Here is a 72,089-nt window from a genome sequence, read left to right as displayed (position 1 = left end):
ATTGATGATTATCAACCGATGAAGTTTGAATTCCCTGATGAGGACATCATGTTTCTCAAATCGAAAGATTGCGAGGAACCAATCCCGGAGGAGGGGCCTGACCCTGAATCCGAATGGATTTTGATGTTTGATGGGGCCGTTAACGTGAATGGAAGCGGTGTTGGTGCTGTTTTGGTTACGCCGAAAAGATCCCACATTCCTTTTGCTGCCCGGCTAACATTTGAGTGCACCAACAACGTGGCTGAATATGAAGCTTGTATATTGGGAATTGAGGAGGCGATTGATTTGAGGATCAAGAACCTTGTCATATATGGAGATTCAGCTCTGGTGATAAATCAGGTTAACGGGAAGTGGTATACGCATCAATCTCATTTAGTGCCGTACCGAGATTATACGAGGAGATTGTTGACGTTTTTCACCAAGGTGAAGATGCATCATGTGCCCAGAGAGGAGAATCCTTTGGCAGATGCTTTGGCTACTCTAGCCGCCTTGATTAAGGTACAGTGGTGGAATCAGTTCCCCAGTGTTGAGGTTGGACGTTTGGATAGGCCGGCTTATGTGTTTGCTGTTGATACAGCGCCTGATGATGAGAAGCCGTGGTATTACGATATCAAGCGCTATCTGGAGACTCAAGAGTATCCCGAGGGAGCATCTAAAAAGGACCGAAAGACTCTGCGGAGGTTGGCCATGGTGTTCTACCTGAATAAGGATGGGGTTTTGTATAAGAGGAACTTTGATTGGGTCTTGCTAAGATGTGTTGATGATAAAGAAGCAAGCCAATTGATGAAAGAGGTTCATGAAGGATCGTTCGGTACCCATGCCAGTGGGAATGCAATGGTAAGGAAGCTGCTGAGGGCAGGTTATTATTGGATGACAATGGAGGCCCAATGTTTTAATTTCGTGCGGAAGTGTCATAAATGCCAGATTTATGCTGATAAGGTGCACGTGTCTCCAAATCCTTTGAGCTTAATGTCGTCTCCATGGCCGTTTGCTATGTGGGGCATTGATATGATCGGAAAGATTGAGCCTACAGCTTCGAATGGGCATCGGTTCATATTAGTGGCTATTGATTACTTCACCAAGTGGGTTGAAGCAGCCTCTTATACGAACGTGACGAAGCAGGTTGTGGCCAGGTTTCTCAAGAGAGACATCATTTGCAGATATGGGGTTCCCGAGAGAATCATTACTGATAATGGTTCTAATTTGAACAATAAGATGATGGCAGAACTGTGCCGGGAATTCAAGATCGAGCACCATAATTCTTCTCCTTATCGTCCGAAGATGAATGGGGCGGTTGAGGCAGCCAACAAGAATATCAAGAAGATTGTGCAGAAAATGGTGGTAACCTATAAAGACTGGCATGAGATGTTGCCGTTTGCATTGCACGGGTATCGAACGTCGGTGCGTACATCTACTGGGGCAACTCCTTTCTCATTGGTGTATGGGATGGAGGCTGTATTACCTATTGAGGTTCAGATTCCCTCTTTGAGAGTCCTGATGGACGTGAAATTGCAAGAGGCTGAATGGGTAAGAACCCGATACGAGGAGTTGAGCCTAATTGAGGAAAAGAGGCTGGCGGCCATCTGTCATGGGCAGTTATACCAGCAAAGGATGAAGCGTGCTTTTGACAAGAAGGTGCGACCTCGGGTATATCACGTAGGTGATATGGTGCTGAAAAGGATCCTTCCTCCTCAAAACGATCGAAGGGGCAAATGGACACCGAATTATGAAGGTCCATTCGTGGTCAAGAAGGTCTTCTCTGGCGGAGCCTTGTTGCTAACGACCATGGATGGCGAGGATTTTCCATCCCCTGTGAATGCGGACGCAGTTAAAAAATACTTCGTGTAAAGAGACCCGCTGGACGAAAAGAATAAAACAATTCAGGCAAAAATGGGCATCCCGGCGAACCAAAAACAGAAAGAAAGGTTCGGGCAAAAATTAGGGATAAAATGAAAAATTGTACACCCGGGAAGTCGAAAACCTGGAAAGGAGGCTTGGGCAAAAAAGGGTATCCCGGTGGACTGAAAACCCGAAAGGGCGGTCCAGGCAAAAGAGGGATTGAAACGAACAACTGCGTCCAGCATGATCGTTTGCGTTTTGGTTAAGGCATCATGGATAATACCCGGTGGGGATCAATCAGAAACGTCTTGTTCAGAAGGCAGAAAGCATGGAGAGTCTGAGGATATATGGGGTGTAACTGAGTTGGAACTCGATGAGATCACGGGTTTCACATTGCCATTAGGATAGATTTTTCCTTTTATGCGCAATTACCTCTTTTCAGGAATTGCTTCCTTTGTATTGCTCATTTGAGCCACACTTTTTTCAATCAATAAAATGCATATTCAGTCAAATAATTTTGTTTTTGTTTTTCATTACCGCTTTGATTGCAAAAACATCCAATTATTTTGATAAAGAATTTTGCATTTTAAGACATACAGGTTCCTTCCAATGCATGTTTATAAGATTGAAAGCTTGAAATCTTATTTGGAAGGTTGAGGGACCCAAGTGTTGAAATCTTGACACGCCTGGGGCACGGTTTTATCTGATGATTTCCTTTTGCAGGTGCTGTTAGATATTTTCGCTCACTTGCAGGTTGTGATGTGGAAGCTTTTGACAAGACAAATCCCCGTGGAGTCCGATCAGGGACGAATGTATGAAAGGATGACGAAGAGACGTTGAGACGTGCAACGATCCTTGAATGATAATCAAGAAGACTCTTCAAAGTCGGAAGACTGGAAAGTCTGTGGAAATTCCCCGCAGAGTCCAATCAGGGACAGGCGAGTTGGAGGAACGGTGAAGAGACGGCGAAGGACGTCCGAGGGCCTTTGGAAATTAATCAAGAAGACTCTTCAAAGTCGGAAAATTGAAATTTCTGTATAAAGTCCCAGGAGTTCGATCTTCGTCGAGGGCGGAGCGATTGGGGAATACAAGATGATGGAGCAGAAAAGGTCCAGACGAATCTGGGAATTCTCAAAAGTGGAAAGCTGATACGAGATTAGGAGGCGGATACTATGGTTCGACAAGTCGACGGATGTTCTGTACCAACTTTTCTCATTTCCCCAGCGTAGTCTCCAAACAGAATCGTGAGAACTAACTCCCCAGCGGATCCAAGGTCTGTGGGTCCCCTAGCAGAGTCAGGATGGTTATCCCAGGCAGGTTTAAAACGATGTTTCCTCAGCAGCAGGCCCGAAGGTTGCTATTCCCCGAGTGGAGCGGGTTTCAACGAAATATATCTCCAGCGGTGCTCATCCTACCAGTGGATTGGACGAGTTTCCGTAGCAGACTGATATCTGCATCCCCAGCTGAGTTGATTCTACCTGTGGATTGCATGGGTTGTCCCCAGCGGAGTAGCATTCGTTTCCCCTGGCAGGGTCAGGATGGTTATCCCCAGCAGGTTTTAGATCGATGCTTCCCCAGTTGCCAGGCCTGGAGGTTGCTGTTTCCCAGCAGAGGTATCTGTGAGCATTTCCCCAGTGAAGTCGTCAGGTATCTGTGAGGGTTCTCCAAAGCAGAGTCGGGATTGATATCCCCCGCAAGTCAGAGATCGAGGTATCCCCCCTGAGTGTTGGTGGTTCCTATCCCTCAGCAATTCCCCAAGCGGATTGGGTGCAAAGGAGGCTTTCCCCAGCAGGGGTTACCTTTTCCCAACAGCAGCGTCATTCCCCAGTAGGGTGGAATCGGAGTATTGACGAGTTCCTCAGCAGAGTGCCTCGAGCTCCCCAGGAGAGTCCCTTGAGGGAGATATTTTTTATGCATTCATCATGAAGAATAAGCATAGCATATTGCATAATAAATCGCGTAGCATTTCCATAATTATGGAGCATTACGCAGAAAAGTCAATCATGCATCATATTGCACGCATAAGCTAGGCTCAAGCCGTGGTTACCGTTTGAGAGGTGGTTTTATCAGAAGTGAAGGTGTTGCTCCGCGGAGTTTAGTATCTTGATTTTGAATCAGAGGTGTTCCTCAGTAGTGCGATACTGGAGGAGTTTTCTGTCGTGCGAGACAGCGATTGGAAGATGTTACTCTGAGGAGTCTAGCATCATGACGTCAGATCAGCAATGTTCCCCAATAGTGCGATATTGGAGGAAATTTTTCTGTCAAGCGGAGAAGGAAATGGAATCAAAGGACGTTACGCGATCAGCGCGATTACGGGGTTTAACTGGAGAAAAGGGAAGTGTTGCGACATTTTCTGGAGATCGGGGTTCAATCAGAGAAGAGTATATGCTGAGGCATTTTCTGGGGTTCAAATGAAGATTGGAGTTGAAGATTGTATCTAGGATGGGGTCCTCAGGATTATCTTCTGTTCATGTGTCACCTTAGACTCGGGCTGAGGCCAATGGAGGTCGTTATAGGCGTCTTCTGAGGAAGAGATACACATGCTACCTTCCTTTGTGAAGGTATACCCTCTGACATGTCGCCCTCAGAGTGGTGTTGGTGTTATTTCCGACGTTGCCAGCGGAATTATCACGAGAAATTGGAGAACGGGGTTCAAATGGAGAAAGGGAAATGTTGAGGCATTTTCTGGAGAGCGGGGTTCAAATGGAGAAAGGGAGATGTTGCGGCATTTTCTGGAGAATGGGGTTCACAATGGCGATCGCGAGTTATCGTCAGGCGACTGGGGTTCAAATTGGAGAATGGGGTTCATTATTTTGGCAAAACAAGATGTTGGGGTTCAACTGCAGCGATTGGGGATCATTTGCGCAAAAGAAAAATCTCTGGGTTCAAGAAAAGCATGAAAAGGAGAGATAATAATCCCCAGCGGATGTGTGGTGTTCAGGCCATGGTTATCCCTGCGTTACCATTTATTTTGGTATCCAGGTCGACGTTACTATTTCGGTGATCAGGCCGACTTTTTCCGTTCCAGACGGATTCTTGTTTCAAGACTGTTCCTTTGCCGATCCTGACAGGCATTGTTAATTATTTTTCCAGCAGAGTGCAAATTTCTACGGTTCTTTGGTATTCAATCCCTGTGTACCCTGAAAGTCTGACAGCCGTTGCTCTCATCCATTCGGGTTCCCAGCTGATTGAATAGGGGCAGTTGTAGCACCTCAAATTTGCACCTACATTTTGTACATACATTTTCATCATTAGTTCATTAACATAATATAGTCCACTGCATAACATTGCATTGTCCCTTTTGCCCAAGTGCAAGGTCATTCAGAAGATTTAGGTCAAACTGGTCAGGAGATCAGTCAGTCAAGCAAGCAAGTGTGTTTTTCATTGAGCCAAGGCCCTAGGGTTGGTCCAACATGTTCACATGACTTGGGGATCCATTTGAAGTGTTTTGATCAAGGTTTGGATGTTCAGAGGTCATCATTCAATGCACAATCAGTCAGAAACCCTAAAAAGTCAAACTTGGTCAACTGTGACTGATTTTATGGTTTTGATGGATAGATTTGGTTTGAGAGAGCTTATTCATGTCCAAATAGGCCTCATATATCATGGCAAACATCATCATTGAAGAATTTGAAGCCAAATCAGAAATTTCCAAAAATAGAAACTGGACCTGTAATTTTAACTGCCAAAAATGGAAACTTCTTGGTCCCAAACTTACATCATGATACAAGCTTCAAATGAATTTTTGCCCAACATGAAAGTTGAAGATCTTGTTCTCCCATTTCCAAAAAATCCAAGAACTCTCAATTCCCATGTATGGTTGGCAAGATATGATCAATTCATTTTCAAAAATTCTTGAACTTCAAAAGGCCATATCTCTCAAACCATTTGGCCAAATTTGGTGAGGTTTTTTCCAACAAGCCATATTTAATCCCCTCTTTCCAAAAATGTCATCATCATTCATCAAAACATCACCATTCAAAATGGCCTTTTTGGACTTGCTTGAATTAATTTCAAGTGTAGTGGAAATTTGAGTTTTTGAATTAAGCATTTCTAACATTTTTTGCCAATTGGAAACATTCAGAAAATGCATTTGTGACTTGTTTGCAAGCCCAATTCGAGCTGTAGCACCATACACCCCACCATTCAAGTGAAAATGGCCAATTAGCAAAAACCCTCATTAAACCAATTGTTAATTAGCATTCACTTAGCAGCTCACTAAACAGCAAATATATAGTGGATTTTCTGCCATTTTCCAACCCTAGCAGCAGCCATCAATTGAAGACAGAAAAATTCTTTTCTCTCAAAAATCTCATTTCCTCATTTTTGAACTTTGGCTAAAAAACCCAAAAGAACTCGAGCTGTCTTGTTGGTTTCATCATGTGCTTACCATTTTGAGCTGATTGCAAGCTTCATTTTCCCACTGTAAGCAAGTTTTCCAGCGCTGCTACTCAAGAACACATTAATGGCAATGTTCGATTTGAGCAAGAAGGAAGGCAACTGAGCTAAACTTCTTCAAGTATCTATCATTACAAGCTTGGTTGGTCATCTGTTTGAGCTCATATCACCAAAACAACAACTGTTTCACTAATTTCTTCAAAAGCAAGTAAGATTTCGATTCCTTCTTTTTTCAAAATCATGGTATGCAATGTGTAGATCTCTTTACCCTGATCATTATGAGCTTTGAATGGTTGAAAATGGTTAAGTATTTAGCAAGTTATGTTGAAATGAATGTTGATTTTCAAACTTGTTTTTGCATGTTACTTGATGGATAGCTCGATTTAGTGAAAACCATGGTTAGATTTGGACTGTATGTTGTTTACTGATCATAATGGTATGTTCAATGTCCATTTCTGGGAAAAATTTTTGGCACGATTTCTTGAGGAAGATGAAGTTACTGTTGCTGCAAACCCTAATCCCATTTGCCCAGAATTTTGTCTGTTTTGGTCGTTGCATTTTTTGTCTTGCATGGGAGTCCTGTTGCATTCGCAGGTAGCCAGTAGCCACTTGCCACGCATCTAAGCCATACGCACCGTTTCATTAAAAGATCCCCAGAATTACCAAATTGCCATCGAGTCCAATTATTTTAATTAAATCATTTTGCCATGCAATATTTATTTCATCTTGGTTACACAACTTACAAAAATCATAGAATCTTCGATTTCAATCCAAATTTCATGGGAATTTTTGCATTATGCTCTGCTTGATCTCTAGTATTTTATCATGATTTTTCCTGAATTTTTGGATGGTTGAATTGTAATTGGTGCTAGGGTTTTGTTTATGTGTCCATATTTTGTACCCTTTGCCAAATCCATTGTGAAATAGTGATGCTTTATCCAATGGCCCTGAAACTTTTTGAGCACAAACTAGACACATTCATGTTTATTTTGATGTAGAGTTTGTGAATTTATCTTATCTGGATTGTGAGTTGTGAATTTTTGAAGTAGGGTGTGACAATTTGTGTCACACCATTGATGTGCAACTTGTTAATTTTTATAGCCATGCTTCTTGAACTCCAATTGATCTGAATTTTTGCATGAACCTACTCTTGTATGTCTAGTTTACATGTGATTTTTCTTGGAATTATTTGTGGCATTTCCTAATTGTTTGAGATTTTTGTCCCCTGTTTGGTCTTATGTTGACTTTTTGTGACACTTGTTCCCATTTGTTTTTTGAAATGCTCATACTTTATTAGATGGACATGAAATTTTACATGAGATTACTAGACATCTTAAGCTTTGTCATGGTGTTGATCCCATTCATTTATCATATGCCATCCCTGATTTATGATTTTTCTAAGTTGATGCATGTTTGGTTGACTTCTTTGAGCATGTTCAAAATTGCCTTGCCTTTCTGATTTTCATTGACTATCTTCTACTTGTCCAAATGAGATGAAATTTGACATGCTTACCATGCTGTGGATTGTGAGTGATCATGATTTATTTGGTGATTTTTGGAGATGTTTGAGATTGCTTTTGATTCAAGTCTTTCTGTTGACTTCTATGAGCTTTTGTTCGCTATACTTTGACCTAAATTGTTCATGAAATGATGATGATGATTGATATGAATGTGAACCCAATTGGTTTTGTTTCTTGATTGTTTGAACATGATTTTGGATACTTGCCCTTTGCTGTTTTAACTTTCTCATTCACTTTTGACCCTAGGCTTGCCCTAGTGGTCCTGTTACTCACATTTGAGTTCATGTTTTCAGGTTGACCAACAAATGGCCAATGAGACCAATTCTTTTGATTGAACTTGCTTGTTTATCATGACTAACATGTTATTTTTTGTAGGTTGCTTGGCTCACATGCCTTGAGCCATGTGCCTTGCACATTCACTTGCTTATGATTAACTGTTGATGTCTGTTTCCTTTTGCTTTGTTTTGAAGTTGTATACTAATGTCTGCTTGACTATTTCAGGTGCTTTTAGTTGCTCAGTTCCTTGTGAACTTTTGCTTTGCTTTGCTTGTATAAGCAATTTGCATTGAGGTATATTTCTAATCTTCATGTAGTCTGGAAGACCTGGCCTGTTACTTGGCCAGGCAACTGTCTGAAGTCCTCCTTAAGAGGCAATGTTTGTGACTGTTTACATTTGTCCTTGTATAGAGTCAAAGACCTCCTAAGTGAAGAGGCAATTGGCAGAACCCAAGGGATATGCAACCTATCCCCTGCTATTCTGTGTGTCATCTGTTTTGCTCACACCACTGTGTTGATGCATTGCAGATACAAACCCAAGATCTTGTACAATTGTACAGTTGAGTCAGTTTTAAATGTGTAGAAGGGTTCCCACTTTCTGAACCCACACATTCTTGTCTTAAGCTCTCCCAGGCCAGGGATAAGAGCTGTGAAGTCCTATCTTCACTCACCTTTCATCTGCTTCACCTTAGCCCCTCAATGGCAAGGTTAAGAGCTAACATTACCCAGTTCCAGTGGTTTGTTTGTTGAGGTTGATATGACCCCTCGACTAAAACCTAACCTTGATTGAGCCCATTGTTTGCATATAGTGTGTGCTACTTGTGCTTGTGTGTTTGTTTGACTTGCTTCCTGTGCAAGTTAGGTTTAGTTTAGCTTGCTTCCTGTGCAAGTTAGGTTTAGTGTGGCTTGCTTCCTGTGCAAGTCAGGGTTAGGATAGGCTTGCTTCCTGTGCAAGTTAGCTAGAAACCTTAACTTAGGGATGATTTGCATGATAACATCTAGGCTCGAGTCGTAGTCTCCCTAGTTGTGTCTCCCTCTGTTATCTGGTTAGGCTAGTCTTTCTCCCCTCTGTAGGGGAACTACATCGCCCTGATCCTCGTTCCAGACGAGGTATGTAGGCAGGAGACCGTGCGAGGTCTCTCCGGGCTACCTTTTTTTTCTTTTTGTGTGTGGTTTGACGATTGCTAGGCTCGAGTTCCCGACTCCTTAGCAATTTGTTGTCTGTTTGTTCTTGTTGTGTGCTTGGAAGCCAGTATAAGTCCATCGAGTGGCATCTGGGTTCCAGTGTGCGTGTGTTGGTTTGGATGCTGATGTAAGTCCAGTGATTGGCATTCGGGCTCCACGTTTGCCTTTGCCTGTTTTTGTGTGCGTGTCAGCCGAGCTACGAATGCTCTGATTCTCCTTTGTCCAAGGAGATACGTATGCATAGGACGCGATATCCTAGCGAGCATGTGTCGTTTCCCCAGTCCGAACTACTTTGACTCTGATGTATATGCCTGATAGACTAAGTAGGCCCAGGATGCGATATCCTGCCGAGTCAGTTTCAGTCTTGTTTGTTTTCTTGTGTCTCTTTCAGCCAGTGTGTGTGTGTGTGGTGTTTGTTTTAGCAACCTTTTCTTTCTTAGAGCGTGGATCCCGTCGAGTACGACGGACGTGAGGGGTGCTAATACCTTCCCCTTGCGTAACCGACTCCCTTACCCTTTCTCTTTGGTCGCGAGACCATGTCTTTTCCAGGTTTACTCTGAGCATTTCCTTTCCCTCTTTTGGGATAAATAACGCACGGTGGCGGCTCTGTTGTCCTGTTTTCCCGCCGGTTTTTCGCGTAATGCGACAAAATGCCCTCAAGAGTGGCAGGCGCCACATTTCTTCTTCTGGGTCTTTGGTTGGATGATGTACTTGCAACATTTTCAGAAGACATGTGCGTGGTGCGTGGGTGTGTGTCAGTAGCGGGAGCAGCTTGCTCCTGAATATAATCCTCATCAATGTCCCCGTCAACAGCTACATTCTCAGGAATGTACACGGGGACTTGGTTAGGGACCGGATCATGAATATAGAAATAATTTTCTGGGTTGCATACATCTGTGGGAATGGGTTTGGGAGGATGAAATCTTGAAAAACATTATTTGCAACCATTAGGTGAAACTTACCGTCTCACCTTCATTTTACCAATTTCATGCTCCTCGTCATGTCAATGTCAATGGCACGAGGTGGGAGCGGAGTTAGCTGGGAGAATTTATCTTCGAGTCCTAAGACTCGGGCTATTGAGGTTATTAAACCTCCAAAAATAATTGGCCCTCTTCTCGCATTGACAATGGCATGCATGTGAGAGAACATGAAAGGGGTGGTATTTACGTTTTGTGGCAGAAAAGTGGCGAACAGATAAAATAGTTCTTTTTCGTTCACCTTGTTAGAGTTGGATCGGCCAAAAATGGTGCATGCCAATATTTGGCGGAAATAACGAATAACCGAATTGTGAATTAAAGTGGCTATGTTTCCCTCAAAATTATGGGTTACCGTACCTGTTATTGCCCTCCAAAATGGTTGAAAGGTGTGCTACCAACCTTCAATATCTAGGACCTCACTGACTAAATCATCCCCATGGGGAAATTGTAGCAGGTCCGCTAGTTGGGCAAAGGTAAAAGCATACTCTATATTGAACAAGCGAAACTGGACAGTCCCACTGGAACAGTTTGTGTTGGGTACGAGACTAAAAATTAGCGAACTAAGGAATTCTAGTGTTAATTGGGCATATACCGGGTCTTTAAAAGATAGGAAATAATTTAAACTTAAAGTATTTAGCATATGATTAACACTATCGATAATTCCTAAGGCTACTAAGCAGGGTTGATCAGCGTACCTTGTTGATTCGATTTCTCTTGCGCTTAGAGCCGTGTAAATTTCTTCCTGAAATTCACCTGATTCGTCGTTTCTGAACAATACTCCGTATTCTCTCATTTGTGCCATGACTGAAATTCGTACTACTCGTGTAGTAAGAATGTAGCAAGAAAGAGGAGAATTACGTTTATGAGAGGTGTGCTTTTGTGTGGTTATATTGGTGGTTTATATAGGGGTGATGATGGTTGGAAATTAATTAATGAAAAAAATTTCATTGAATGGAGTTCAATGCCTCGGTAAAAGAATTTGAAAGTGGTTGAAGAAGCTTTATTACAATGTCTAACATGCAAGGGACAAGACAATTAAGGAATTGGTGGCACAGTAGCACAACAACGTGAGCGTGAGGATTTGAAGGAGTGGCCGGCGCCACTTTGTATGTGTGGAGGGAGCCACTAAGAGGGTGTGGAGGGTGTCACAGTGTGCACATGGGTGCCACATCCTGTGTGTGGTAGGCGCCACATGCGGTGTTGTGCGTTCCCATGTATTCCCTTTTTGACCCTGCATTTTTTTCTTTGACCACAGCTTTTGCATGTGAAATTAATTGACTGACGTTTAATAGTTATTGTATAATTAGGTGAAAGAAAACTAATAAGATATATAGAAGTGAGAATTAAGGATGGTAGAATGAAATTAAAACATAAAATCAAAAAAAGAAAAGAATGAGGAAGATAGGAAAGAATAATATAATTCGTCTACTAGATAAGAATGAAATAATTAAAAATTCCCAATGTGTAAAAACAACAATAAAATTACAAACATGAAAATAAAATCTAAAATTAATGTCAGTAAATCGGTAATATTCATATAAATCATCCATTGCGGCGACTGCTGCCAGGAGGAGCAAACGAGTAGAAGTGCTGGTAAATGTGATCCAGGTTCTCTGTCACTACATCCATAAAGTCGTGGAAGTCCACACACAAAGTGCTAAGCTTGCCTCTCAGATTGGTGATGTCAGTCGGAACAGTGTCGATGGCAGCAACATGATCGGTAGGAGGTGCATCAGGTGCATCAGGGGTGCGTGATTCAACGTCAGAGAGATAGGTATCATAATGACCATAGATTTGGGGTGTCTCTGGAGGAGAGGGTGGTGCATCTAGTGGCCCGTCCAAATCAAAGAGCCAGTTATTCCTATCATGTACACTCGTCCTATGGTCTGGCAAGGTAAACAGGTGTACTACTTGGTGGTCAATCAGAAATTCAAACACATCCAAGCCCAGGTTTCTAATGATACCAGTGTTGAAATACAATTGGATGTTCATTGTAACACCCCGATAATAATAAAATAATTATTTAAATTGAGTTAATAATTTATTTATTAATTTAATTAAATAATTGGAAATTTTATTATTATTATTATTATTGGAAAATATATATATGTTGGAAATAAGGAAAAGAATCCCATTTGGTAAAAAGAAAGTTTCACGTGAAAACAGAGAACGACCGTGAAAGAGGAAAAGGGCAAAGAGACAGAGCAAGGGCTGAAGATTGAAGAGAGAAAAGCTTGGAGCTCAAAGATTTGCCGGATTAATCAGGTAAGGGGGGTTTATCGTCGATTAATGGGTATTATGGGATAATATGTGATGGGTAGTGATAAGCCGTTAATTTGACCCTAATTGGGATTTTCGATGCTGAAGAATTCTGTTGGATAAATTGTATTTAGACTGTAATTGGATCTGTGTTTGGGTTAGTTGTGAAATTCCGAACGTATAGCTTCTTACAGGATCGGAATCGGAGGTCCGGAAGTCCTCCAACGGCGGAAAATGCGGAGAATTCTGCATTCTGCCTTGTGTTAGCGCAGGAACTGTTGTTTTGTCTGCGTTAACCGGTTAACCCAGGGTGTTAACCGGTTAACACTGTTATAATTTGTGAAAATGTGCTGTTTTGCCTGCGTTAACCGGTTAACCCAGGGCGTTAACCGGTTAACACTGTTGCGTTTTGCCAGAAAATGTGTTTTGCCTGCGTTAACCGGTTAACCCAGGGCGTTAACCGGTTAACACTGTTACAGAGTGGAAAAATTGGTTTTTAAAGTTGTGTACATAATTGGGAGTTGGCCTATGTTGGCGTATGATGTAATAGGGATTATTTCCCGCTGTTTTGAGCAGTATAGGTATTAGTAGAGTGTGCTAATACTGTGTTTAATTGATTGAAATGATAATGATGTGTTGATACATGTGTTGATGATGTATGATGATATGCATAACGCTATGAATGTATATATATTGCATGTAGTTGTGAATGGACTGTGGTATGACTTAAAGTGTGAGCATATGTCCATTGTGAATTGTTGTTGATGCTGCATTGCTAGATGATTAGCGTGCATAGTCTAGCCTTCGGGGCTGTAGCTAATTCCCATGGTGAGGAATTAGTGAGTGAACCATTGTGGGTTTGTTGTTGATGTTTGCATGCTAGAGGATTAGTGTGCATAGTCTAGCCTTCGGGGCTGTAGCTAATTCCCATGGTGAGGAATTAGTGAGTGAGTCATTAGATCTCAAATGAGTGGGACTAGTGAGCTTAGTAGCCGTATCTGGAGGGATCGGTGAGCTTGAACTATATGTTCAAGAATAGTCGGTACCGCATGTGTGGAGTCTCATTGCATAATGTATGTATGGCGTATAATATGAATGGATGTATTCCAATATTATACGTGTGTTTGAGAATGTTGTGGAGTATGATTTGAGATTATACTTGTGCTTTATGTTGATGTTGAGCGGATGTACTGTTACTAATTGTATGTTGCGATTAGGGTGATTAATGTGTTAAATTACTTAACATGACATTATATTCTATAATGCTTATTATATTGATTGAGGAACCCACCCTTACAACTATTTTTCAGGTAACGAGAAATGAGTTGAGTAGAAGCGAATGCTTGGAGTCTAGTGTAGTCTCCCTAGTGGGTCATGCTCTGATAGATGTAACATCGGGAGGGAACGTTTTAATTTGTGTTGTTGATGATTGTTGAACCAGTTTACATGTAGTATGTTACATGTTTTGATTAATTTGATTTATATCCGCTGCGATTTATGCAAATGTTTAATTGATTAAATAAAGAGCATGACAGTTATTTTGGAACATGGTGTGAATGATTGTGTGACACCCTTAACTGCATAATTACTCTGATATATGTTTATTATTCTAATTAAATATTTGGGGTATTTTAGAAGGGTGTTACATTCATTGGTCGTATCCCACCTAGAGGGTTAAGTCTGATAAGTGGTTGTATGAGTCCAATGGCATTTGCGATCATGGTCACTAAGCCTCCTACTAAGATTGGTCCATGGTTATCTTACACTATACGGTTTAAGTTAGATATCATAAATGTAGCGGCATTAACAGGACGGGCTTGTGATGCACAATACATTATAAAGAGCCCGTCTTTGGACACAGAGGTTATGTTTTGTTCCTTTCTAAATAGGGTGTGAGCTAAGATCTTATGAAAGTAACGAATGGCAGGGTTGTGGATGTTCTCGGAATGCATGAGGGCCGGTTCAGGATGGTTGTTTCCTGTGATGCTACCCCAAAAGTAATCTAATTCAAGATCTACAAGCATGTCTTCCTGGGTGATGGTAAAGGTATCAAGACCATTAGGGCATCATAGGAGTTCAGTTATTTCTCTATGAGTGTAGCGATACTCAATATTGAACATCCTAAAGGTGATGAGGCCTTTGTTAAATCCCATACCATGGTTTGGCAGGTAAACTAGGGAGCTTAGGGATTCTAAGGTTAACCTACGATAGGAACTAAATTTTCTTTTGATAGCAAAGGTATCCCAGCCAATTTGGTTAATTAGGAACATAATACTGTCTCTTATACCTAACTTGGTCATGGTACGTCCATCTGGGTATATGGTTAGTGCCATTTCTCTCTGAGCTAGGGCCTCAAAGCGTCTCCTTTGACCTCTGCCTCTGAAGACTATATCCATGTAATCTACTTGTTGCATCGTGATGGTCAGTAGCTAGATAAATTTAAATAGATAATAGCATTAAGTTAGTAATGCTTAATAATAAAGAAAAATACCGATTGACTTTATGAAAAATAAGAAAGAAAGAAATGAGAAATAAGCAATAATAATAAACAAAAATTTAGATGATTGAATTAATAATTAAAAATAGAGTGTGGGTTGTCTTCCACAAAGCGCTTTGTTTATTGTCGTAAGCTAGACAAAAATTTGATAGATGTTAATCCGGTGAATGAGCGGGCAGCTCTACAAGCTTTAGATTCGCGAAGAAATCTTTGTTGTCGGTGTTATGGTAATGTTTCAAACGCTGTCCGTTTATGGTAAATGGTTCGCTATCTTTTCCTTTTATCTCCATTTGGAAAGACGTTGGTAATTTCGAAGGGGCCGAACCATCTAGAACAAAGTTTTCCTGGAAAGAGCCTAAGTCGGGAGTTAAACAGAAGTAGTTTATCATCTTCCTTAAACTCTTTCCTCGATATGCGATTGTCATGCCATTTTTTTGTTCTTTCTTTATAGATTTGGGCATTCTCGTACGCATCTAATCTAAGTTCTTCTAGTTCAAGGATATCTAATATTCTTTTCTCTCCTGCGGCAGTATAATTAAGATTAAGGGTCTTAACGACCCAATATACTTTATGTTCTAATTCTACCGGCAGATGACACGATTTTCCATAAACCAACTTAAAAGGTGTGGTTCCTATTGGGGTCTTATAAGCTATCCTATATGCCCACAGGGCTTCGTGTAATTTTGAGGACCAATCTTTTCTAGAGGTGGCAACCGTCTTTTCTAAGATTTGTTTGATTTCTTTGTTCGAGACCTCTACTTGCCCACTAGTTTGTGGGTGATAGGGTGTTGCTACGCGGTGCTGGACTCCATATTTCAGTAATAGCTTTTCAAAAATCTTTGAAATGAAATAGGAGTCACCATCACTGATGACGAGTCTCGGCGCGCCGAATCTAGGGAAGATTATACGCTTAAAAAGTCTAATTACCACTCGTGTGTCATTTGTTGGAGAGGTTATAGCCTCGATCCATTTTGATATGTAATCGACCGCAACGAGGATGTACTTGTTACCAAAAGAAGATGGGAATGGTCCCATGAAATCAATTCCACACACGTCAAAAACTTCTACTTCTAAAATGCCTTTAAGTGATATTTCATCGCATCTAGATATGTTGCCAGTGCGTTGGCACCGGTCACAATTTATGATCACGATGTGGACATCTTTCCACATAGTGAGCCAAAAAAGGCCGGCTTGCAAGATCTTGGCGCAAGTCTTCGAGGTGCTAGCATGTCCTCAATAGGGAGCAGAATGACAGTGGGAGATTACATTTTGTACTTCATCTTCGTGGACACATCGACGGAAGATACCGTCGGCGCCTCTCTTGAAAAGCAGAGGCTCATCCCAATAGTAAGGTTTAAGATCGTGGAAGAATTTTTTCTTTTGCTTGTAAGTCAAGTCTGGTAGAAGCACCCCAACTGCTAAGTAGTTAACGAAGTCAGCATACCATGGCAGTGTGGTTTTAGTGTAAATTGCTTCCACTACCTTGTTTGTTTCGGTATCCTTATAGGTTAATGCACAGTTAGTTGTATTGCTTTCCAATTGGGCTATGAGTCGTTCATAAGGGAAATTGTCGTTTATAGGCACTCGTTCAGGTTCAATACCTTCCATTCTTGACAAGTGATCAACCACGATGTTTTCAGTGCCCCTCTTATCTTTGATCTCTAGATCAAACTCTTGTAGGAGTAAAATCCACCTTAGGAGTCTTGGTTTGACGTCCTTCTTACTTAACAGGTACTTAGTTACGGCATGATCGGTATAGATAATTATCTTTGCTCCTACTAGGTAAGAACGAAATTTATCCAAGGCGAACACGATAGCTAAAAGTTCTTTTTCTGTGGTGGCGTAGTTCATCTGCGCAGGGTCTAGGGTTCTACTTGCATAATATATTGCATGAAGTTTCTTATCCCTTCTTTGTCCTAAGTGAAATTCTGGTATCAGATATGAGATGTCGAAGGTAATGTCACGACACTAATATCTGAACAATATAAACAGGATAAAAGATAAAGAACAGTAATACAAGTGACACAAGCAATTGTTAACCCAGTTCGGTGCAAACTCACCTACGTCTGGGGGCTACCAAGCCAGGAAGGAAATCCACTAAACAGAATTAGTTCAAAGACTTTCAGTAAACAACTTCAAGTTACAATCTTTTCACATAATCTCTACCCGTGTGACTTCTACCTAAGAACTCCTAGATATGAGATCCTACTAACTCCCCCTCAATCACAACAGTGATGTAAAACAAATATTACAATGAAAAGAAGACACTCTTCAAGAACACATACTTGATCTTGCTTAACAGCTTCAACCAAGTAAACACACACTCATGCTTCAAATCTTAGACTGGACAAATTACAACTCAAAAATCAGTCCAATTCAATCATCTAAGGATGAATGAATGGCTCACAATACACACGACCAAACAAGACTAAAACCCTTATTCTCTCTCAATATTTCGTTCGTTATTTCTTGTGTATTAAAACCAGGTATTCCATGCCCTTTTTATAGAAGTGTTTGGCTGGGCTTGGACATCACAAAACCCTAAAACTATTTTCCATTCATATCTTCTCATGACAACTGATAATATCTCGTTGGAAAATAAGTCATTCTGGTTGTAATTACTGATTGAATGACGCGTTCAATCATCTTATCAATCACACATAAATTAACATAAAAAACGCAATCACACAATACATAACATTCAGACTGAATGTTCTGTATACAGATGTCATGATATTGGGTCTGACATCTCAGTAAAAACCTGCATATTCACATTTTAAACACCCTGCAGGTACATGTTATCTCATGTCAAGACAACACTTGTGACAACTTGTGAACACTCTAGGTTTTACCAAAATTGTTGCCAACACATAGAACCAACAAACTCCCCCTTTGGAAATTTTTGGCTAAAACATACATCAGACCATTTGTTCACAAGAGAATAATCACATCATCAGTTTTAGCAGCAGAAGTATTAAAACACACATTACTAGCTAAGATAGCAACTAGTAAACATATATTAAACACACATGCACTTGTGCTTCTTTTCCCCCTCAGTCTGCTCAACACAGACATCACCTTCAACATCACCTGTCACATACACCTCCCTATCTGACATCACATTCAACATCACTTGTACTAAACAGATTATCTCCAACATATATCATCTTCAATATCATCAGTCATCTGTTTATAGCATAACTACATATCATTTGTCATCTTTTTATAGCATAGCTACTTTATCTACATCTCTTTTAGCTACTTCTCCCCTTTTTTTAGCCAAAAGAGACCAATGAGACAAAATAAATGTCTATTAGTCAAACAGAATGTCACACAGAATGTCAAAGCATATTGTTAGGTGTTACAGATCCATAAACATACACAACTTTACAAGCTGAGATAAAAATCTAGGAATCACAAACAAAACTAGAAAAATTATAACAAGGCATCAGAACATGACTTCCAAAAGAACCACCATCAGAACATCCAGAACATCACACCATCAGAAAAGTGGGGGACAACTTCAACAAAACTAGTCAGAGGAGCTTGCATCTTCATCAGCTTCAGAACCAGAACTGCCACTTGATTCATCTTGAGTTTCAAACCTCTCACTAGAGGTATGGGCTTCTGTTTCCTTGGCTTGTCCAACATTATCTCTATCATCTTGCTCCAAGCTTTCAATCAGAACCTCCAAAGCTTCTTTCCTGGCTTTAGCTACCCTTATCCCAGTCTCCAATTCCTTACAAGTTTCTTTTAGTTCAGCAATCAGACCATCTTTTGAGGCTGTCTTCTTCACAGCAGATGTCATGACAATTTCATTGACATGACTGCCTTCAAACAATTTGTAATGAACTGATAGAGGAGGTTTTCTTCTACTAGGAAGATCATTTGTGCTCAGAATTCCAGGTTGCTGGCTCAGGATGATCCCACAAATTATTGAGGGAAAAGCTATGGGCAGCTTCACTGCATTTGTAGAAGCATGTTTGACAATTTGTTCAAACATGAATCTACCATAACCAAACTTCATCTTGGTTCTGACATCAAAGATGAGCCTTCCAAGAGCATTTGGGATTGTAGAGATATGATTGGTTGGCACCCAATTTGCTGACCCTATCTTGTGCAGAATAGCATATTTCACAGTTAGCTTTCCAGCAGGGAGATGCTTCTTGCTAGGCCACTCCTTGACTGTCTTGCAGTTATTTCCCTACAGACCTCATTGTCCGTGGCTTCTAGTTCACATGCACCTTCTGTTCCTCTTCCTAAAAACTTGTTAATCACAGTTGGAGAAAAATTGATACACTTCCCTCTAACAAACACTTTACAAAACTCTTTGCTGTTTTTATCAGCAATGTCCTCAAGGATGTTCACCATAAATTCTTTCACTAGTCCTTCATAACACTGAGTTAACCCAACAATAGTTTTCATTAGTCCAACAGTTTTAATCAGGTCCATGACCTCTTTAACCTCCACAACATCATTGCCCAGTTCTCTCTCCACAACCACTTTTCTTTGGATTACAAACTTCCATTTTGCTACTCCATCTTCAAGATGGAAGGAAATATTATCCAAGTGTGCAGGAGCAACTTTTGCAGGGGATTTCCTAACAGTTGTCCTCTTGACAGGAGAGATGTCAGGGACATTTTCTTCAACATCTTCATCTGAGTCAAAACTTTCTCTTAATTTTCTCTTCTTCACCTCCACTTTGCTCCAAGACTTTGAGGGCCCTACAGCAGTAGCCTTCTTAGCAGTTTTGGCTGTCATCATCTCAGCCACAGACCTACCCTTTATGGTCTTCATCCTCTTAGCCACACTAGGCTTCAAGTGATGAAGAAAACTATCATCTTCATCATCCGAACTCTCATCTTCTAGGTCAATCACCTTCTTTGTAGACTCATGCTTCTTAGATTGTGAAGCATTGGCAGTAGGTGATGCCACATATTTCTTACTAGACAAAGTTTGTCCTAAAGAGCATAATTCTTCAGCAACTATATCTTTTTCAGACCTAGAGGAATCCTCCTCCTTCTCATTGTGAGGTCCAACCTCAGGAGAGGGGTCCTTTCTTGATAGAGGAGTAGAAACTCCCTTTACAGAGTGTCCTTCATTGAGGATTCTCGTGACAAGGTTCCTTATAACACGACCAGTGTGATGCATGTCGTCCTTAGAACTAGGAGTATAAGTAGAGCTGGAGGGGATATTGGAATTGTTACCTTGAGTAGGGCATGCAGTGGAGGATGAACCAGGAGCGTCGCCTGGAATGATAGACAGGGGAATCACGTCCAAAATATCTTCATTAAGAAAGTCCATAGAGGGCATTCTATCTTTGTGCGCAGGTTTGGTAGTTTTAGAACCAGATGGTGAAGGATGTTGTGACATCTTATTGTTCTTGTGGAAAGGTTTTTGTTTCCCTAGCAGAGAAGGTTGATGAAGTTAAAGGAAGGTGGAAATGGTTGAGTAGATGTTGCGTGTGAAAAGGCTATAGATGGAAGTTCCAATACTAGGTGATGATTTACCATAAATGGGGCACTTTATTTTAAGTGGGCAGACAATATTTTTATTACCTTTTCCACTCCAAATTAATTGCTATAAATTCTCATAGATACAAATCCCTAATTTCCCTCTTAGACATTCAAATTGATTAGCATCCAAAGCCTTTGTAAATATATCAGCTAACTGCATTTCAGTAGCAACATGCTTCAGGGCTATGATTTTCTCTTCCACTAGTTCTCTAATAAAATGATGACGAATATCAATATGTTTTGTCCTGCTGTGCTGAATAGGATTCTTAGAAATATTTATAGCACTCAGGTTGTCACAGTACAATGTCATGACATCTTGCGCGACATTGTATTCAGTCAGCATTTGTTTCATCCAAACCAGTTGAGAACAACTACTTCCAACTGCTATGTATTCAGCTTCAGTAGTGGACAGAGACACACAATTTTGTTTCTTACTAAACCATGATATTAATTTGTTCCCCAAGAAGAAGCATCCTCCTGATGTGCTTTTCCTATCATCAGCACTTCCTGCCCAATCAGCATCATAGTATCCAGTCAGCATAGATCCAGATCCATGAGTGTACAACATCCCATAGTCACCGGTGCCATTGACATATTTCAGTATCCTTTTCACTTGGTTTATGTGACTGACTTTTAGTTCAGCTTGATATCTAGCACAAACACCTACAGCAAAAGCAATGTCAGGTCTGCTTGCTGTGAGATATAGCAGACTTCCTATCATGCTTCTGTAGAGACTTTGATCTACACTAACACCATTTTCATCTTTGGAGACTTTCAGATGTGTAGGAGCATGTGTCCTTTTATGACTTGCATTCTCCATGCCAAACTTCTTAACAATATTTTTAGCATATTTGCTTTGAGATAGAAAGATAGAATCTTCCATCTGCTTGACTTGTAGCCCAAGAAAATAGGCCAGCTCTCCAACAAGGCTCATTTCAAATTCAGACTGCATTTGTTTAACAAAATGTTCGACCATCTGATCTGACATCCCACCAAACACAATATCATCCACATATATTTGAGCCACCATGAGTTTTCCTCCTTCATTCTTAACAAATAAGGTCTTGTCAACGCCTCCCTTCCTGTATCCATTGTTAATGAGAAACACTGTGAGTCTATCATACCAAGCCCTAGGAGCTTATTTCAAACCATATAGGGCTTTCCTCAACTTATACACATGCTTTGGAAGATTTGGATCTGTAAACCCTTTAGGTTGTTCAACATACACTTCCTCATTTAAGTAACCATTCAAGAAGGCACTTTTTACATCCATTTGGAACAGTTTAAACTTCAGAATACATGCCACTCCAAGCAATAGTCTAATGGACTCAAGGCGAGCTACAGGGGCAAATGTTTCATCAAAGTCAACTCCTTCAACTTGAGTGTATCCTTGTGCTACTAATCTTGCTTTATTTTTAGTAACCACCCCCTGTTCATCAGATTTATTCTTGTAAACCCACTTTGTTCCAATGACATTTATTCCTTCAGGTCTTGGAACTAGTTCCCATACTTCATTTCTCTTGAATTGGCCTAACTCTTCTTGCATGGCATTGATCCAGAATTCATTAGTCAAGTATTCCTTGACATTCCTAGGCTCAATCTTGGACACAAAACAACCATGTGAGATCACTTCCCTTGATCTAGTTGTGACCCCTTTATTTGGGTCTCCTATAATGAGATCTTTAGGATGATCCTTCTGAATTCCGATAGAGGGTCCTTTATTAATTTTGTCAGCTTCATGTTCAGCTTGAGTGAGTTCACTCTAATTACTTTTGTCTGGGAAATCAGCTGAGGCATCATTTTGAGATGTCTCAACTTCGTCTGTGACATCAGTCTGTTGATCATCAACCACAACATTGATAGATTCCATCATTACTTTTGTTCTGGAATTAAAGACTCTAAATGCTCTGCTGTTTGTTGAGTAGCCCAGAAATATTCCTTCATCACTCTTGGGATCCATCTTCCTTCTTTGTTCACGATCAATCAAGATATAACATTTACTACCAAACACATGGAAGTATTTGACAATAGGTCTTCTTCCTAGACTTCATATAAAGTAGTAGGAGTCCCTTTCTTCAAGGTTACTCTGTTGTGAACATAGTAGGCTGTGTTCATAGCTTCAGCCCAAAAATAGTAGGGCAATTTCTTAGCATGAATCATAGCTCTGGCAGATTATTGGAGAGTTCTATTTTTCCTTTCTACCACACCATTTTGCTGAGGGGTAATGGGAGATGAGAACTCATGACTAATTCCTTCAGATGCACAGAATCCAGCAAATTTGTTGTTCTCAATTTCTTTCCCATGATCACCTCTGATTCTTATAACCTGACTTTCTTTTTCTCTTTGAAGTCTTAGGCAAAGATCTTTGAAAACCTCAAATACATCAGATTTTTCCCTTATAAAATTGACCCAGGTGTATCTGGAGAAGTCATCCACCACCACATAAGCATACTTTTTCCCACCAAGACTTTCCACCTGCATAGGTCTCATCAAGTCCATGTGGATAAGTTCTAGCACTCTGGAAGTGGTGTCATGTCTGAGCTTCTGATGTGACATCTTTGTCTGTTTTCTAATCGGACACTCCCAACAAACTCTTCCTTCATCAATCTTTAAGTTTGGGATTCCTCTGACAACTTCAACATATATAATCCTCTTCATTCCTTTAAGATGCAAATGACCCAATTTTTGATGCCATATCTTCACTTCTTCTTCTTTGGCTAGAGTACACATTGATGAATAACCAGTTTCTTGAGAACTCCACATATAGCAGTTGTCCTTAGACCTGACTCCTTTCATGATCACTTCATTTTCTTTATTATTAATCAAACATTCAGTTTTTGTGAAGTTTACATTTAGACCTTGGTCACATAGTTGACTGATGCTGATTAGGTTTGCAGTCAGTCCTTTAACAAGTAGGACATTGTCAAGGTTAGGAACTCCAGGGCAGCTTAGCTTTCCAATCCCCTTGATTTCACCCTTTGCTCCATCACCAAAGGTTACATAGCTGGTGGCATGAGGATGAAGATCAATTAGCAGGTTTTTGCTTCCAGTCATGTGTCTAGAGCACCCACTGTTAAAATACCAGTCTTCTTTGGCTGAAACTCTGAAGGAAGTGTGAGCTATCAGGTTAGTAACACCAGTCCTAGGAACCCATTGTTTTCTGTTGACAGGGATGTGATGTTTGGGTCTAGGTTGATGATGAGAAGGACTAGGATAGCCATACAACTTATAGCAGAATGGTTTTATGTGGCTAAATTTTCCACAGTAATGACATCTCCATCTTTGGTGTTTTCCTTTATGTTGTCTTCCCTTATGATGTTGTGACACATGATGTGACATCTTCGATTTGCTACCAGTGTGACTACACTCAGGTTTGGATTCATTGAACCCAAGGCCAGACTTGTCTCCTGCCATTTTTCCAGTCTGAAGAATTTTATCTAAGGTGTCAGATCCATCGTTTAGCATCCTGACATACTTTGTCATCTCATCCAGTTTGGAGTTCAAGAACACTGCTTCAGTCTTCAACTTAGAGATGGTTTCCGAGTGTTCTGTCTATAGGTGGTCTGTGAACAGATCCTCCGTCTCTATCCATAGTACCAGAAAGTAACGTCCCTAGATCTCACCCAGAACCAGAGCAAGATGCCTGCTCTAATACCAACCGAAATTCTAGTATCAGATATGAGATGTCGAAGGTAATGTCACGACACTAATATCTGAACAATATAAACAGGATAAAAGATAAAGAACAGTAATACAAGTGACACAAGCAATTGTTAACCCAGTTCGGTGCAAACTCACCTACGTTTGGGGGCTACCAAGCTAGGAAGGAAATCCACTAAACAGAATTAGTTCAAAGACTCTCAGTAAACAACTTCAAGTTACAATCTTTTCACCTAATATCTACCTGTGTGACTTCTATCTAAGAACTCCTAGATATTAGATTCTACTCACTTCCCCTCAATCACAGCAGTGATGTAAAACAAATATTACAATGAAAAGAAGACACTCTTCAAGAACACATACTTGATCTTGCTTAACAGCTTCAACCAAGTAAACACACACTCATGCTTCAAAGCTTAGAGTGGACAAATTATAACTCAAAAATGAGTCCAATTCAATCATCTATGGATGAATGAATGGCTCACAATACACACGACCACACAAGACTAAAACCCTTATTCTCTCTCAATATTTCGTTCGTTATTTCTTGTGTATTAAAACCAGGTATTCCATGCCCTTTTTATAGAAGTGTTTGGCTGGGCTTGGACATCACAAAACCCTAAAACTATTTTCCATTCATATCTTCTCATGACAGCTGATAATATGTCGTTGGAAAATAAGTCAATCTGGTTGTAATTACTGATTGAATGGCGCGTTCAATCATCTCATCAATCACACATAGATTAACATAAAAAACACAATCACACAATACATAACATTCAGACTGAATGTTCTGTATACAGATGTCATGACATCGGGTCTGACATCTCAGTAAAATCCTGCATATTCACATTTTAAACACCCTGCAGGTACATGTTATCTCATGTCAAGACAACACTTGTGACAACTTGTGAACACTCTAGGTTTTACCAAAATTGCTGCCAACACATAGAACCAACACTAAGACTGCGGCTACAACATAGTCACTAGCGTCACACATGATTTCAAACGGTAATCTCCAATCGGGCGGTTGTATGATAGATGCGGTACGATTCCTTGTCGGACCATGAAATGGCATTTTTCCTAGTTTAACACGAGGTTCACTTTTACGCATCTTTCAAGTACCATTTCAAGATTCGATAAACATCCTTCAAAGTTTTACCCACAAACAGAGAAATCATCCATAAAGACTTCCACGATGTCGTCTATAAAATCAACGAAAATTGACATCATGCATCTTTGGAATGTTGAGGGAGCGTTACATAGTCCGAACGACATTCGTCGATAGGAGAACGTACCATAGGGACATGTGAAGGTCGTTTTCTCTTGGTCGTCAGGATGAATAGGAATTTGGAAATATCCCAAATAACCGTATAAATAACAGAAGTGAGAATGCTTAGCCAATCATTCAAGCATTTGATCAATAAATAATAAAGGAAAATGATCCTTCCAAGTGACTTTATTTAATTTTATATAATCAATGCACATTCTACTTCCAGTAACCATTCTTTGTGCTATAGATTCTCCTTTTTCATTATTAACAACTGTGACGCCTCCCTTTTTCGGTACGACATGTACTGGGTTGACCCATTGACTGTCGGATATTGGGTAAATGATCCCTACTTCTAACAACTTTTGCACTTCTTTCTTTACTACATCATTCAAAATGGGATTTATCCTTCTTTGATGTTCTCTAGAGGTCTTACTGTCTTCCTCTAGCATAATGTGATGCATGCATATGGAAGGGCTTATTCCTTTCAGATCTGAGATATTATAGCCTAAAGCGCTTGGATATTTCCTTAAAAAGTGTAGAAGTTTTTCGGTTTTTATCTGCCCTAAGTCTGCATTAACTATTACAGGTCGCTCGAGTTCAGTGTTGTAGCGGGGTATTCGTTACCATTAGAGATATTGACTAAATCTAAGGTAAACCATACAAGTCGAGTCAGCACCGCACTTCTATTTATCCAAAGGAATGGTTAGAAAGCGAACAAAACCCTAAAAGTTTTATCGAATCAAAAACTAGTAAAAATGTCAGAGATCTGGGTAAGGGGGTTGGTTATGCAATGGGAAGGTGTTAAGCACCCAAAACATCCTAGGTACTCCTAGGGAGCCCTTTTCACATTTGTTGTAAGGTTGGTATTTTGTGAAAATTTTATTTGTGCAAACATGATTGAAGAGATGAGAAGAGAATGTACAAGTTATTTACATTTTATGTTTGGATGGATAAACCCATTGCCTACGTGCCATCTTAAAAAAGATTAGGATCAAAACCTCGTAGTTCGGGGTAAAAATCTCAAAATGAGTGAGTGGATTGATTGGTCCAAAAGCCTTAAGGTCTTTTGTTATCCAAGGGAGAAAACTCAACCTAAAACCACAAATCCACCATGTGAGGATAGCTTCAACATGCTAGTGAGGGGTTAACCCTATAATAAGCATGGAAGACTCATTGTCCATCACTAAGGATAAAGGTGAGTATTACATCTACCTCAAGGATAACTCAAACCTAATAGCTAAAGGTTATGAAAAAAGTGATTAAGAAAGTGGCCTTTGAAACCACAAAAAGTATTTGAATGGGTTATATTTACCAATGAAAAGTATTTACAAAATGGTCAAAGTTGACTTAAAAGATTCAATTCAAAATAAGTATTATGAAAAGAAAGTTTGAAAATCAAAAGCATAAGGCTTAGGTTTCTAATGTTTGAAAACAAAGGTTAAATGTTTGCACAAAAAGTTTTGGCTTGGGTTAGAGTGGAGAGAAGAAGAAGAAAGGCTAAGGTCCTAAGCATACAAGAGGTAAGGGATAAGAAACAAAACCACAAAAGGAGTTCTCTCTTGAGATCATAATGATGATCCAAGTAGCTCCCATCCTTTGGAATAAGCAATCACACAAAGCATAAACTCAAGAAATCAACAATCAATGAATTCTTGGATAAGGCTTCTCAAGGTCTCTTGGATCTCTCTCATCTTAGAAGCTCATGGTAATGGTTCCTCTATTATGCTCAATGTTAGAATCCCTAGCACAAGAAAACACACACACATCAAAAATTTCTATTAACAGTCAAAGAATGGACAAGAGGGAGTTTAGAATATGGTCCTTTCAAAGTTCATCTTTAAGCTTTAAGCATTCTAAAGGCATGAGGCCTAGTTGCTCTTTGTCATTTAAGCACTCTAAAGGCATGAGGTCTAGTTGCTCTTCAAACTCCATTTGCTTGGGTAAAGTCCTAAAGTCTAAGTCCATTTTGTCCAATTCTTTGCATTTGGTTCATAACAAACAGACAAACACAAGCACAAAAGATATATACACAATTATATGCTCAAATGAGCAAAAGGCAAATGGCATTAACATAAACATGTGCTCAAATGAGCAAAGGAAAAAGCAAATGAATAATATGTGCAAGAATAGTAAATTGCATAAAAGTAAAGTGCAAAAGGTAAATGTTAATAATTAATGGTTAGTAGTTAGTGTGCCATAAGGCAAATTTAGCACTATGTTAAGCAATCGTAATTGGACTTATGTAGAAGTCACAACTATCTGAGGTCGGCCAATAATAATGTAGGCAACAACACAAGTTAGAAGTCTTGATTAGTGAACCAAGTTCCAAAAACTTGCCATGCCAAAAGAAAAAAAGGAATTGATCTTGTATTGGTTTAAGTCCTTTGCATGATTTAGGAAACAACTTATCCTTAATGCAAAGTCATTCACTTGATCAAATGATCAAGATGAATTAGATTTGGATCAAAGAAGATTAAGTCTCTCTAATCAATGCTAACTTATCAATCCTTAACTCATTGATCAAAAAGAAAAAGAAGAAGAAGAAGATGAATAATGGAATATGAAAATGGAAAGATTAAAGTGCATCAAATGAAAAGGCATATACCAATCAACAAATGTTGACCAATGATATTGAGGATCAAGGTCAAACACTTAAAAACAGAAGTGAGATGAAGATTGGAAGTCAAGAAATGAACAAAATATTTTTTGGCATTTTTAATATTTAAAATTAAATTTGAATTAAAAATAAAAGAAAGGTCAAACTTCAAAATCACTTCAAATCAACTTTGAAAAGTCCAAGTGATCTATCCTAAGTTCAAGAAGGTCAAACAAAGTTTGACAAAAAATTTCAGCATTTTTAAAAGTCAGAAACTATTTTTAATCAATTAAAAAATGAATAAAAATAACCTAATTTAACTAAAATCTCAAATAAATCTCAAATCAATTAAAAAATTGATGAAAATATTTTTCATAGATCCATCATCATTCAAATAGGTTAGGAAAATATTTTTGTATTTTTTGAATATTAAAAATAACCAGAAAAGAGAAAATTCACAAAAAATATCAAATGACAAAATAAAAAATATTAAAAATCATTTTTAGAAATTAGAATTTAAATGGAGAAGAATGCAATTGGTCCCATATTTTTTGGAATTAAAATAAAGAAGTTATGAATTTTTGAAAATAAAGGAAATAAAAGAAATTAAAACAGAAATTCAGAAATTGTGAAAAATCAGGAGGCGTTGGATGTGATTTCATTAATTGACGTGGCACATCAAATGGTCCAGAGGCGCGCGCTCACCATGAGTCCAAGTCAATGCATAACACACAACATTAAAACAAGTCATAACATTGGAAGGCCATGATTCAATCTGGAAATCATCATCAACGATCTAGATTCAAACTGGAAAGGTGGACGGTGGTGTACACCACCGTCTTCTCCGGCGAGCTCTGGCGAAGTCCAGAAATTGCAGGTAATGAAAACTTAACCAAATGAAGCGATCCTCATATCATTGGAAAGCTAGGGTGATGTACATCACCCCTGTACCATTTGTTTCTCCTCTAAATCCTCATAGAGAGAGAAATCAGAGAGAGAAAATCATGGTGTTCATACTGAACTTCATGGATTTCAACAATTGAGCACTCAAAACAATTGCCTCTATGAAGAGGGCTTCAGACAACACAATATCCAAGCAAATAGATCAAGGAATAGTGAGTTTCGAAGAAAAAACCAGTTGAGGATCACCTTTGGATTGTGAAGATTTGAGCTAGCTTCCTTGCTTCCTTTGGCCAAACAGAACTTCTATGGACTGGATGATGAAGGTCTAGGAACTTTAGATCTAAAGATTCAACCAGATTTAGTTGAATTTCAGATCTGAAAAATTTGAAGAAAAGTGGAATAGTTCCTTTGGTAATGGCTATGGATTCAGTTGTGCAGCATATCAGGCGCCTTTAGGTTGGATTTCAAGTGAAGCAAGCAAGTGTATTTATAGCAAGAGCTGATGCAATGCATGATCAAACTCGTGTGCATGTGAATTGGATCCTCCATGCATGGGCCTGTACAGGCGCATGTGAGGCCCAAAATCCATTGCAAATGCAAGCTGAAATGAATGTGAGATGGTTTGGACGTGTAGTTCGGAATGAATTGGCTTGTGCATGGGGTTTTGATGTGTTATGCATTATTGAACCAAAAACTTCTCCTCTTCGAAAATGCCATTTGCCAAATCCAAACATAAGCATGTAGGTAATGGTTGGAAAGGTCTTGATGTAAGGAACAAATGTTATGTTGGACCAAAACTCATTTGAAGTGTGGAAATTAGTGAATTTTGAGTTTAAAGTGTAAGGTGCAAAACATGCAAAAGTGAAGTTTCCAAATTTGGCCAATGTTCAAGCCCTTCTGTTTTGATGATGCAAGCCTCAAATGAAAAAACCTTCAACATCAAAGTTGTATATCTTCTCAAGAAAATCAAAATGGACTTAAATTTGTCATCATTTGGATTTTTTATGAAAGAGTTATGGGCACTTGAAGTTGGACTTTTTTGCCTTTCAGTGCATTTGGTCCAAAGTGACCTATAATGTTTTGCATTATCACATGTATTTCCTTTGAGATTATAAAATTTTGTTCAACATAACATTTTAAGTAGATATCTTAAGATTTCCAATTAATTTTATCCCACCTCAAAAGCATAAAAAATGAATGAGTTATGTTCTTGGGAAGTTGACCCAAAATTAGGGTTTCAGTCAAAATGACCTATAATGTCTTGGAATGGATGATGACCTTCCAAGCTTCAAATCAATTTTTGATGAACATGAAAGTTGTTCATGTTGTCCTTAAGAACATTTTTTCTTTTGGGATCATCTCCATTTGACCAACACATAAAAAGTTAGGTCTCAGTGTATTTCAAAATAGTTAGATGAATTAACAGATCAACTTCTCAAGTCCACAACTCATATCTTGATGAATTGATGATTGAGGACACTCAAATAAGTTCAAATATGCATGAAACGATGAATTAAAGGACTTCCCTTGATTGTATTTGACCATGGGCTGAGGTTGCTTCATGAGCAAGGCATTGTGGCACATAGATGAATCAGGGTTTCCTTGGGAAACAAACCTCAAACCCTTTGACTTGCTTTGATCAAAATGATGAGTTGAGATACTTGGGAGGCATATTTGATGGATGAGAGCTTTGGGAACCATTACCATGCTTGCATTCATCTTCTCTTAGCCATATTTTTGTGTCAATGATCTCCTTGAAGCTTTAGGCCTTGTGATTGCTCAAGCTACAAACAAGAAATGTTAGTGACATATTTTTGTGCTTTTGGTTAGTAAACAAAATGAGAAAAGCAATAATATACAATTCAAGCATGCTTGGTGATCTCAAACCACTCACAAGGAGATCCCACCCAAAGGCAAAGGGAACCAAGATGCTCATGATCCTTGAGGCTTTGCAAATGAAATGTTATGATGCCATGAGGGATCTTAGGGACAAAATTGGGGTCTTACAAGTGTCTAGGAATTCATACCTTAGATTTTTGGGTAGAGTTTTAAGTTTTATAGTTGGTTTCTTTGGGCAAGGCATATGATCAGGTGTTAGTGCTAGACATTCGCTTAAGCTGTCATCTGGGTATTCCTTACTCCAATTTTCATCTTCGAAAGTAGGAGGCATCGAAATCTTCAATATTTCGGAGTATGATGTTTGTTCATTCTTCATTTCTCTTATACATTCGCCGATGACATCCAATAGGCAACATGTATCGTCTATAGCTGGTGCCTTTAAGAATTGCGTCAGAATAAATTCGACTTTTTCCTCACCAACTTCAAAGGTTAGCTTGCCTTTCTTAACATCTATAATAGCTCTGGAAATGGCTAAGAATGGTCTTCCTAATATGATAGGGATATTGGAATCCTCTTTTATGTCCATGATTATGATATCAATAGGAATATAGAATTGACCTATGCGCACCGAAATATTCTCTAACATACCTACGGGAAATTTAACAAAACGATCTGCAAGTTGTACGGACATCCTAGTAGGCCTTAGTTCATTCATCAAACAGAGAAGCAATAACACTAATCAGTAACATAAAGTTAAAAGGCATAGGTTGTTACAATAGTCAAAATTCCATAGCAGACACTCATGCAAACATAATATTAGTATTTTAGTCAGAACCAGTAGTAGATATCACTAACACAAAGATCAACACACACAGATGAGGGCCAAATACGGGGCTCAATGCTTAAGCATGTGTGCACAAAAAAATAAGAACACTTAATACCCAATACACCAGGCAGCATCATTCATACTAGGGTCAGCAGCATAAACCAACTTCACACCATGTAGTCAATAGAGTCAGTAGTCAGATCTTACTACCCTATGCGAAAAAGTGGAGGCAACAACAACAGGTTGAGGTGAAAAATCTCCAACATCAACTGGTATACAAGTGTTGGTCATAATGCCTGAGAAATCTTTCCCAACTTGTAACTGATCCTTAGCAACTCATAAGGAATCCATCATCATTAACCCCAATCTCTTTTATCACTCTAGGAAAATAAACTCCAATATAAAACATTGTCTCCAACAACTGATCATCACTATGAAGCTCCTTAAAATCAAAATACACCAATGTTTCAACAAAAGTCTCCTGCATCCTTATTTAGAGTTTTTTCTGCTTCTTCAGTTCCCTTTTCCTTGGTCATAATCTTATTAATAAATGGAACCTTTCTTCAACAAGATTAATTAATAGTTGAAGGTGAAAGCTTCAGTCACTTTCCTCTATCATACACTTTTCCAAGCTCTTTGACCATCTTTTCATAACTTGGACCATCATCAGTAACAATCTTCATTAGCCTAGTAGCTTTCATGATTTTTATGCAATTAAGAGTTCCTTCACCTATATTCCTTTAAGCCATAATCCTTATTTAAGGAATATACTCTCACTTCTTAGAACTTGTTTCAGAATGGAGTGACATATCAATGTGAGCAGACGTGACATCCACATGAGTTCTCTTCCCTCCAATCTTTCTCCTCATAGTGACCACCATGTCTTAGACATTTGCTTCAACATCCATCATAAATTCACTTATTCGAACAAGCTCGTTATTCACTTTATAATTAACAAAGGCAACTTGTTCATCCTTCCTCAGAGTTGGAAACTCAGCCACCAACATGTCATACTTGTTGTCTAGCACAACCTGGTTAACATCTTCATTACCATATTTGATGACATCTTTGAGCATTTAGTTACTCCACAACAGTTGAGTACAACTTACTACCACCAAGTATACCTTGAGAGTCACATGTGTAGTCCTTTATTTTCTTCACTTTAAAATCAAGAAGGCAACTTACATCTTCCACCATGCTCAACTCAAAATCAGAATGCATTTGATCCGTAGAATTTATAGAATTTTTTAGCTGCAAAGAGCGATGAATGATATTTGATTAAGTTGTAAATATCCTTAAGGTTTTTGTGAGGGCATGTTTGGTTTCTTTATTCACAAGTATGATGTGTTAATATGTACATGTTTTATTGGTACGATGTTAGACCAACTAGATGTGGTCATAATTGAAATATGCTTATGATGATAATGCATCAGTTCAGCTTGATGTGACCGAGCATTAAGTCGCGAGCATAACGTCAATTTATTGATCCATCTTGGAACAAGCATATGTTGAATTTGTGATTTTGAGGCAAAGGACCAGATATATGAGGTTATTCTTTGAATTGCACAAGTAATTATTTCGTATGAGACCGGCTAGCTGAAGTTATACGTGAATCATATTCATAGGGATGGGGCATAAGACTGGATAAACACGACTATGCTTTAAACTCCGCTCGGTGTCACAGAGGATCATTCCTCGGCCAAGGGTAGATGATCCCCGTCCATGTCCCCGAGGTAAAAGCTCGGATCGAGGGGGACGTCTCCGAGCTCCACCACTCACGTCCCTTAGATTGGCTATATCCAAAGGGGTGAGTGCACCAATAATGGATAAATGCGTGTAATCTTTGACTAGGAGGTATTCAATACATAAAGTATCATAAATATAGGCTTTCATAAAAGATGATTCTCCAGTATCACAAATCATATCTTTTAGTCGACCATCCATATCTTCATCAACTTCATGCATTTGTGCCGTTGCATTTGAATTTTTATCCATTTTTCCACGCCACATTCATGTTGTATAATTTTGACATATTCCATCACAACATATGTGATGTGATATTTCTTTCTTTGAATGTCTTTTAATATTCCCGCAATTAACACAAGGACAATAAAAGAGACCATTATTGTCTAGAAGATTTTGTTCCGCAAATTCAAAGAATTAAAGAACTCTTTTCTCATACACCAGACCTAATCTATAAACTTTTATCCAACTATGATCCATAATAAATTCTGAAATTTATATCAAAATACTAATGTGAATGACACACTAATGCTACACACGTAACATATTAATATGGTTATATGCATACTAATATATCAATCATAACAATATAACATTTAACAACACCAAAACCTAAATCATATTCATAACCATAAATACAATTCATGACATCAATCAATAACTCAAGAATTTCATTTCAAAACCAAAACATAAAGCATATTCATAATCACATTTCTTTCTTCATTTGTAATAAAGTTTATTTTTATACAACTTGAGCATCTAAAATTTACTTTACTCACATAGTGGGCAACATGAACAGGACATATCACATAGTCTTATAACAACAGAAATATCACAAAATATGATTAAAACCAAAACACAAAGTAATCCAATTACAACAAAACAAAGTTCAAATCCACATAAAGGAAAACCTTACCACAACACGAGAGAGAGAGAGAGAGAGAGAGAGAGAGAGAGAGAGAGAGAGAGAGAGAGAGAGAGAGAGAGAGAAACGAACAATGAACAACGAACACAAAAAGGTAGAGTACGATACTTCAAAGAGGAGGAAAAGACCAAGAAATGATTTTTGTTCCAATAAATGAATGAAGATGGTGAAGATTGAACATTCAAATAAATAAGTGAAGATGAAGATTTCACTATCGTTGTCGTATGGTTCGCTAGGGCTTTTTTTTCCCAACCTTATTTTTTGGAATGAAATAAAGAACATGTTATATTTTAATTTTTCTAGAAAGAATTTCACCACAGTTGCAAATACCAACCGTAGTGAAATATGACACATATAACCACAATTGATAAAAACAACCATAGTTAAATTTTTTTCAATTTTTATTTAACGATATAAATTAAAGGACACGCGCTTTTTTTATAGATGAAATGGAAACATATTGATGCTGAGATTCGAAGCTTGTAACCCTAAATCTATCACACCAGTTTTTATTATGAACTGTGATGAAAAGTCTTATAATAAAAAAAAATAGACACATAAAAATGAGATATTACTACGGTTGACAAAATGACTGTAGTAATATGGTATTACCAAAGTTATATTTTGTAGTAGTGTGAAACATGTGTTGAACATTGTCTCTGTCGATATTGTTAATTCATGAAAGCAGGTAATATATTTATAATTAGATATTAATGTTTTTTACCAAATGATAATTTATTATTATTCTAAGTGTTTTTGCACATTGTTCAACTTATAGGTATTTAGCAAACATATATCATTCCCAACAGAAGAATTATATGACATCTATCTATGTTGAGTAACTCGATTTCTTGAATTTTATGAGTCACTTTGATTTATTGTCTATTAGTTGTTATCTTGTCGGTTGAACCATTTGATAGGTTTGAGTTTTATTGTAAAAATAAATATGTATAATTTTTTAGTCACTTTGAATATGTTTGAGGAGTCTTGTGAATCCGATAGAAATATATATAATTTTTGTTTTGACCTTGTATTCATTTAAATATATGATACAAAATGTGTGTCATTTAAATTTGATTATATATATATATATATATATATATATATATATATATATATATATATATATATATATATATATATATATATATATATATATATATATATATATATATATATATATATATATATATATTAAAAAATATGGTACAAAATGGGGGCATTTAGATTTTATTTTAACAATATACAAGTTATAATAAAAAAAAATGTAAAAATAACTTTTTTTAATATTTTATAAATACAAGGGATTTCACATAAATAGAGAATCAATGAGAAAAATTTTCTTATGCCCTTTATCCCCTCGGTTACAAGTTTGCTAGAGGTGGAAATTGAAGCTTTCATAAGTTACAAGTCGATCTGAGGTTAAAAGTGAAGCATATCGTCTCGGTTACATGACTAGCCAGTGTGAAAAGTGAAATTTATCCCCAAATATTCTTTCGCTTCACTTAGTGACCGATGTGATAAATTGTTTTTCACATCGTCCAATCGCCTGATGTGAAATGAGACAAACTTACCATAACACTCAACATTACCTTGGAAAGCCAACTGATGTGAAAACATTTTTCTAACTGAGGTGATAAGTGTTTTATGTTGATGTGGATGTCTCAATTGTCATCCTCGTGGAATACATAAGCCCATTATAAATTGTGTGGATTACCAATGCTCTTTCAAGTCCATGGTGGGGGCATAACCTTAACACGTCCTTAAATGACTTCCATGCTTTGTAGAGTGATTCCCCATTCTTTCGAGTAAAATTGATTATTTGGTTTCTAAATTGTGTTGTTTTAATTGATCTCATGTCGTAATTAAATCAGAGGGTAAGAAATGTAGCCATGATTTGACTATGTCCCTTAGCAAGAAGGAAAAAAGTCTCAATCGAATCACATCATTGGTCACTTCGTTCATCTTTAGAATGTCGCAATATTCAATAAAGATGGACAAATGCAGGTTCAAGTCATCTCTCGGTGAATTAGAAAATTGGTTCTGATATACCACCAACAACAGAAACAATTTTAACTCAAAATTATTAACATCCACCGTAAAACGCACTATACTGGAGTGAAGCTCTGTATTGTTAGGGGATGCGTAGTCCTTAAGATTAATGCGATTAGATTCAACCATCACTAGTGTAAATAAATAAAAATTAAAAACTGTCTTGGTCTAATCGATGAATAGAAGATTCGATATCTAAAATAGTCTCTGACAACGATGTCAAAAACTTGATAGGCCGCAAGTGTATGGTTCTATCATATTAGTAAAAATGGTATCGTTATATTGAGGACTATTTGGATTACCCGATTTTACGTGTCTCATGATTAACTAAAACGATGATAAGTTAGTTTGAAATATTTTTTTGACTGATTTAGAATTTAAATAAAAGACTAGACCTAGGTCATGATTTCTATCTTTTAGACTGATCAAGTAAAGCACTATTCTTGACTCTATTTTGACAAATTTTTGTTTTAAAATAAATAATATAAAATGATAGGTCGTAGTTTCTTTCCAAGTATATAGTTGTATCATAAATAACTGAACTCAATTTTTGTGGCTTGATTCAACGAAAAGCCTCATTAAGAACTTTTATTTGCATTTGTATGCACTTTCTCGAATATGCCTAAACTATTTTCATTTGTCGGCCTATTCGTCTAGTTTTTAAGTTTCGATATCAACATTCACCTTTAAGTCCATCCGTTGATATTTGAAGTTGCCTATACTTTTGCAGAGACATTCGTTAAGCATGTAAAAAAGCATATTGTAAAATAGATTTTTGTAACCAGAGTTTCAAAACAATTTGCTTTACATGAGGTCCATCTTTTGGACAGTCCTCATGATTCTAAATCTAAATGAGATTACTGTCACTCATGATTAAAGTTGCAGAAAATGTAAAAGGTCTTATTCCTGGGTCATTACGACCATAATGGCCATTACGATCAAACCATGAGGCCCTTTGTTCTCGCGCCAAAATTGTTTCGTTCTTTCTCAAAATTTCTGACATTTTTAGACATTTTTCTGAACTAGCTTTTCGTTCATTTAAACATGACTTTACACCTTCAATTCTCTTCAAACATTTGAAATAAAGTAAAAACAAGAAAATGAAAGTAAAATGGAAACAAAAGTAAGCAACATATGATAAATTCAAATGGTTAAAAAACTATAAAAACATATCCTATCATTGCCAACACCAAACTTCCATTAAGAGTTATCTCCAATAATTGATAAACACCATTTTAGGTCTTGTCAAATAGTAAATTTGATATGATAGTCAATATAAGTGGTCCTTCTGAGAAGTCTAGCTCGAAAAATAATAGCCCCTTATAGTTAACAAGATTCCAACAAAGCTTTAACAGTGTTATTAATATCTTTGATAAACACTGTGAGAACAAACTTTATGCTAAACAACAGTCACAAACTTTATACCAAATGAAATTTTGCATCCATATACCAACCTATTTCAACAAATATCTAGGTAACAAAATAAACCATATAACTATTTAATGTGGTCTAAACTAATTACACGTGAAAATTTGAAAGAATACATGAACCATTCTTGTTGTCTATATTTTATGAGTTTTGTCTTCTATTTAGTGATTCGAATCCATGATAACGAACTATTCATGGCAGTGTCTGTGAGTTCAGAGAAGAGAGAAAAAGCAGTGTTGCTTTTTAGTTTTTATCGCTTTTACCCAAGATGTTAAAAGTTCATACATAATCAATCACCCACTCATCATCTCTCATGGACCATACTAAACTTTATCTCTACTTTTTATGGAGGAGAATGTTTGCTTCAATAATCAATCAGTATTGTTTAATATAAAGTTTTAATAACGTTTTAAAGTGAGACACATGCATATCATAATGTTATAATGTAATGCAATTATTGAGTAAGGGAGAAAGAAAAAAAAGAGGAAAAGACAGAAAGTGCACTTCATGATAACAAGCCAAATTTGCTTTGTGTTTTGGTCTTATATGTCCCATGCCAGCTTTCAAAGCAACCCTTTAATTTCTCATCCACAATATTCTTCTCTCTTTCCCCTTCACTCATACACACTCTCAAACAAATCCTGAAATTTCCATACAAAGTAGGAAACTTACCATGCTTACCAAATTCTTGATTTGGATGTGTATATAACTTTGAAGGAAATCCACCTTGGGATCTATATTCACCTTAATTAATTTCTTAGCTTTCTCTTCCTTTTCTTAATGTTTTTTTTTTATGATTAAGAGTCGAACTCGATATCTTGAGATTTAGACACTCATACAGACTACTACGCACCAACCACTTGCGCTAGATTCGGATTAGTTCAAACATTCTTTAGTGGAAAAGAAGTTGATCTATCACAAAAGTGTGTTTATCTCTGACATATAGTTTAAAAGAGAACATAGTTTGCTTTCTAATAACCTAAAAGAGATGATGAAAGGTTTGTCCATAGATGAAAATATGTCAAATTTGACATCTGCTTCAAGTGAAAAAAGTGCTTCTTCAGCAACCAAGAATGAAAAGGCAAGTCTAGAACCACAAACCAAAAGGAAGAGAAATCTACCAGGCCACCCAGGTAATAATTCATACCAATTATTTTTTTTCCTTTTATTTGGTTGTGCATGTTCCTTAGTCAAGGGTATATTATACTCAAGTCAGGGTGTCTAGGGTTTAGGCTGAGGAATAACTTTTTTCTTTGATGATTATCTCCTTCTAAGCTCTCAGTATCTTGTAATTAAGGCCCCTTGGCTCACTAGGTTTTTTCATTACTATCATAGAACTACTAGCGCACTCGAATTCTATTCGGATAAGATGAGTATGGGCTAAGTCAAGCAAGAAATCGCGTATTAGAAACTTGGCCGAGCAAAGATAAAAGATTCAAGAGCTTGAAGTTGCATCTAGGCTAAGCCAAAATTTTATGACGGTCAAATGTTTAAAACGCATAGTTAGTTTCTGACATGTAGTGTGGTAAATTACATGCCACATCATGCGGAGGCAATATTGCAGACACACTCGGGTTGCAGTTTTCCATAAGTACATTGCAATGCTGCAACAACTGCAACTTAGTCAGGTGCAGCGGCTGCATTAGGCTCCAATGAACTCAATATTACTCAAATTATTTTTCTATCTTTTTTATTCTCTATATCATAGATTTAGAGAGCACTTTAAAGAATTAGAGATAGTTTAAATTGAATATTTGTAGCTTAAATGTTGTTCATTTGGTTTTGTTTCAGACCCTGAGGCAGAAGTAATAGCCTTGAGTCCCCAAACTCTGTTGGCAACAAACAGGTTCATTTGTGAGATTTGTAACAAAGGTTTTCAAAGAGACCAGAATCTTCAGCTTCATAAAAGAGGACATAACTTACCATGGAAGCTAAAGAAAAGAAACAGCAATGAAGTCATAAGAAAGAAAGTCTATGTCTGTCCAGAACCAGCATGTGTTCACCATGACCCTTCAAGGGCATTAGGAGACCTCACTGGAATCAAGAAGCACTTTTTCAGAAAGCACGGTGAGAAGAAATGGAAGTGTGAAAAGTGTTCCAAACGTTATGCAGTTCAATCTGATTGGAAAGCTCATTCCAAAATTTGTGGCACTAAAGAGTATAAGTGTGAATGTGGAACTCTTTTTTCAAGGTAAGAATATTACTATTAGTTTAAATTGATTATAGATACAAAAAAATCTAAATCATGGCAAGTTCAATAATGAGTCAAAAATCTAAAAAGAGCATATGATATGAGAGAGAGACAGTACATAAAACAGTAAAAAGTGTTCTTAAACAGTATGAATATCTAATATGGATTCAGTGATCAAAAGTAGTAATTAATAACATCAAGGTTTAAATAATAGAATGGTCGCGATCAGGTGTAAAAACTTTCGTGGTTTTAGTCCGTAAAGATGTTGCGACGTTGATTGCGGTCGTTACAGCGTGAATTAATCACAATTTATTCTTTATTACAAAAACAGTGAATAACGGTATTGATATCAACAACACCTAGGTAACGTTTTGACGCGGCCGATTTTGAGATAACTAGCTTGAATAATATTATTACCATGATTGTCACTTTGATTAAATTTGGTGTAATGTTTTTGTGTTGCAGAAGGGACAGTTTTATCACTCATAGAGCCTTCTGTGATGTTCTATCACATGAGAGTGCTATATCAATGTCAGCAGTGAACCCTCTATTCTCTCATCACTCACAATTTCATAGCCATGGTTTTCAACCACCAACCCTAAAAAAAGAACAAGACTTCAACAATTTAAGACCTTCAGAAATACCATCATGGTTATTTCCATCTCACATGAACCATTATGATCAAAACCCTAACCCTACAAGTCTTTTTCCTTCAAATTTCAACTCCAACAATATAATCACTAGTTCTTCTCCACACATGTCAGCCACTAGTTTACTGCAAAAAGCATCACAAATAGGTGTAACAGTAAGCAAAACTGATCAAGAACATTGTAGGTCCTCTCAGTTAATGCAAACTCACGTGCCTTTTGAATATAAAACACTGTATATGAATTCATCTTCACCTGTTTCTGGAATAGTTATGCCTTCACGTGAAGAAATAGCGACTGGTTTTTCTCATTGTTTGGCTCCATATGGGAATAAAGCTGCAATAGCCTCTGAATGCTTTGAAGGAGGTGTCACTGTTACTGCTACAAATACTGCTACAAATACAACAAATACAGAAGAATCTTCTCTTTTGCATGATGTGATATTTGGTAATGAAAGTTCACAATTTGAAGGTGTTGTTACTACCATGAGAGGAATGTTTGATACACAAAGAGGTAGTAATAATAATAACTTTGAGGAATTTGTTTCCAAATCAACACAAACACAATATTCCCAATTTGGTAAAAGCAACAATGATGATGAAATGACAAGGGACTTTTTGAGTCTTGGTGCATTTTCACAAAGAGATTTGTTCAATATATCTGGAATTAATGATGATCCTTTGGGTTCTTTATCTTATGGTAAGCAAAATCATAATCAAAATCCTTGGAGAGGCTAATTAGGGTTTGTATATTAATTGTATAATTTCAAAATTTGGAGATTGATTAATTTTCTGTTTGTAGATGGATTCAAAATTATCTATCTATGTAGACATTTCACTAGTACTTTTTTTTCAGTTGTGTAATGTAATTTTCAAGTTCTATTAATCAATTTAAATTAGTATATATTCTTATAAAAATTATGGGTTTAAGTTAACAATTTTTAATTGAATATTTTCAATATTCTTTAGTGAAATTATAAATGTCTAAAGTGACTTAAGAATCAATTTTGTTAAACCTATTTACATAAAAGCAATTATTTATTGATAAATAAAAAGAGTAACTATTTTCTTTATTATTTGAAAGAGATAGAGAGTTTTATATTGATGTGGAAAATGGCATCACACGAAAAGAAAAATAATACTTGATTAACTACGATGAATTTAAATATATATATATATATATATATATATATATATATATATATATATATATATATATATATATATATATATATATATATATATATATATATATATTGGTTAATAATACCAACTTTTTAAATAATAGAAAACTGAATATCTAATCCTAAACTAACAAAGAGATAATAATAATAATAATAATAATAATAATAATAATAATAATAATAATAATAATGTATTCATATCTAATACACCCCCACAAGCTGAACTATGGAGGTTGATGAGGCCAAGTTTGGAAATGTGTGTTGCAAAGGTAGGCGGGTAGAGTTGTTTGGTGAGGAAGTATGCAATTTGAAATCTAGTGTGTATAGGAAAGAATTTGATAATGTCGGCTTCGATCTTTTCACGAGTAACATGGTAGTCAATCTCTATTTGCTTTGAACATTCATGAAATGAAGGATTGTGTGTGAGGTTGATAGTGGAGTTGTTATCACAGTAAGCAAAAGTGGGTTGGTTGAATGAGTGATTCAAGTTGTGAAATAAATTGTGTAGCCATTGAATCTTGCAGGCTAAGTTGGCCAAAGCCCTATAATCTGCTTCAGAGCTGCTCCTAGAAACGGTGTGCTACTTTTTTTATTTCCAAGGTATAAGAGAAGCTTGTAAGAAAACTACATAGCTTGTGATTGATTTGCGAGAAACATGGTAAATTGCCCAATCTAAATATGTAAATCCAGACAAAAGCAAGTTAGAAGTAACATAATAAAATAAACCTGTTGCAGAAGCAATTTTTAAGTATTGTAGAACACAAATTACATTTTTTAAGTGAATAACTTTTGGGTTAGAAACATATTGGCTAAGTTGTTGAACGACAAAGGAGATGTCTGGTCTAGTGGTGGTTAAATAAAGGAGCATGTCAATAAGCCTTATGTATTGGGTTTCATCCTCATAAGGAGGAGAAATGGTACAATTAAGCTTAAAGGAAGGATCATAAGGGGTTTTAGATGGCTTGGTAGCAAGTTGACCATATTCTTCCAAAAGCTCTAAAGTGTATTTTTGTTGATTAATTAAAATGCCTTTGGAAGATCTAGTAACTTCAATGCCAAGAAAGTATCTAAGGTTCCCTAAATCTTTGATTTTAAAAGAGTCATGAAGGAAGGTTTTGACAAAGGAAATTTCAGCAAAACCATTATTGGCCAACACAATTTCATCAACATAAATAAGCAATATAGTAAATGAGGAATCATTATGCTTAGTAAAAAGAGAGTAGTCGGCAAGTGAATGTTTATAACCCATGGAAAGTAGAGAATCAGACAACTTTGCATAACATTGTCTGCTTGCCTGTTTAAGTCCATAAAGGACTTTTGTAGCTTGCAGACTTTGGTGTTATTACAAACAGAAGTAGATAAATGAAGACCTTTAGGTAAGGACATGTATACTTCTTCATGTAAACCACCGTGTAAAAAGGAGTTATTTACATCTAATTGTTCTAAAACCAACCTTTAATGGCGGCTAAAGCAAGGAGAGCGTGTATCGTTGTGAGTTTGAAAACCGAAGAAAAAATGTTGAAGTAATTTATACCTTCTACCTGTGTGTAACCCTTTTCTACAAGGCGCGCTTTGTAGCGTACGACAAAACCATATGCATTATATTTAATTTTGTAAACCCATTTGTAATCTATAGGCCTTTTGTTAGGGGGAAATCAACAATGGTCCAAGTATTGGTGGAACTTAAGGAATCTATTTCATGTTTCATGGCATGACTCCAACATTCGAATTAACTAGCTTATTTGTAAGTTTTTGGTTTAGTGGTGAAAGATATGGAAATGCAAAAGTTATTGTATGTGGGAGAGCAACTTTTATAGGCTAGGACGGAGGAGATGGGGTAAGGAGTATCATGAGAAAGATTGTTGGATATGGGTTGGTTTTAGAGAAGGGTATAGTGGTAGTCATTGAGATAACTAGGAGAACGTGTGGGTCGGGTATAGTGCCTTAAAGGGTTAGGAGGAGGTGTGGAAATGGGATTTAGATCAGGTGTGTCTATTGTGATAAGAGGAATATGTGGTGGAGGTGTGAGAGAGGGAGAAGGATGTAGAGTAGTGGGTAAAGGTGGTTGGATGGGAAGGATCGATTCAAGGTCAGGGGTAGGTTGGGAAGGATTTGGTTCAGGATAAGTTGTTGACGGTATAGGTTTGGAACGGAAAGGGAACTATGTTTCATAAAAAAATAGCATCTCTAGAAACCAAAAAATTATGTGAGTATAAATCATACAAGAAATATCCTTTTGTGCCATTATGAAAAACCAAGAAATATGGTTTTGTGAACGTGAGCATCAAATTTAGTTATGTGAGCAGTAAGGGTATAAGCAAAAGCAAGATAACCAAAAGTTTTTAAATGCATTAAAGAAGGATCCTTATTGTATAAAAGTTGAAAGGAAGAATTGTGTTTCAATAAAGGAGAAGGAACCTATTTATCAAATGAACAAAATGTTGTATAGAAAAATTCCAAAAATGTTTACGAAGGTTTGCTTGAAAGGGAATGGCACGAGCAACACTTAATATATGTTGATGTTCCCTTTTAATCAAACTATTATGTTGAGGACATTCAATACAAGAACGTTGATGTAGAATGCCCTTAGTATTGAAAAAACCAGTCATTAGAAATTCACTCCCATTATCAATTCTAAGACATTTCAAAGAAGTTCCAAATTAATTTTGAATAAAAGAAGTAAAAGTGGAAATATGTTATCTAGTTTCACTCTTACGTTTCATGAAAATGATCCATGTAAAATGACTAAAATCATCACTAAGTGTTAAAAAATAACGATGAGCATCAATAGAGGGGGTAGAATAGGGCCCCCAAATGTCAGCATGAACAAGTTTAAAATTGCTAGAAGATTGATCACACTAAATCAAACCGCGTTTTTGACTCGGATTTCACATGTTTATTAGGTCTTTATTATCATTTTGCTTGTGTTATGCTCTCTTTTATGTTGTTTTCAGGTATTTAGCTCTTTCGGGACCTTTTTTAGAAGAAACAAAGCAAAAAGACCAAAAATTAGGGTTTTTCGACAAATATTGTACACATGGCATTATGCATGGCGGACGCTATAGGAGAAGCCATGATACATCAGCCCTCAACCAAGAGGAAACCGCCACGATCCCATGAACTTTCCCATTCACACACATGGAGGGCGCCATGAAGGGGTGGCGGGCGCCACCTTTGCATTTCCGTTCCCACTAAGGAGAAGTTGAAGGGCATCATGGTCTTTGCATGTTGTTGAGTTCCTCTATAAATAGGTTGTTCTAGTTCATTTCTAAATCATCCAACTTAGTTTACAAAACTAAGACTATATTATCATCTGTAAAAGCGGTAATCCGTCACATCCAGGGGTTATCGCACCGTAGTGTAATTGAGTTGGAGCACTTTGATTTTGCTGTCGTCTTTATCTTCGAAGTCAAAGGTTTATTTTCCTTGTACTAGATTTAAAGCCTCCGTTTAAAATAGGTTCTAATTTAATCGCTTTTATTTATTTTACTTGTCATGTTTTACTTTATTTAATTTCTTGCCACGCTTTACTTTATTTACTTTCTTGTCATGCTTTACTTTATTTAATTCCTTGTCATTGTCTTTACATTATTTAATTTTCTCGTCGTTATTTTTATTGCTCGTTTTAATCGTTTTACACGCTTTACTTGTTCTTCACGCCTTACATTCTAAACTTCGTTTCATCATGTTCAACATCGTTGTATTTGTTTGTATTACCATGTCTGGCTAAATCTTTCAAAGGTTAGACTGTAAGGATCGCGGTTAAAGAGATGTTTCAAATATTGAATATGTAGAAATGCTTTAAAGGTTGTTTTGATTTTTAATTCGAATTTTCTGAAACAAACTTGGTTAGTTTTAACTACTCAAGGAGTGTGAAAGCACCCTGGCTTAGTTAACTAGGGATTTTTATCACTTTAAGGAAAAACGATTTTTGAAACTGTTTTCGGACGCGTTGATAGATTTAAAATCAGGAAACTCCTTGGGTAAACTTTCCAAATCAAAATCACTTTTCAACTAAGTTTACGAGTCTTATTTCTAAAAAATAAGTTTACTACTTTAGCGTCCTGCGCACCTTTTATAAGTGACAATAAAAGGCCTTAATTTAAGGGTAAACTTAGTTCTGAATACGCAAAAGCGATAGTTCCTGTTAAATGGATTCTTTTCATGAGTAGAAAATATCGCCCCATAAGTAGTTCTATTTAGACAATTGAAACATCGTTTAACTGACGTGAATTACATTCAAGCCTATCTTTATCCGCATTGTATTTATTATTTCCTTTATTTACTATTATTTTGCGACATCAATATCTCTTTTGTACCGCCTTAGATAAACATCGTAACAATAGTAATTGATAGATTGACGATTTGGTCTCTGTGGGATCGATACTCTTTTATATTACTCTGATGTGATTTGTGCACTTGCGAATAGAGCGATCAAGTTTTTGGCGTTGTTGCCGGGGACCAACTTCGTCAAATTTCGTACCCTGTTATTACACCGTCTAGACTAAGGCATTATTAGCCGGTAAGTGCAAAGAACCCGTAGTACCGGAAATTTAGTAAATCCCTTAGCAGAACTCGAACGTTACACTCGTACACGCCTCTTACTCATACGAATTAAGAAAGTTATGGCCGAGAATCGTGACCGGAGACCTCTTAAGGAATTTGCCCAACCCTCTGATGAGGAACCTAGTTCTAGTATAGTACACTCTCTCATTCTTGCCAATAACTTCGAACTAAAACCATCTTTACTGCAATTAGTGCAACATAACCAATTCGCGGGTCTCGCTACTGAGAACCCAAATCAACATTTAAAAGTCTTTATCCAACTGGCCGACACCTTTAAATCTAATGGTGCTTCACCTGATGCGATTCGTTTAAGACTATTTCCTTTCTCCCTTAGAGATAGAGCATGTTCATGGTTGGATTCACTTCCAGCTAACTCAATAACTACCTGGGAAGACCTTAGAAGAGTATTCATTGCTAGATATTTCCCCCTAGTAAGACTGTTGTTCTTCGAAACCAAATAACTAGATTTACTCAAAACCAAGGAGAATCACTTTTTGAAGCTTGGGAGAGATACAAGGAGCTGTTAAGAGTCTGCCCACACCATGGCCTAGAACAATGGCTGATCATTCATACCTTCTACAATGGACTCCATTATAACATAAAGATGAGCATCGACGCTGCCGCTGGTGGCGCGTTGATGAACAAACCTTACCCTGAAGCTTGTGACCTAATTGAGGATATGGCCCAAAACCATTACCAACGGGGAACTGAACGAGCATCCGTAGAGAAAAAGGAGACCCAAGGTGGAATACATGAGATAAGCTCTATGGACATGATGTAGGCGAAAATGGACGCTTTAGCCCTTAAGGTCGAACATATTTCTACAAACACTAACACCGCAGCGGTAGTCCACACAAAGTGTGAACTTTGTGGATCTAAAAGACATGAACCGGCGGAATGTAACCTTTTGAACGACCTGAACACCGACCAAGTGAATTACGCCCAAGGTAACCCATTTTCAAACACCTACAACCCTGGATGGAAGAATCACCCTAATATTTCCTATAAAAACCAGAACCCTATCCAAAATTATGCACCTCAAAGACCACAAGGTTATCAAGCCCAAAAACCAAATCAACGTATGCAAGTTGTGCCCCAGAAGTCTAACCTTGAGAAGATCATGGAGAACTTTATATCAGGCAAGACTCAGCAAAACAAAGAATTCCTAAACTAGAACATTCACGTAAACGAACTGATAACGCAATTAGGGACCAAGGTTGATCAGATAATCACTCACAACAAGATGCTTGAAACCCAGGTCTCACAGGTAGCATAAAGCCAAGCCCCACAAACTACACCTGGAGGACAATTCCCTAGACAACCTCAACTCAACCCTCGAGGGCAAGCTAACGTTATCTCATTACAAAGTGGGACCGCTTACGAAGGGCCTCATAACCCAGCAATGAGCGAGTCCAAAGCGTCTAAAGAAAATATACCTACAAACCAAGGAGAAGAACCAGTGGAACCCGAAAAACAAACCAACCAAGAAGGAGAAGTCAAGGATAAAACTTACAAACCACCACCTCCGTACAAACCACCAATCCCATATCCGCAAAGACTTAAACAAACCAAAATACATAACCAATACCAAAAGTTTATAAAAGTAATAGAGAAGCTTCATGTAGAGATTCCTTTCACCGAAGCCATCACCCAAATTCCATCTTACGCCAAATTTCTCAAAGACATCTTAACCAACAAGCATAGGCTTGACGATCCCTAACCCTTGGAATGCAACTTTATTTCCGAGAATAAACTTGCTAAGAAGGAGAAAGACCCTGGGAGTTTTTCTATACCTTGCATTTTAGGGAGTCATGTGATCGACAAAGCTTTCCTAGACTTAGGCTCTAGTGTGAGTTTAATGCCCTTAGTTGTGTGTAAAAGGTTAAGCTTAGAAGAATTACAACCAACTAAGATGTCCCTCCAATTAGCCGATAGGTCTGTTAAGTATCATGTAGGCATTTTAGAAGACATCCCAGTTAGGATCGGTCAACTTTATATCCCGACAGACTTTGTGGTCATGGATATCAAGGAAGACGACGATATCCCCATCCTTTTAGGTAGACCATTTTTTATCAACAGCGGGAGCTATAATAGATGTTAAAAGAGGAAAATTAACCTTCGAAGTAGGAGATGAAAATATAGAGTTTATTCTTTCAAAGTTCCTGATGGCACCAATCATAGGAGACGCATGTTACACGATTGATATCATAGATGAATGCATAAGGGAACTTGATCAAGAAGGACCTATGATCAAACCATTTTCAAACCCGAATGAAAAGGATGACGAGCTAGAGGAAACGAAACCTCACACTAACGAATGTTTCGACCTTACTCCAGACCTTTCACCAAACTCCCAAAAACCAGCTCAAGAACTTAAGGAATTGCCCAAGAACCTAAGATATGAGTTTTTGGATAAAGAAATGAACCGCCCAGTAATAGTTAGTGCCACCTTAAACCAAGACGAGACAAACCTACTCTTGAATGTTTTAAGAAGATACCCATCTGCCTTAGGATACAACATCTCCAATTTAAAAGGTATTAGCCCATCAATGTGTATGCACAGGATCTCGCTAGAGGAGGATTCAAAACCTTCCAGAGAACATCAGAGAAGAATCAACCCTGTAATGAGTGAGGTAGTAAAGAAGGAAGTCCTTAAATTGCTAGAAGCTGGTGTAATCTATCAAATCTCTGATAGTAAATGGGTAAGTCCTGTACATGTGGTACCCAAAAAGGGAGGCATCACAGTCGTGCAGAACGAGAAGGGCGAGCATGTGGCTAAACGTATAAAAGGCGGATGGTGTATGTGCATAGACTATAGGAATCAATAAGGCAGCTAGGAAAGACCATTTCCCCATTCCATTCATAGATCAAATGCTTGAGTGTCTTGCCAGACACTCTTACTTTTGTTATCTGGATGGATATTCTGGATTTTTTCCAAATACCCATACACCCTGAGGATCAAGAGAAAACAACCTTCACCTGTCCTTACGGAACGTTTGCTTACAAACGAATGTCGTTTGTACTCTGCAATGCGCCAACTACTTTCCAACGTTGTATGATGTCAATCTTCATAGATTATCTCGACGGAATTATGGAAGTGTTCATGGATGATTTCTTAGTATGTGGGTTTGACTTTGAGAATTGCCTCATTAATCTTGAGAAAATCCTAGAGAGATGCGTAGAAGTTAACCTTGTGTTAAACTGGGAGAAGTGCCACTTTATGGTTAAAGAAGACATAATGTTAGGACATATAATATCTGAAAGAGGCATTGAGGTCGATAAAGCAAAGATAGAAGTGATAGAAAACCTTAACCCTCTTAAGACAGTTAGAGAAGTTTGTAGTTTTCTTGGACACGCCGGTTTCTACCGACGCTTCATCAAAGATTTCTCTAAAATAACAAAACCCCTGACCGGCCTTCTGATGAAAGACGTTGAATTCATTTTCAATGAAAAATGTATCGAAGCCTTTAATCATTTAAAACAAGCACTAATTTCAGCGCCCATTTTACAAACTCCGGATTGGACTCAACCCTTTCAAATAATGTGTGATACTAGCGATTTCGCTATAGGATTTGTTTTGGGACAAAGAAAAGATAAGAAATTAAATGTAATATATTACGCTAGTAGAACCCTAGATGCCACTCAACTAAATTATACAACAATAGAGAAGGAACTCCTAGCTGTAGTTTTTGCAATTGATAAATTTAGGTCTTATCTTGTCGGATCTAAGATTATAGTCTATACAGACCATGCAGCTATCCGTTACCTTTTAAGCAAAAAGGATGCGAAACCTAGGTTACTCAGATGGATCCTTTTGCTACAAGAGTTCGACTTAGATATTCGAGACAAAAAAGGAACAAAAAACGTAGTTGCTGACCATCTTTCCAGACTAGAGCATTTGAAGCCATACCGTTTACCTATAAATGATGATTTCACCTATGACAGATTGATAGCCAAGTTAGATATCCTTCCCCTTGAACCTGATAGAGGCAACTTTGGGAAAGTTTCAGAAATTAACAGAGTACCATGGTACGCTGATTTTGTGAATTATCTAGCCGCTGATATCATACCACCTGACCTCAATTATCAACAAAAGAAGAAGTTCTTTAAAGACGTAAGACATTTCTATTGGGACGAACCACTCCTTTTCAAAAGAGGAACAAATAACATCTTTCGACGTTGCGTCCCGGAAGAAAAAGTTAGAAATATCATAGAGCATTGTCACTCTTCACCTTATGGTGGACATCCAAGACATACGCTAAGATCCTTCAAGATGGTCTTTATTGGCCAACACTATGGCGTGATGTCCACACTTATATTGTCCAATGTGACCGGTGCCATCACGCTAGAAACATCTCAAGACGCGACGAAATGCCTTTGAAGAACATCCAAGAAGTGGAATTATTTTATGTTTGGGGTATCGATTTCATGGGACCTTTTCCATCTTCGATGGGAAACAAGTATATTTTGGTAGTCGTCGACTATGTGTCCAAATGGATAGAATCTATAGCCGCACCCACCAATGACACAAGAGTAGTCATCAAGATGTTTAAAAACAATATTTTCCCCAGATTTGGAGTGCCGCGACTTGTCATAAGTGATGGTGGATCACATTTTATATCCAAGATATTCGATAAACTCTTAAGAAAGTATGGAGTAAAACACAGAGTAGCAACACCATATCATCCCCAGACTAATGGTCAAGTGGAAGTATCTAACAGAGAGATTAAGCAAATCTTGGAAAAAACTGTTTCAATATCCAGAAAAGATTGGTCTGAAAAGCTAACAGAAGCATTGTGGGCTTACAAAACTGCTTACAAAACCCCTATTGGAACTACACCATACCAGTTAGTCTATGGAAAGTCATGCCACTTACCTTTTGAACTTAAGCACAAAGCATATTGGGCCATCAAGACCCTGAATTTGGATTACCTAGCATCTGGCGAGAAGCGAATCCTCGATATCCACAAATTGGAGGAACTCCGCCAAAACGCTTACGAGAATGCCATTATATATAAAGAAAGAACCAAAGCATGGCATGACAAAAGGATTGTGAAAAAGGACTTTAATATAGGAGACTTTGTTCTCCTTTTCAATTCCAGATTACGACTTTTTCCAGGTAAGCTGCGTTCGAGATGGACAGGTCCCTTTAAGGTTTCCAAAATCCTAAAATCTGGAGCAGTTGAAATCCGGAACAATTCTTGTAATCCGTTTGTGGTAAATGGACAAAGACTGAAGCAATATCAAGGAGGTGACATCCCCACAGAATGCCCTGGCCATACTCCGATCGACCCTCCGGTTCCTACCTCTGATATATAAAGTTCGAATCGTCAAGCTAATGACGTTAAACAAGCGTTGCATGGGAGGCAACCCATGATTTCTTTTCCTTTACTTTACTTTTACTATTTAAATTTATATTTTCATTTGTCATATATATATATAGAGAGATGCGTAGAAGTTAACCTTGTGTTAAACTGGGAGAAGTGCCACTTTATGGTTAAAGAAGACATAATGTTAGGACATATAATATCTGAAAGAGGCATTGAGGTCGATAAAGCAAAGATAGAAGTGATAGAAAACCTTAACCCTCTTAAGACAGTTAGAGAAGTTTGTAGTTTTCTTGGACACGCCGGTTTCTACCGACGCTTCATCAAAGATTTCTCTAAAATAACAAAACCCCTGACCGGCCTTCTGATGAAAGACGTTGAATTCATTTTCAATGAAAAATGTATCGAAGCCTTTAATCATTTAAAACAAGCACTAATTTCAGCGCCCATTTTACAAACTCCGGATTGGACTCAACCCTTTCAAATAATGTGTGATACTAGCGATTTCGCTATAGGATTTGTTTTGGGACAAAGAAAAGATAAGAAATTAAATGTAATATATTACGCTAGTAGAACCCTAGATGCCACTCAACTAAATTATACAACAATAGAGAAGGAACTCCTAGCTGTAGTTTTTGCAATTGATAAATTTAGGTCTTATCTTGTCGGATCTAAGATTATAGTCTATACAGACCATGCAGCTATCCGTTACCTTTTAAGCAAAAAGGATGCGAAACCTAGGTTACTCAGATGGATCCTTTTGCTACAAGAGTTCGACTTAGATATTCGAGACAAAAAAGGAACAAAAAACGTAGTTGCTGACCATCTTTCCAGACTAGAGCATTTGAAGCCATACCGTTTACCTATAAATGATGATTTCACCTATGACAGATTGATAGCCAAGTTAGATATCCTTCCCCTTGAACCTGATAGAGGCAACTTTGGGAAAGTTTCAGAAATTAACAGAGTACCATGGTACGCTGATTTTGTGAATTATCTAGCCGCTGATATCATACCACCTGACCTCAATTATCAACAAAAGAAGAAGTTCTTTAAAGACGTAAGACATTTCTATTGGGACGAACCACTCCTTTTCAAAAGAGGAACAAATAACATCTTTCGACGTTGCGTCCCGGAAGAAAAAGTTAGAAATATCATAGAGCATTGTCACTCTTCACCTTATGGTGGACATCCAAGACATACGCTAAGATCCTTCAAGATGGTCTTTATTGGCCAACACTATGGCGTGATGTCCACACTTATATTGTCCAATGTGACCGGTGCCATCACGCTAGAAACATCTCAAGACGCGACGAAATGCCTTTGAAGAACATCCAAGAAGTGGAATTATTTTATGTTTGGGGTATCGATTTCATGGGACCTTTTCCATCTTCGATGGGAAACAAGTATATTTTGGTAGTCGTCGACTATGTGTCCAAATGGATAGAATCTATAGCCGCACCCACCAATGACACAAGAGTAGTCATCAAGATGTTTAAAAACAATATTTTCCCCAGATTTGGAGTGCCGCGACTTGTCATAAGTGATGGTGGATCACATTTTATATCCAAGATATTCGATAAACTCTTAAGAAAGTATGGAGTAAAACACAGAGTAGCAACACCATATCATCCCCAGACTAATGGTCAAGTGGAAGTATCTAACAGAGAGATTAAGCAAATCTTGGAAAAAACTGTTTCAATATCCAGAAAAGATTGGTCTGAAAAGCTAACAGAAGCATTGTGGGCTTACAAAACTGCTTACAAAACCCCTATTGGAACTACACCATACCAGTTAGTCTATGGAAAGTCATGCCACTTACCTTTTGAACTTAAGCACAAAGCATATTGGGCCATCAAGACCCTGAATTTGGATTACCTAGCATCTGGCGAGAAGCGAATCCTCGATATCCACAAATTGGAGGAACTCCGCCAAAACGCTTACGAGAATGCCATTATATATAAAGAAAGAACCAAAGCATGGCATGACAAAAGGATTGTGAAAAAGGACTTTAATATAGGAGACTTTGTTCTCCTTTTCAATTCCAGATTACGACTTTTTCCAGGTAAGCTGCGTTCGAGATGGACAGGTCCCTTTAAGGTTTCCAAAATCCTAAAATCTGGAGCAGTTGAAATCCGGAACAATTCTTGTAATCCGTTTGTGGTAAATGGACAAAGACTGAAGCAATATCAAGGAGGTGACATCCCCACAGAATGCCCTGGCCATACTCCGATCGACCCTCCGGTTCCTACCTCTGATATATAAAGTTCGAATCGTCAAGCTAATGACGTTAAACAAGCGTTGCATGGGAGGCAACCCATGATTTCTTTTCCTTTACTTTACTTTTACTATTTAAATTTATATTTTCATTTGTCATATATATATATATATATATATATATATATATATTTGTTTAGACTAACATTTACAATATTTGCGATTTCAGATGTCCTCTGTTTCTAACCTAACTTTTCAGGATGGAGGATTTCGACACTATGCTAGTGACTTTTCGTGACCCAGTACAGGAGCAACGCTACTCAATGCTTTCCCAACATCCAATGTTGCCCACCAGATATCCTGATTCAAGCTGCATGGAAGCATTAGGCAGTGAGCCTAGTGTCAGGCATTTGTGCAATCAGTTGAAATGGGATGAGTATACTGAAGCGATGCACGTGACTTATAGTGAAATTCTGGTATCAGATATGAGACGTCGAAGGTAATGTCACGACACTAATATCTGAACAATACAAATAGGATAAAAGATAAAGAACAGTAATGCAAAAGACGCAAGCAATTGTTAACCCAGTTTGGTGCAAACTCACCTACATCTGGGGGCTACCAAGCCAGGAAGGAAATCCACTAAACAGAATTAGTTCAAAGACTCTCAGTAAACAACTTCGAGTTACAGTCTTTTCACCTAATCTCTACCCGTGTAACCTCTACCTAAGAACTCTTAGATATGAGATCCTACTCACTCCCCCTCGATCATAGCAGTGATATAAAACAAGAATTACAATGAACAGAAGACACTCTTCAAAGACACATACTTGATCCTGCTTAAAAGCTTCAATCAAGTAAACACACACTCATGCTTCAAAGCTTAGAGTGGACAAATTACAACTCAAAAGTCAGTCTAATTCAATCATCTATGGATGAATGAATGGCTCACAATACACACGACGACACAAGACTAAAACCCTTATTCTCTCTTAATATTTCGTTCTTTATTTCTTGTGTATAAAACCATATATTCCATGCCATATTTATAGAATCGTTTGGCTGGGCTTGGACATCTCAAAACCCTAAAAATATTTTCCATTCATATCTTCTCATGACAGCTGATTATATCTTGTTGGAAAATAAGTCAATCTGGTTTTAGTTACTGATTGAGGGCGCGTTCAATCATTACATCAATCACACATAGATTAGCATTAAAAACGCAATCACACAATACATAACATTCAGACTGAATGTTCTGTATACAGATGTCATGACATCGGGTTTGACATCTCAGTAAAATCCTGCACATTCACATTTTAAACATCCTGCAGGTACATGTTATCTTATGTCAAGACAACACTTGTGACAACTTGTGAACATACTAGGTTTTACCAAAATTGATGCCAACACATAGAACCAACAAACTCCCCCTTTGGCAAATTTTGGCTAAAACATATATCAGTCCATTTGTTCACAAGAGTACAATAAAAACACATCAGCAGTTTAGCAGCAGAAGTAATAAACCACACATTTACTAGCTATAATAGCAACTAGTAAACACATATTAAACACATATGTGCTTCTTCTCCCCCTCAGTCTGTTCATCATAGGCATCTCCTTCAACATCACATGTAACATACATCACCCCATCTGACATCACCTTCAACATCACCCCATCTGACATCACCTTCAATATCACCTGTACTACATCCTTTTCAACATACATCTGTCATCTGTTTATAGCCTAGCTACTTCATAGCACATATTAACTACAACTCTCCTTTAGCTATTTCTCCCCCTTTTTAGTCAAAATAGACCAAAGAGACCAATGAGACAAAATAAATGTCTATTAGTCAAAGAGAATGTCACAAAGAATGTTAAAACATATTGTCAGGTGTTACAGAACCACAAACAAACACAGCTATATAAGCTGAGATAAAATCCAGAGAACTCAAAGAGAACCCAAAAATTACATCAAGGCATCAAAACAAGACTGCCAAAAAAACATCAAACATCAAGGCATCTAGAACAGCACATCATCATAAAAGGGGAACAATCTTCACTAACACTCAGTCAGAGGAGCTAGCATTTTCATCAGCTTCAGAACCAGAACTGCCACTTGATTTATCTTGAGACTCAGACCTCTCACTAGAGGTATGAGCTTCTGTTTCCTTGGCTTGACCAACATTTTCTCTATCACCTTGCTCCAAGCTATTAATCAGAACCTCCAAAGCTTCTTTCCTGGCTTTAGCTACCCTTATCCCAGTCTCCAATTCCTTACAAGTCTCTTTCAGTTCAGCAATCAGACCACCTTGAGAGGTTGGCTTCTTCACAACATATGTCATGACAATGTCATTGACATGGCTGCCTTCAAATAATTTGTAATGAACTGACAAAGGAGGTTTTCTTCCACTAGGGATATCACTTGTTCTCAGAATTCTAGGTTGTTGGCTCAGGATTATCCCACAAATCATTTAGGGGAAAGCTATGGGCAGCTTCACTGCATTTCTAGAAGCATGTTTAACAATTTGTTCAAACATGAATCTACAATAATCAAAATTAATCTTGGTTCCAATAGAAAATATGATCCTTCCAAGAGCATTTGAGATTGTAGAGATGTGATTTGTTGGTACCCATTTTGCTGACCCTATCTTATGCAAAATAGCATATTTCATAGTTAGTTTTCTAGCAGAGAGATGCTTCTTGCTTGGCCACTCCTTGACCCGTCCAACAGTTATTTCCCTACAGACCTTATTGTCTATGGCCTCTAGTTCACCAACACCTTATGTTCCTCTTCCTAGGAACTTATTAATCACAGTTGGAGAAAACTTCACACACTTTCCTCTAACAAACACCTTACAAAACTCTTTACTGTTCTTATCAGCAATGTCCTCAGGGATATTCACCACAAGTTCTTTAACAAGTCCTTTACAACACTGAGATAACCCTCTAACAGTTTTCATTAATCCAGCAGACTTAATCAGGTCCATGACCTCTTCAACCTCCACATCATCCTTGTTCAGTTCTCTTTCCACAGCCACTCTCCTTTGGAGTACAAACTTCCATTTTGCTGCACCATCTTCAAGATGGAAGGAAATATTATCTAAGTGTACAACAACAACTTTAGCAGGAGATTTTCTAACAGTTGACCTTTTGACATGAGAGATGTCAAGGACATCGTCTTCAACATCTTCATCTGAATCAGAACTTTCTCTTACTTTTCTCTTCTTTACCTCCACTTTACTCCAAGACTTTGAGGGGCCTACAGCAGTACCCTTCTTATCAGTTTTGGTTGTCATCATTTCATCCACAGACCTACCCTTTATGGTCTTCATCCTCTTAGCAACACTTGGCTTCAAATGATGGAGCAGGCTATCATCTTCATCCTTTTAGCTCTCATCTTCCAAGTCAATCACCTTCTTAGCAGAGTCATGCTTCTTAAACTGAGAAGCATCTACAGATTTCTTACAAGGCAAGGTTTGCCCTAAAGAGCATAATCCTTCAGCAGCTATATCTTTTTCAGACCTAGATGAATCATCACATTTCTCATTTTGAGGTCCAACCTCAGGAGAGGGGTCCCTTCTAGATAGAGGAGTAGAAACTCCCTTTATAGAGTGTCCTTCATTAAGGATCCTCGTGAAAAGATTTCTAATGACACGATCAGTATGATGCATGTCATCCTTAGAGCTAGGGTTATCAGAACTGTTACCTTGAGTATGTCCTACAGTGGAGGATGGACCAGGAGCGCCGCCTGGGATGAATGATAGGGGAATCACTTCCAAAATGTCTTCATTAGAAAGTCCATAGAGGGCGTTCTAGCTTTGTGCGCAGGTTTGGTGTTTTTGGAACCAGATGATGAAGGATATTGTGACATCTTGTTGAGATTGTGAAAGGATTTTTGTTTCCCTAGCAGAGAAGGTTGAGGAAGTTGGAGGAAGGTGTAAATGTTTGAGCTGAGGTTGCGTGTGAAAATGCCATAGATGGAAGTTCCAATACTAGGTAATGATTTACCATAAGTGGGGCACTTTCTTTTAAGTGGGCAGACAATATTTTTATTACCTTTTCCACTCCAAATTAATTGCTATAAATTCTCAAAGATACAAATCCCTAATTTCCCTCTTAGACATTCAAATTGATTAACATCCAAAGCCTTTGTAAATATGTCAGCTAATTGCATTTCAGTAGTAACATGCTCCAGGGCTATGATTTTCTCTTCCACTAGTTCTCTAATAAAATGATGACGAATATCAATGTGTTTTGTCCTACTTTGTTGAATAGGATTCTTAGAAATATTTATAGCACTCAGGTTGTCACATTACAATGTCATGACATCTTGCATGACATTGTATTCAGTCAACATCTGTTTCATCCAAACCAATTGAGAACAATTACTTCCAGCTGCTTTGTATTCAGCTTCGGTAGTGGACAGGGACACACAATTTTGTTTCTTACTAAACCATGATATTAAGTTGTTCCCCAAGAAGAAACATCCTCCTGATGTGCTTTTCCTATCATCAGCACTTCCAGCCCAGTCAGCATCACAATATCCAGTCAGCATAGATCCAGATCCGTGAGTATACAACATCCCATAGTCACTGGTGCCATTGACATATTTGAGTATCCTTTTCACTTGGTTTATGTGACTGACTTTTGGTTCATCTTGATATCTAGCACAAACACCTACAGCAAAAGCAATGTCAGGTCTGCTTGTTGTGAGATATAGCAGACTTCCTATCATACTTCTGTAAAGACTTTGATCTACACTAACACCATTTTCATCTTTGGAGACTTTCAGATGTGTAGGAGCAGGTGTCCTTTTATGACTTGAATTTTCCATGCCAAAGTTCTTAACAATATTTTTGGCACATTTGCTTTGAGATAGAAAGATAGAATCTTCCATTTGCTTGACCTGTAGCCCAAGAAAATAGGTCAGCTCTCTAACAAGGCTCATTTCAAATTCAGACTGCATTTGTTTAACAAAATGTTCGACCATCTGATCTGACATCCCACCAAACACAATATCATCCACATATATTTGAGCCACCATGAGTTTTCCTCCTTCATTCTTAACAAATAGGGTCTTGTGAATGCCTCCCTTCCTGTATCCATTGTTAATGAGGAACACTGTGAGTCTATCATACCAAGCCCTAAGAGCTTGTTTCAAACCATAGAGGGCTTTCCTTAGCTTATACACATGTTTTGGAAGATTTGGATATGTAAACCCTTTAGGTTGTTCAACATACACTTCCTTATTTAAGTAGCCATTCAAGGAGGCACTTTTTATATCCATTTGGAACAGTTTAAACTTTAGAATACATGCCACTCCAAGCAATAGTCTAATGGACTCAAGACGAGCTACAGGGGAAAATGTTTCATCAAAGTCAACTCCTTCAACTTGAGTGTATCCTTGTGCTACTAATCTTGCTTTATTTTTAGTAACCACCCCTTGTTCATCAGATTTATTCTTGTAAATCCACTTTGTTCCAATGACATTTATTCCTTCAGGTCTTGGAACCAGTTCCCATACTTCATTTCTTTTGAATTGGCCTAACTCTTCCTGCATGGCATTGATCCAGAATTCATCAGTCAAGGCTTCCTTGACATTCCTAGGCTCAATCTTGGACACAAAACAACCATGTGAGATCACTTCTCTTGATCTAGTTGTGACCCCTTTATTTGGCTCTCCTATAATGAGATCTTTGGGATGATCCTTCTGAATTCTGATAGAGGGTCCCTTATTAGTTTTGTCAGCTTCAGGTTCAACTTGAGTGAGTTCATTCTCATTACTTTTGTCTGGGAAATCAGCTAAGGGATCATTTGGGGATGTCTCAACATCGTCTGCTGATCATCAACCACAACATTGATAGATTCCATCATTACTTTTGTTTTTGAATTAAAGACTCTAAATGCTCTGCTGTTTTTTGAGTAGCCCAGAAATATTTCTTCATCACTCTTGGCATCCATCTTCCTTCTTTGTTCACGATCAGTCAAGATATAACATTTACTTCCAAACACATGGAAGTATTTGAATGTAGGTCTTCTCCCTTTCCCAACTTCATATAAAGTAGTAGGAGTCCCTTTCTTCAAGGTTACTTTGTTGTAAACATAACAGGTTGTGTTCATAGCTTCAGCCCAGAAGTGGTAGGGTAATTTCTTAGCATGAATCATAGCTCTGGCTGATTCTTGGAGAGTTCTATTTTTCCTTTCTACCACACCATTTTGTTGAGGAGTGATGGGAGATGAGAACTCATGACTAATTCCCTCTGATGCACAGAATCCAGCAAATTTGTTGCTCTCAAATTCTTTCCCATGATCACTTCTGATTCTGATAACCTAACTTTCTTTTTCTCTTTGAAGTCTTAGACAAAGATCTTTGAAGACTTCAAATACATCAGACTTTTCTCTTATAAAATTGACCCAGGTGTATCTGGAGAAGTCATCCACCACTACATAAGCATACTTCTTTCAACCAAGACTTTCCACCTGCATGGGTCTCATCAAGTCTATATGGAGAAGTTCCAGCACTCTGGAAGTGGTGTCATGTCTAAGCTTCTGATGTGACATCTTTGTCTATTTTCCAATCTGACACTCCCCACAAACTCTTCCTTCATAAATCTTCAAGTTTGCAATTCCTCTAACAACTTCAACAGATATAATCCTCTTCATTCCTTTAAGATGCAGATGGCCCAATTTTTGATGTCATATCTTCACTTCTTCTTTGGCTAGAGTACACATTGAAGAATAACCTGTTTCTTGAGAACTCCACATATAGCAGTTGTCCTTAGACCTGACTCCTTCCATGATCACTTCATTTTCTTTATTAGTAATCAGACATTCAGTTTTTGTGAAGTTTACAGTTAGACCTTGGTCACATAGTTGACTGATGCTTATTAGGTTTGCAGTCAGTCCCTTCATAAGTAGGACATTGTCAAGGTTAGGGGCTCCAGGGCAGTTTAGCTTTCCAATCCCCTTGATTTCACCCTTTGCTCCATCACCAAAGGTTACATAGCTGGTGGCATGAGAATGAAGGGCAGTTAGCAGGTTTTTGTTTCCAGTCATGTGTCTGGAGCACCCACTGTCAAAATACCAGTCTTCTTTGGCTGAAACTCTGAAGGAAGTGTGAGCTATCAGGTTTGTAACACCAGTCCTAGGAACCCATTATTTTATGTTGACAGGTATGTGATGTTTGGGTCTAGATTGATGATGAGAAGGACTAGGATAGCCATACAACTTATAGCAGAATGGTTTTATATGGCCAAATTTTCCACAGTAATCACATCTCAATTTTTGATGTTTTCCTTTCTGCTGTCTTCCCTTATGATGTTGTGACATCTTTGGTTTGCTGCCAGTGTGACTACACTCAGGTTTGGATTCATTGAACCCCAAGCCAGACTTGTCTCCTGCCATTTGTCCAGTCTGGAGAATTTTGTCTAAGGTGTCAGATCCATTGTTTAGCATTCTGACATACTTTGTCATCTCATCCAGTTTGGAGTTTAAGAACACTGCTTCAGTCTTCAACTTAGAGATGGTTTCCAAGTGTTCTGCCTTCTCATTCTCCAGTTGTATTATCACTTTCTTTTAACTTTCAACTTGTTGACACACTTCTTCACTTCCGTGACACAACTTTCTGTAGGTAGTGGCTAACTCATCAAAGGTTACTTCATCATCACTTGAGTCTTCATCAGAACCCCATCTTCCAGTCAAGGCAGTCACAAGATTTGCAGACTCTTCTGTTTCACTTTCATCAGACCAAGTAGCAGCAAGACTCTTCTTCTGTTTCTTAAGGTAGGTCCCACATTCAGCTCTAATGTGTCCATACCCATCACATTCATGGCACTGAACTCCTTTTCCTTCTTTGGACTTTTTCAGATCTTGTTCTTCTTCCAGCATTATTGGACCTACTGATATCAGATGAGATGTTCTTGACCTTAGACTTAGACCTTACATCCATCTTTTTCAGAAGTTTGTTGAACTGTCTTCCCAGTAATGCTACATCATTTTCCAGATCTTTATCAGAATCTTGACCACTTTCTTCCTCTTTCTCTTTAGTGTTTGACATGAAGGTTATGCTTTTGACTTTCTTTTCAGATCCATCACACATTCCCAACTCAAATGTTTGGAGGGATCCAATTAGCTCATCCACTCTCATATTGGAAATGTCTTGAGACTCTTCTATGGCTATCACTTTCATGGCAAATCTCTTAGGAAATAACCTGAGTATTTTCCTCACTAGTTTTTCATCTGACATCTTCTCACCCACGACTCCTGAGGCATTAGAAATTTTAAGGATATTCATATGAAATTCATGAATATTTCATCTTCTTTCATCCTCAAATTTTCAAACTTGGTAGTGAGCAGCTGCAGTCTAGACATCTTCACTCTAGAGGCGCCTTCATGAGTGGTTTTGAGAATATTCCAAGCATCTTTAGCCACCTCACAGTTGTTGACCAAGTTGAAGATGTTCTTATCAACCCCATTGAATATAGAATTCAATGCTTTAGAGTTCCCAAGGGCTAGATCATCCTCCTCCTTGGTCCATTGTTCCTCATCCTTCTTATCAGTTGTAGCCTCTCCTTCCTTAGTAACAACTAGATGTTCCCAGCCTGTTAAAACAACCTTCCAAGCCTTATTATCCAAAAAAATTAGGAAGGCTACCATTCAAGGTTTCTAGTAGTCATAGTTGGATCCATCCAGAATAGGTGGTCTGTGAACAGATCCTCCGTCTCTATCCATAGTACTAGAAAGTAACGTCCCTAGATCTCACCCAGAACTAGAGCAGGATGCCTGCTCTGATACCAATTGAAATTCTGGTATCAGATATGAGATGTCAAAGGTAATGTCACGACACTAATATCTGAACAATACAAATAGGATAAAAGATAAAGAATAGTAATGCAAGAGACACAAGCAATTGTTAACCCAACTCGGTGCAAACTCACCTATGTCTGGGGGCTACCAAGCCAGGAAGGAAATCCACTAAACAGAATTAGTTCAAAGACTCTCAGTAAACAACTTCAAGTTACAGTCTTTTCACCTAATCTCTACCCGTGTAACTTCTACCTAAGAACTCTTAGATATGAGATCCTACTCACTCCCCCTCAATCATAATAGTGATATAAAATAAGAATTACAATGAACAAAAGACACTCTTCAAAGACACATACTTGATCCTGCTTAAAAGCTTCAATCAAGTAAACACACACTCATGCTTCAAAGCTTAGAGTAGACAAATTACAACTCAAAAGTCAGTCCAATTCAATCATCTATGGATGAATGAATGGATCACAATACACACGACCACACAAGACTAAAACCCTTATTCTCTCTCAATATTTCGTTCTTTATTTCTTGTGTATAAAACCAGATATTCCATGCCCTATTTATAGAATCATTTGGCTGGGCTTGGACATCTCAAAACCCTAAAACTATTTTCCATTCATATCTTCTCATGACAGCTGATTATATCTTGTTGGAAAATAAGTCAATCTGGTTTTAATTACTGATTGAGGGTGTGTTCAATCATTACATCAATCACACATAGATTAGAAACAAAAATGCAATCACACAATACATAACATTCAGACTGAATGTTTTGTATACAGATGTCATGACATCGGGTCTGACATCTCAGTAAAATCCTGCATATTCACATTTTAAACATCCTGCAGGTACATGTTATCTTATGTCAAGACAACACTTGTGACAACTTGTGAACATACTAGGTTTTACCAAAATTGCTGCCAACACATAGAACCAACATACAGGAACCTCACTTTGGAGTTCTTGAGCTCGCTGAATTACGATCCCTATGTTGGTCACGCTAGTGATGATGGCTACATTAATTTCAGGTTGTTTGGGACATAGTACACTTTCAACCACAAGCGTTTCGGTGACTTGCTTGGATTTCAGACTACTTATGATGCCTCATCTGAGCTCCCCATGAGCTATTTCTTGAGCAGAGACGTTGAGAAGTTTTGGAGTGACATTACATGTGGAGGTAGCCCTAACCCTTCCACCTAAATCTCTAACAAGATCCATAATCCAGCTTTCAGATATTTTCAGATGATTATTGCCCACACCTTCCCGGGGAAGAGTGACACTGATACATATGTAAGTGCTGAAGAGATTTTCTTCATGTACTGTACCACTCAGTCACGCCTAGTAGATTGTGGAGCTTTTCTGATCGAGAGTCTCTATCTTAATGCTCGCTCCGCCCTAGGACTTGATAGAAGGCTTTTTCACCTAACATCTTACTGCAGTTATACTTTGATGGATATTGACTTTTATCTAGATCGTGGCCTCGTGAGGAGATCTTCTTTTCACCCAGACCAATACAAGCTCTTGATCGAGGGTGAGACTATCCACTACTTTACTTTACCAGACCCTCAGGTAACCTGTGTTTATGATCAGGCCAACCAGGCCTATGTTGTAGAAGGCCAAGGCGAGACAGTAGATGAGCAGAGAGTCCCACTTGAAGCAGAGCATCATCCAGCACCTACCAGAATCAAAGTCCTCACCAATAATCCAAATCTTCAGAGTCCAAGCATGCATTCTGAGCTTGTTAAGCTTCATATGGAGATAGCCCAGCTCCGCCGGGAACTTGCTGACGTTGCTTTGCAGGTCGAAGTATCAGATGCCACACATGCCCTTGAAGCCGATATATTGAACAATGAGATCGTTGACCTTCAACACCAGATTGCAGAGCTCCGAGGATACGAAGTCGAGGAGACTCCATTATTCCTTGAGCATTGATGATATCACCGACCGAGAGTTGCCGTTTGATTTACCTATTTCCCATTGTTTATTATTTATGCTTGTTTTTATTTTTCCTTTTGACTTTATGCTTGCTTTTTCTTTCCTAGGATCTCTCGACCCGTGACTTATTACTAACTATTCATATATATATATATATATATATATATATATATATATATATATATATATATATATATATATATATATATATATATATATATATATATATATATATATGCATTATTATTATTATTATTATGTTTTTACTTCCATTTTATTTTATTTTATTCTACTTTACTATTTTATTTTATTTTAATTTTGTCAAGCTTAATAAAAAACAACATACCATGGAAGCATATGTACACCCCCCTTTTTGTAAAATGAAGACAAAAGTTGTGGCACAAGAAGCAATGAACAAATCTGGCCCAAACACCAAATCCGAAGCCATGGAAGGCGCCATAAGCCTCATGGCGGGCACCATGAGGTATGAACATTTAACGAGACAAAATCCCTAATTTCACCATTTTCACCTTCTTCAACTTCTCAAAACCCATTTTCTCCTCCTCCCAACTCCACCGAGTCCACGAAAAATCCCAACTTCCCCATTTTAACTCCAAGCCATTACCATTTCCAAACTTCACTCATCCATTTCTCCACCAAAAACCCACTAAAACTCCATTTTCACTTCCTTTCCATAAACATCCATTTTTATCTTCACTCGCCATCAATGGCCGGAATGGAGTTCAACAACATCATTCTTCGCGGAGGAAAACCCGGAGAGTGTCAAAACAAAATTTTATAAAAATTGCAATCACGGGAAATTCTCGCTACCAGATATGTAGACGAAGATTGTTTGTATACTTTATGGACATACCATAGTGTTTTTCATATGCTTGATACTTTACGATTACGTGATATTTTTGCTAATAAAGCACTCACCTATGATACGTTGACTAGGGAATTTTTGAGTTCCCTAATTTACACTGTTTATCCTAGCACTGCTAGCATGGTTGGTACCGTATGTTTTAGAATGTTTAATATTGAATATGAGTACACTACCGATGCTTTAGCGAGTTTGTTAGGAATGCCTTACGGAGAGGGTGCCATTTGTGAGACAGCCTTAGATGTTGAATGGGCACTCGAAGCATTTACTTTTTGGAATAGATTATCAAATGTGGTTGTCACTTCCTTTGAAGGAATTTTAGCTTCTAATATTTATAACCCGACTATGATACGGTGAACTGACTTTGTGTTTTTGCTTTGAAAAGCAATGTTGCGGATAGCAAGAGTCGCCACCGACTTTTCTTTTATCCAATAAGGAAAGGAGGAAAAGAACAGGAAAGACCTTGATTAGATTTTGAGTTCGAGAGGTACATTATACAAAGGGAAGGTGTTAGCACCCTTTGTATCCATGGTTATCCATGGGCTCTTAATTGCTTAACTCACTTATGTTTTCCTTGTTTGAGAAAGTGTTTGAGAAATGTGGTGTGTTTAGAAAATATTTTGAAAGGAGAGTTTAACTTTGTAATGATTCTTGTACGAATGTATACAAAGTGTTTATCTCATTTGATTTTGAAAGATGTTTAGAAAAATATAACTCGACGATGATTCTGGTGCGAATGTATACCAAGATGTTTTGAAAAGTGTGAGGTGTGAAAAGTATTTTAAGCTGTGAGCAAGCATTTAAGAGTTATACCTAACCAAGGTCTTTATAGGTATTTCCTATCCTTAGGGGGGTAAAACTGTCCTTACTATTGAGAAGTAAGTAGTCTTATCCTTTGGATGTAAAAGGACATCATGGGGTCGTCGATTGGTCATTGAAGGCAACATTTGTAAGGATACCTTAGCATTCGAAGAGACGATCATCATTTAATCGTAGGCTACAACGAAGGGTCATCGAGGGACAAAGTCATATATTCGAAGGCAACTTTTGAGGGACAAGGTCATATATTCGAAGGCAACGTTCGAGGGATTATGATTTATCTTGTAGGGGCATTGACTTTTTGATCGAAGGGACTATGACTTATCTGTTTAGGGATGATGATGATTTAATCGAAAGGGTCTTTGCTAAGGGTATCCCCATATTCGCGGGACATGACCGTAATATCATAAGGCAACAAAGAGAGGGTTACCCTAGAGGTGCAAGTGTGGAAATGATTGGATTCGGATATATTATCTTGAATTAATTTATCTAGGTTTGATTATTTATTTTTCCATGCAATCCTATTAGCATAAATCTAGACAGTTATATTCACAGTACGGAAAAATTAAAGTGCGAAAAATAAGACTACGCTATTACATGGCTTCGGGATGGGGTACATAATTTAAAAGGGGATATAAAATATCTAAATCTTAATTAACGAGTACAAAATTAAAAGGGCATACAAAATAATAAAACCTAATTAAACTAAAAAGAAAGAAATAAAAAAAATTTAAGAATGAATTAAGAATATTTTTAGTCTGTAATAATAGAAACTTTTTTTTTATGAATTTATGGGAAAACTTAGCCTAAATTGATAGAAATTTTAAAAGAAAAGAGAAAAAAAATATAATTAGATTTTTATTATTCAAAATAGCCCATTTTAATTAATTAAGTGATATATGAAAATTTAATTAATAAACTAGATTAAATTATATCCTAGTTTAAATAACTAATATAATATATTAATTAGAAAATTAACTAATGGGTTTTATTTTAATAATAGAAAAATAGTGGTGAATTAATTATAGTGGAAAGGGAGTAAACATAGTAAAAACACTGAAAAGCTAAAAAATAGGGGGGAGCTACCAACGAGTCATGTTGGTCTATTCGTTATTTATTCGCCTTCATTAAAATATATATTAATTCTACATGGATTTTCCATTTTGACACAACACCACCATGCATGTTACAGCTTTCTCTCTTACGGCAAGCTACTTTATTTTTTCTCATGCTATTTCTTTCATGTGAATACAACAAACCTGTAACTTCATTGGGGATTTGAGTGCTTTATGGTTGCTTCTCTTTTCCCTACCCGTGAATCTTCTTGCTTTTGCCTTGCCTTGTGTATCTTTTTCTGCTGTATCTCTCTCTTTCTTGCTGCAGCCATATGAAGTATTTATAATGGTGTGGATTATGGTTTAACCTTGCTAAATATTTGGATCCCTTCCTATACTTTAGGGTTTAACTTTACTAAATATTTGGATCCCTTCCTATACTTTAGGAGAGTTAGGGTTTAACCTTGCTAAATATTTATTAAATATAAATATTATTATAAATAATGAATAATTTAAATGACTTTTAACAAATAAAAATTAATTTAAATTTTAGTTACATAATTGAATTAAAATTTAAACCTATTTCTATTTTTACTTTCATCATTTGAAAAAGAAAAATCAAAATTATTCTTACTTATATCAACCAAAATTATTTTATAATTTATGGGTTTTTAAAAAATGTTACTCTTATAAATAAATTTTATTAAGTAAAAAACGTGACTTATTAAATAAATACTATTTATAAATAATGAATAAATGGAGCATGAGTCACTAAATTATAAAAAATAGTTATTATAATTTTATGAGCTTTAACAAATAAAATTAATTTAAAATTTTAATTATACAATTAAAATTCAAATCTATTTTTATTTATCATTAAATTAAAACTATTTTATTTACATATATAAAATTTATTTATATCATACAGATAACCAAAATCATTATTATTTTTTATATCTGTATCACATAATAAATAAATTAAAATTTATAATTTATATGAGAATGTATGCTAATGAATGAATGCAAATGTGAAATGAATGTCATGCATGAATCAATTTATCATAAAAATTAACAGGCAAATTTTGGGGTATGACAGCTGCCCCTGTTCAATATTCTTTAACCGAGAGAATTAGAATGGTATGTACGCCATTCGTGATCTGGAGGTGGGAGATTATTGAACACTTAGAATGCCCCAAAAATTTGCACTTGTTAATTAAAAGATAGTCTTGATGGAGATGGGCTTAAAGATACCATCCAGAAAGTTTGATGATGAGAGCTTCAGAGTGCGTCGTACATTAGACCATATCTGAAGACATGGGTGTCACACTAGGTCGTACGCGAGACCGTATAATGAGTCATCCATTAGGTGATATTAGGGTGAGCTGAACCTGATGAGATAAGGATCAAAATAGGTCATACGCTAGACCGTATCTGAGTAGCAGAGTGAGCCGTCCGTTAGGCTGTATCTGGAGAAATAAAGATCAGAATGGATCGTACGCTAGATCGTATCTGAGTAGTAGAATGAGCCGTCTGTTAGGCTGTATCTGGCGATAAAAAGTAGTCGTACGCTAGACTACATTTCAGAATGTACCGTACGCTAGGTAGTATCTGATGAGAATAGCCAAACTGGGTCGTACACTAGACCGTATCTGAGTTGCAGAATGAGTCGTCCATTAGGCTGTATCTGAGGATAAAAGATCAGAATGGATCATACGCTAGATCGTATCTGAGTAGCAGAATGAGTCGTCCATTAGGCTGTATCTGATGATAAAAGGGGTAGTCATACGCTAGACTACATTTCAGAATGTACCATACGCTAGGTAGTATCTGAGGGGATGAATATCCAAATGGGTCGTACGCTAGACCGTATTGGAACAGTTGAAGGAACCATACGTTAGGCTGAATCAGAATGAGCCGTACGTTAGGCTATATCTGATAATATTTGTATATGTTGTATTTACAATAAATGTATGGGATGGGCTTAAAGACGCCATCATTAGGAGGATATCAGAATGCTTGTCAGAATGAATATTCATATGGATTATATCTGAAAGATGTGTCTGAATCTTGAATGTAATCGATAAAGATATCCGTCTGAATGAATCTTTATTTTGACTGTATCAGGAGGATAATTAACTTGGAAAAAAAAGAGTTAGCCTCATGCCATATCATGATGCATGAGATGTTTTATGCTCTTGAAAATAAATGCGAACATTGCATGCATGTATATGCTGTGAAATGATGCATGAATGAATTATGCGTCTGAAAATTTTTGCCATGGGAAAATAAATCCCGATATTCTGGTTGGAGATATTTGTATTGATGACCCTTTCTTAGCTGGGGATATTTGATTTCTGTCTGATGGTAGAAATATTCAACAGAACCTGACTGGGGATAAAAGAGATGACCAGTCTGTCTAGTAGTGCCAATTTCTTCTGGGAATAACTGGTTTTGCTGGGGAATAGGATTCGCAACCGGATTTGTTAGAACGCATGGTTAAACCTTATCCTTGATCCTAAAGTCTTTTAGTAATTGCTATTTCTATCTTATGCATGTATTTTCGGTAAACATCAATCATATTCAAATGCATATATTAATTCGAATTAAATCAATGGACGTTTATGCAAACAAAACGGAGAAAGTAAAACAAAAGTATCTTTTTGGAAATAAAATTGTATTGATTTTGAAAGAGGGCCTATAAACAAGCAATTTTAATACAAGGAGACAGAGATCCTAGTAAGAGGAAATTGTCAAGAAAGCAAAGAAAAAAACAGCTATGAAAAAAATTCCAATTGATTTTAATTCTACTACTGCTATTATGTCTTCAAGCATCTCATCTCTTGCTGTCGGATAAAAGTGATTGGCTTGTTCAGTCTCTTTGACTTTGGTGAAGTTGACCGAGAACGGGATATAGTCATACGCTTTAATTCCTAATTTTTGCTTGGACTGCCTTTTCAGGTTTTCAATCCACCAGGATACCCTTTTTTGCCCAAGCCGCCTTTTCAGGTTTTCGACTTTCCGGGTGTACATTTTTATATGTTTATCCCTAATTTTTGCCCGAACCCTTTTTGTTCGCCAGGATGCCCTTACTTTTTCCTAGATATGTCGACCTAGCGGGTCTCTTTTATGCGTAGTATTTTTTAACTATGTCCGCGTTCACGGGATGCGGGAAATCTTCGCCATCCATTGTAGCAAGCATCATGGCTCCACCAGAGAATACCTTCTTAACTACAAATGGCCCTTCGTATGTGGGAGTCCATTTGCCTCTAGGATCGCCTTGTGGTAGAATGATACGCTTTATCACCAAGTCGCCAATTTGATACACCTGTCTCTTGACTTTTTTATTAAATGCCTGGGCCATGCGCTTCTGATATATCTGTCCATGACAAACAACCGCAAGTCTCTTTTCATCAATCAAATTTATCTGATCGAGTCGAGTCTGAATCCATTCATCTTCATCTAAGCCTGCATCTTTCATAATTCTTAGAGAGGCAATCTGAACTTCCACTAGTAAAACGGCTTCCATTCCGTAGACTAAAGAGAAAGGAGTTGCCCCTGTCGAAGTGCGTATTGAAGTGCGATAACCATGAAGAGCAAATGGTAACATCTCATGCCAGTCTTTGTATGTTACTGTCATCTTTTGTATAATCTTCTTAATATTCTTATTAGCAGCTTCTACGGCGCCATTCATCTTTGGCCGGTACGGAGAAGAGTTATGGTGTTTTATTTTGAACTGCGTGCAGAGTTCAGTAATCATCTTGTTGTTCAAATTAGTACCATTATTAGTGATAACTCTTTCAGGGATGCCATACCGACAAATAAGACTATTCTTGATGAACCGTGCCACCACATTCTTGGTGACAGAAGCAAATGAGGCTGCCTCTACCCACTTCGTAAAGTAATCAATATCAACAAGAATGAAACGATGTCCATTAGAAGCAATAGGTTTAATCTCTCCAATCATATAAATGCCCCACATTGCAAAGGGCCAAGGGGCTGTCAACACGTTCAATGGAGCAGGAGGTACATGTACTTTGTCCGCATAGATCTGGCACTTGTGACAAGTTCTGGAGTGCTGGTGGCAATCAGCTTCCATGGTAGATCAATAATACCCTGATCTCAGAATCTTCTTGGCCATCGTATGTCCACTAGAATGAGTCCCAAAAATACCGTCATGCATGTCTTCCATAATCTTTTCTACTTCCTTTTTATCCATACAGCGAAGCAAAGTCGAATCATGATTACGTTTGTATAATACTCCATTACTCAAAAAGAATTTAGTGGAGAACTTCCTCAGAAATTTCTGTCATTGATGGATGCCCCTTCAGGGTATTCCTGAGTTTCTAAATATCTTTTTACTTTGTGGAACCAAGGTTTCTCTTCTACTTCATCAGCATTAAGTTCATAACAATATGCTGGTTCATCTAATCGTTCAATGGTGATCATGGGAGCTTCATTGTCCCATCTGACTCTGAACATAGATGACATGGTAGCCAATGCGTCTGCCAACTGATTCTCTTCTCGTGGAATATGTTCGAATGTAATCTCTTCAAAGTATGGGATTAATGTCAACACCCGCTCTCGATAAGGGATGAGATTCGGATGTTTAGTGTCCCATTCTCCTTTGATCTGACTGATTACTAAGGCTGAGTCTCCGTACACACTCAAAAACTTGATTCTCAGGTCTATAGTAGCTCTGAGTCCCAAAATACATGCTTCATACTCAGGCAT

General features: G+C 37.6%; 1 protein-coding gene and 2 non-coding genes across 3 annotated transcripts; 2 read left to right on the top strand and 1 right to left on the bottom strand.

Annotated features, from left to right (window-relative positions):
• Nucleotides 1-35,962: 35,962 nt before the first annotated feature.
• LOC127099263 (small nucleolar RNA R71) lies at nt 35,963-36,068 on the top strand. Its single transcript, XR_007793788.1, has one exon. It is a non-coding gene; the product is annotated as a small nucleolar RNA R71 (small nucleolar RNA).
• Nucleotides 36,069-38,184: 2,116 nt separating this feature from the next.
• On the top strand, nt 38,185-41,393 carry LOC127097868 (protein indeterminate-domain 7). Its single transcript, XM_051036358.1, has 3 exons — nt 38,185-38,845; nt 39,504-39,903; nt 40,369-41,393. The coding sequence occupies exons 1-3, from the start codon at nt 38,701-38,703 to the stop codon at nt 41,285-41,287; spliced, it is 1,464 nt and encodes a 487-aa protein (XP_050892315.1). The 5' UTR covers nt 38,185-38,700; the 3' UTR covers nt 41,288-41,393.
• A 5,348-nt stretch (nt 41,394-46,741) lies between these two features.
• Nucleotides 46,742-46,848, bottom strand: LOC127099505 (small nucleolar RNA R71). The gene has a single exon (XR_007794000.1). It is a non-coding gene; the product is annotated as a small nucleolar RNA R71 (small nucleolar RNA).
• Nucleotides 46,849-72,089: the final 25,241 nt, after the last annotated feature.

This window comes from Lathyrus oleraceus, chromosome 6 (genome assembly GCF_024323335.1).
Source record: "Lathyrus oleraceus cultivar Zhongwan6 chromosome 6, CAAS_Psat_ZW6_1.0, whole genome shotgun sequence".
Taxonomy (NCBI): domain Eukaryota; kingdom Viridiplantae; phylum Streptophyta; class Magnoliopsida; order Fabales; family Fabaceae; genus Lathyrus; species Lathyrus oleraceus.
Note: the sequence above shows the minus strand (reverse complement) of the source record. Positions and strands in the feature narration are given on the sequence as shown.

What these genes read in the sequence shown, in the direction of transcription:
- LOC127097868 (XM_051036358.1), top strand. Translation starts at nt 38,701, where the DNA reads ATGATGAAAGGTTTGTCCATAGATGAAAATATGTCAAATTTGACATCT. An exon ending in AAATCTACCAGGCCACCCAG is followed by an intron (nt 38,846 to 39,503) that starts GTAATAATTCAT and finishes GTTTTGTTTCAG; the next exon opens with ACCCTGAGGCAGAAGTAATA. An exon ending in TGTGGAACTCTTTTTTCAAG is followed by an intron (nt 39,904 to 40,368) that starts GTAAGAATATTA and finishes TTTGTGTTGCAG; the next exon opens with AAGGGACAGTTTTATCACTC.